Raw genomic sequence first — 54,053 nt, 5'->3', positions numbered from 1 at the left:
TATGTTCATGTTTTTAGTGTATATATATATTCTTTGTTACTTTATGTTATCATTGGTGCACAATAAAGTGTTTTTGTTGTTGTTGTTGTTGTTGTTATAAAAGGTATCATTTTCTTGGGTGGTATTTTTATAACTAAATAATAAACATGCATGGCGCAGTCACGAACTAGTAGGATGTGAACATATGACTATGAAAATAAAACAGGTAGCGACGTAAAACGCACCCTGCCTACCCAATTTATTCCACATCCGTTGTATTAAATTACGTATTATATAAAAAAAGGACTCACAAGTCGACGGGTCGTCCGATCGATCACTAGACACTTCTACCGTCAGTAGTCAGGTAGTCGTCCACAAAGTTTACAAACCAAGGGTCCGCTTGGAACAAAGGTTCATTGCAATTTTTTGTCACATTTCACAGTCTAACCACAGTTGACTCCAACAGGTGAATAGGAGATTAGTAGATGTGCACACAACAAAAGACGCACTGTACAGGCCATAAAACAGTTAATAGACACTGGCGAGAGTTATTACCGACACGAGATATTTCAATCATCGATGCACATTATCATCACGTCACTGTTCGAGTTTTTGCACTGTAATCCGCTCATAAAGTGATGTGCGTTGCACTCATTTTGTGGTTGTAGTGTTTGGAGATAAGACTGCGTGTGCGCAGGCGCGCAGCGTTTAGGCGTAGAGTGCGCGTACTACTGTGCCCACGTCGTCGGAGGCAGTAGCGCTCCCGTAGCGGCCCCGCGCGCCGCGCCCCGCGCCCCGCTCAAAGCCTTACAGTTTTTAGTTCGAAAGCAATAAAAAGGGAAGGATATCGTTGTTTTGTTTATTTAACGTGTTAGTAGCTTATAAGTCGTGTAAATTAACGCCACCCTCGAATTTGGTTCTACATAGATTTTACTCCCTCTCGCTAATAATTGATAAAATATTATGTAAAATATTATTGCCTTAAAACATCAAACCGAGTCTAGGAATTTGAAGTTTAAAAAACGAATGAGGGATCAAAATAAAACGAATTGTGTATTTTTCATAATTTATTACAACGAAATCTATTTTTACAATCACATAAATTTCAAAATTTTTCCACATTAACGTAACATTCAATAATTTTCCAGCGCTACGAGTGACCTTTTCCATTTTCGTTTTATTTCCGTTGCAAAACGACTTACAACACATAGAAAACCTAGGTATAATATTATTAAAGCGGTGATGATGATAAAATTGATCAAGTTGTATCATAAAATTATGCTAAACAATAATTAAAAGACAATATTAAAGAACTTAAGTATCCACTTTGAAATTTTCTTTCTTTTAAATATTCTCTTATGAACACATATTATTACATCTTGTATTTTAAATATCGATAAATCTATTAAATATGAATAAAATCATTATATAATTAATATTTTGTGTTAACGTGCATTTATATTCTTTATAATCTAAATATCTCTTCGAATTCGTACCTTATGTCTCACGCTCGGTAAATTTGAAACACTCACTATTGTAAAAGGCTACTCTAGAAAGCATTTACGAAGTCTGTTAACAAGTCTTTTTTATTTTATTATTTATATATATTTGAGCTTTAAACATTAACTATTTACAATTTCACTTCGATTATTTTTTTCCTATTATTTATCAATTTTAATGCACTATTTAATAGTCACCTAATATGGACCACAATCTAAGGGTATTTAACGATAATATCGGATACTTAATGCACCGCTCAATACATTTAAAATTATATTTATAATATATGAAAAACGAATTATTATGAGTATGTACACATAGCACATGTATCATAATGAAATCGAAATCGTTTAATCTAGAAACACATAAAATTTAGTACTTCAAAAAACTTAACGTCCATTTTATGTATTACATTTTTTTATATCTAATATTGGCACATCAATACAATTAACAACTTATATGTAAAAGCTTATCTATTTCACTCTACATTTGGCGTCTAAATTATCAATGATGGATTGCTCAGGTGGACTCAATATCTAGATCTAAATCATACAATGTCTTCTTCTATATTATATTATCAATGATTCATGTATTCCTTCGTTATAACAACTACTGATAAGTTTTAAATATCTGTAATATAGTTTATAAGTCTTTAAGTATAGTTTATTCAAAGATGATACTGTAAACCATCTTTGTTTTAAGTTCATGGCCGAGATTTCTAACAGTACCACGATTTTTAGGACTATTTGTAAAGGTTATTTAATATAAAATACTTTGGTATTGAATATGTTCTTCACGTAACGAAAATAATTCAATTCAATGCGTATGTATTTAATTTGAATGATAACAAATTCAATCTATCAAATAATATCTGCTTATTTTGTAGGTAGAAATAATTAAATTGTAACAGTTACATTGTTGTAACATAATATATCAGTTTACATTTATTTAATAGTGATAGAATGATTTATTTTCTTTTGTATTAAAATGTATATAATATAATTTGATATTTCTTAAACATTTCTATATCGTTTTATTGTTTATAAATCGGACAATTGAACTAAATAAATAAGTAGTAAGCAACATACAAACATCCAATTTTTGATATAATTTTAGCAATCATTACGATAGTACATGCTCTTTAAGTTGAACGTCGATGAACCAAACAAAAACCTTAAAAAAATAAATAAATAAAATGGTTTTGCTTTTAGCCTCAAGCCCCTTCTATTACTAGAAAACTCAACCTTATATAAGGCGAAGTGTTCAGTGAGCCCCATTGTGGTATATATATTATCTCAATACCTCGAAAGAAAACCAAACTTGACAATCTAGAGAACTATTTAAATCACCTCTTTTTCTCAAGACAGAAAATATTACCTCTTTATGTAGCCAAGAAAAGCCTAAGTATCCTAGCCTAATTTTTTATCATCGTCAGCAATGGAGGTAAGGGGTCTACTGATGGTAAGTCGCCCGGAGGTACCACTGCCCATTAACTTCACAGGCGTAAGGTAGTCTGCAAACCTTTCGCCTCTACAAATGGATTGTAGAAGCGAAATACTACTTTAATGAAAGGGATAAATAAAGGATTAACAAGAGGCATAAAGGGAAGGACTGGGAAGGGAAAGGATACTGTCTTCTGGCATAAATCAATAACTCTATATAACTTAAATTTTTTGTAGACTCGACCTTTGTTGTTTGAAAAATTTGATTCTACGTTTCAAAAATTAAGATTTTTTTTACTATGTGTGTACTTAACTTCTGGGGCATGAAATTAAAGCTCGAAATTAACGGGTGAGTATACGAGTTGTTGTTTTGGCAATGTAGGTTTATAAAGAAATTTTAATAGCCCTTTATCGGCATATTGCGTGCTATAATCAGAACAAATTTCAGTTCAGTTCTTTTAAAGGGAATGTGGCTTTTCTATCCATAGATATTGTTTTAAACCCACTCCACTCTTTGATCATTTGTTTAGCTTGCAAGGTTTATTTTCATACCTCTTTTTTGTGAGTACAATTTAGTGAAGAGTTATCTAATCAATGTTTTTATTTCTGTATGTATATACTATATATTCTAATATGATAAAATAGTGATCAGTTTAAAATTTGATTTAAAAATTACAAACTTAGATATTCAATCTAATACTGAAAAAATTAATATTAATAACAATTTAGAAAACGCTTAAATACAGAAATGTCAAAATAACCGAAATCATGCCATTCATCACTATAATCGATATATTACCTATTTCCCAGTCTCCAAGAATCTTACGACGGCTTTCGCTTATTTATGGGCTGAGTAAAAGTATTATGATTGTACCGCAATTATTGATAATAATCAATTTATCTTTTTTAGATACCTCTATCAAAGTTATTTTATAAATCATTTTATTATTTCTGATTTGACATTATTATTTGACATAATATTTTTATAATAATGATACACATATCAAATTTTAAATATTTGTTTTAATGTTTCGTCAAAATATCATTAAAGCTACGCTATATTATTATTCGATGCGTCGTTGCTATGTTTTTTAAAGTGACTAATATCCAAAAGATTGATTTTTATATATTTAATAAATCTTAATAAATAATTCTTAAAATCTTAACAATAACTACCTGTAAAACATAAATATCATATATAGATTTGAATATATTATATACTTTGTCCCCATATGGTTTACCAAGTAAAACTTTAGGACGGGTGTTATCAATATTATATATCAATATCATATTATATATTTAATTAATAACCAATACGAACCAACGGATATTATGAAGACTATCAAAATATATCAAGGTATTATATTTGGTAGTTTCTTTTCGTAGTTGTGTTATGAGTCAATAGGAAAACTAAAGTATAATAAAGTATGTGATATCATCCAATATTCATACAATAAAGAACTCATTTTAAAATAATGATAACAGAATGAAAGTAAATAAAATACGAAAAACAAAAACATTAAATTTATATTTGCGACGTTCATACAAATTCGAAGGAATCCGAAATGAAATATTTTCGTCAACCGGCCTTCATCCATCTGTCTATCGAGTACTCTAGGGCTGCCATCCACCTGTAATAAATATATTTTAAATAGAAAATGATTGTTGTTTTATTTTTTTTTATACATATATTAAAAGTTACGTAAGGTGAAAATTGGTTTGGTGAACTAAAATAATCAAGAGAAGATAAACAGGTATGTTATAATGTTACGTTATGATTTTTTAAACTTTTAGGTTCGATAAATAATTATAATAATATATCCTTTCATCCAAATCCAATAAGCTATTATAATAAAGGCCAGCTGCGCCCCGCGGTTTCACCCGTAAGTCCGTATCCCGCAGGAATATCGGGATACAAAGTTGCCTATGTGTTATCCCAGTTGTCTAGCTGTCTACATAGAAGTTTCTTTGCAACCGGTTCAGTAGTTTTACAGTGAAAGAGTAACAAACATCCATCCATACATATGTATGTATGTCCATCCATACTTCCAAAGTTTAGTTCGTGTTTATAGTACCATTAGGATTCATCGTAGAAGACTTTCGGTTAACCATTTTCCATCCCAATTACATGCAGATCACATCTGACATGAAAATCGATCTGTTTTTACACACTTGTGCATTCACTTTAAAGCTATCCTCACATACTGTCACATGTAACAATAAATTATTCATCCTCACCATGATCATCGCACAAAAAAAAAAAAATTAATTTTACGGTAACTAATTTCTAGAAGACCGCCATTCTAGTTGACAGTTGGTACAGTGGTCAACACGTGTATAACCGATGGATCCTGGGTTCGATTCCCGGCGGGGTCTCTTTAAAAACTATTGTCTCGGTCGGGTAGTACACTGAAGGCTGTTCACCTACTTGTCCATAAAGAAAACCGATAAGTGAAACAGAAGTATATCATCTGCCCCATATGATTATCACAAACCTAATTTACTACATATAACCACGTAAAAATATCCACATAGGTATCATCATCATCAGCCCATATACGTTCCTTTCCCACTGCTGGGACACAGACCTGCCATGAGGTTTGCATAAGTATGCGTAATAGTAAATGCTAGGGCGGGCAATTGAGCTGGTGGTCCACCTATATTACCGCCCATTTATATTTGAAACAGAAGGGCCTCAGTCAATTCGTTATCCCTTTTTAAGGGGTAATGAATAAGGAGAGAGTTTGCTATAGGAATGAAGGAATGAATAAGGGTAGGTGAAAAAAAGACTGCGTATGTGTAAATTGCCTTGTTATGACAACTTGCCTTCGATAAGAAAGCGATCAGTCTTAAGTGTCCCGCCAGGATGAGACATTATTTATTGGTATCTACTGGGAAGCGAACCTCGGATCTGTGCGGTTCTATGCTCACGCATTAACCACCGTACCAAGGAGACTGTGCCTACGTATAACCACGAAACGTGTAATCCTGCAAAGCAAGCGAAGTGCTATCGTATCATGTTATAGAAAAGCTATCGCAAAGCGCCAGGCTCACCGCTTTCTGGGGGTCGCGGACGTATTTTAACCAGCTCCGGTGGCCCCTTCACTCAAGTGGCTAGACGGAACACAGTAGGGTTTTGGTCGGTAAGAATCCGACATAACCCACGGCTCCATCCCCGGGGGCCGTGGGTATCTATGCAAGATTTCCCCACTATAAAAAAAAAGGCTCACCGCTTCCTGTCCATCTCGGACTCGGTGTGGAAGTAGAAGTGGCGCTGGTTGGGCTCGCTGGGCGCGGCCTCGAACGCGAACTTCTTGCCGCCCGCCGCGCAGCTCGCCACGCGGTACCCGTGCAGGCACGCCATGCCTGCGCCACACCGCCACACACTCTACTGTACTACTTGTGCGTACTACTGTTAAACGACAGTACAAGCAACAAACACTACGCACAGTTGCTTGTACTGTCTTTTCATATTTGGTGTGTACATTACAATACACAGAGTTTGTTGCTTGTACTGTCTTTTTCTATTTAGTGTGTACAATACAATACACAGAGTTTGTTGCTTGTACTGTCTTTTTCTATTTAGTGTGTACATTACAATACACATAGTTAGTTGCTTGTACTGTCTTTTCATATTTAGTGTGTACAATACAATCCACAGAGTTTGTTGCTTGTACTGTCTTTTCATATTTAGTGTGTACAATACAATACACAGAGTTTGTTGCTTGTACTGTCTTTTCATATTTAGTGTGTACATTACAATACACAGAGTTTGTTGCTTGTACTGTCTTCATATTTAGTGTGAATAGTGTGATAATTTCTTGCTGTCTGACGTTTTCAACGCGTTTTTATTAGGTTCATCTCTATGTTTGTATGTTAGTATGTACTGACTCTTTTAGACTCAAATTTATAACAAGTTTTTATAAAGTTCCCTGGGTTTTGACCTGTTATCCTTTAGACCAGATTTTGGCTGACCATAAACATATAGATTTAATTCATAATTCATACTATATGGACGCCGGCTTACTTCGATAGGATTTCGTTTCATCATTTATAGCAGTGGCAAAAAAATATTATGCAAGACAAATTAATTTTTCTACATCATCAAGCCTACTATATAATTATTCCCCTCTCCTCTTATTTGATGTTAAAAAACTAAATGCACATCAGTTTACTTAAGCTTTTTTCACAATGTGTTCGCAATTTGCAAATAAATCCAACTTTTTACACTATCAAATTTTAGATACAACTCTTCCCTTCTTCTCTGCCCTAGTGTAAAACACATAAGACGGCCAGGGCCACTCACCGAAGGCGCTCTTGCTGTTCCCGTCGCTGTAGAAGTAGAGGCAGGCGTCCTTGAGCACGCAGTAGCGCTTCGCCCACGACTTCCACTTGGAGCCGAGCTTCATGAGGTAGCCGAAGCAGTCGGGCCGCGGGATGGACGACGGCGGCAGCTTCATGTTGCGTATCGTCACTTCCAGCCAACCGTCGCGCTGTTTGTTATTCGTTTATTACAGTTTTGGAGTGTCTTTTACACTACCTAGTTATTAATTTATTACAATTTTCTTGTTATCGTAAGTTAAAAAAAAACGTATTACTAAATAATTATATAAATAATTATAAATATTACTAAATAGTATAAAGTTCGTGAAAAAAAAATGCTGCCATTATTTAAATTTTAAGTTTTAGCACTTATATAGTTGTTGCGATGTATTATTCATTCATTAACGATGAAGGTAATTCATTAACAATAATAAATTAAGGTTTAGTAAATGCCTTGAATATCACTGGAATTATAGACCGATAATGGTATCGGTTACCATAGAAACATTTTCCAAGATTAATAAATTTTGTAAAAAAAAAGCTTTTTTTTAAGTTGTACCACAGATAACATAAAACTATACTATTATGTTGTACGCATATAATTTTATTGGTATGTGTTTATAAGGTACGCTCATTATATTCAAAATACAGGGCGGTTACAAAAATACACGGCCTCTAAAATTGAGTGACTTTCGAATGCTAGACCGAACTTATCTATAACAATAAACCATTACAACCCAATTCCTTTCTATACAAGTCTTGTTTGTAATAAGAGCAATAACTTATTATAGTACAGCTATAGCGTAAACAGTCAGTAGTATAGTATCTGTGTCACAGTTTAATAATCTTTATACTGTGACTAATATTACGTTAGGAATACAATGTAACAAAAGGTATATTGAAGAAAGAGTATAATTTGTTAAAGCGACATCTGTGTTTGAGTACTAAAACTAATACGAAACCAAAATGGATGAATCGAATCCTTGAGTTGTTTTTGAATGTGATACAGATGAAAAACGCCATCTAATAGACAATTTTGAAATACAGTTATTATATATAGGAGAAGATGTATTATTTTTATTTGATCTTTTGTTTGTGTCCAAATATTCTTTAGTGCTTTTTGAGAAATTGCATTTGATTAGATTGAGGCACAACATACTCTTTTTTTTTTGTTTTTTCTAAATTTGTATCCGTTTTTAAAGGCGACATCTAGTGATTGCTGTCACAAGCTTAAGTTACCGAATACAGAGCATAGAGTGCATTGCCGCTGTCTCAAGTAGGACAACGAGACCTCTATTGCAATCCTATTTAGGTTTATTTAAGGGATCCGTTTAACCCTTCGGACAAGAGAATCTTATTACTAAGACTTCGCAAACCGTTTGTCTGTCTTTTTATTAATCTGTTATGTATATCGCATGAACCGTGAGATAGATAAAATTTTAGAGATCATGTATTTCTGTTGCCGCTACAACAACCTATAATTAAAAATCGATGTCAAGCAATGTTTGGCACGGTCATAGACTGTATGGATGACCATTAATTCTTTTACAGTTGACTTTTTGAGTTTCTTGACCGACTTTTGATAGAAATAAGATTGGTTTATTCTTTAAATTTAACCAGTATATTCAAATATAGATTTTGTTCGGATATTATTCTAAACGTTTTTATTAATCCAATCGGGTGTAAAATATCAAACGGTTACTTCTGTAACTTCTTGTGATATTATAAGGTCAATATTAACATATTGTTACAGTGCATCGTCGTGTGACCGTGAAATTCACAGTATAAGGTAACGCTGTGTTCCTCTGTCAAGTGTCCAACCCTTTGTCTGTCTTTCTTTATATCTCTGCATCGGTGCGTGCGTGGCATCTACCGTAAATGTGCACATGGTTGGATAATAACTCACGCGCTACGTGTGCGCGTGTCGTTACTGTATCGTGTATCTGTGCCTGCGTATTTGTGTGCGTGTGTACGTGTGTGCGTGTGTACGTGTGTGCGTGTGTGCGTGTGTGCGTTTGTACGTGTGTGCGTGTGTGCGTGTGAGCTTGTGTGAGTGTGTGCGTGCGTGCGGCTCGCCCACCTGGTTGGTGGCGTCGATGGCGTGCGCGAGCACAGCGCGCCACCTGGCGGAGGCCTCGGGCGAGTCGGCGGCGAGGCGCAGGCGCGCGCCGCCGCCGCGCTGCAGGCGGAAGCCGTGCGGCCGCCCCGCGTCCTCCTCGCTCAGCTGGTAGTTCACTAGCATCAGCGCGCCCACTGGGTGGATGCTCTGGGACGGACGGACAGTATCAGTTTGAATTAAAATTTTAATATTAATGTAGATCGTATCGTAATAATAAAAATGATATTTTTTATTAGGAAGAAATACAAACTTAAATTATATTTTAAGTAGGTAGGATAAGGCTATATTTTCTGTACATTCTAATGAATAGGGATATGACATACACCTGTTTCACTGATAGATTGCGTTCCACTAGCCACTTGTCGGTGCGCTTGTGAACGTATGCATGTGTATGAGAGTGTGTGTGTGTGTGTGTGTGCGCGTGCGCTCACCGAGTCGGTCTTGTAGTAGTAGAGGCAGTTGTCCCGCTTGAGCACGAACCAGCGGCGCGTCCAGCGCAGCGGCGCGTGCGGGCGGGCGGCGGCGCGCCACAGGTAGCCCGAGTAGAGCGCGGCCGGCCCGCCCTCGTGCGCCAGCGTCGCCACCGCCTCGCACGTGCGCGCCACCTGCGCGCAGTCGCACTCGCACCGTGACTACTTCCATACACGGTCGGAAATTCTTTGTTTATTAAGCTATTGTATAGCTTCTATCGCGGGCCCTGAGCGTGGAGAACGAATCCAAAAATTCCGTATCGAAAATAACCTAACACCCCCACTACGACCGGCACAGCGATGATACTTTTTAGTTTTGCCGTCTATCGCTCCTCGTCGCCACGCTCAATAAGTTGAATTAATATCAAAGAAAAACAAGGGAAAAAATACTGCATAAATAAAATAAATAAATAATTATAATTACATAAATTGAAAATAATTCATTCATCTATTTTATTTTTATTTAAAATATACGGCGAATACATAATGAGAAGAGCTTGTGAAAACTGGGATGATGGAGTTAATATTGGTGGCATTAAAATTACTAATCTGCGCTATGCTGATGATACCGCACTCATAGCAAATAGCAAAGTCGAAATGGCTACATTTCTAGACAGATTGGAAAATATTAGCAAAGAATTGGGTCTCACTATCAATAAAGCCAAGACAAAATTAATGGTCATCGACCGCACAAATAAGATGGATGGTATCGATAGCTTCGTCTACCTAAGCTCTATAATAATAGAGCTAATTATTAATAACTAACAATATAGCTAATTATTAATAATTAGTAATAACTAACAATAGCTTTTTTGAATCAGATATTCGAAGAAGAGTAGGAATGGCTAAAAATGAAATGTCTCGACTGCATAGGATGTGGGCTGATAGAAACATTTCTCTAGTTAACAAACTAGTAATATCGTTAATATTCTCTGACTATGGCTCTGAAACCTGGACATTGCGCAAGGCAGACTGTTCTCGGATAGACTTTGGAAAGAAAGATTTTGGAAATGTGGAGTTGGCGATGCATGCTTCGCATTCCTTGGACGGCACGTAGAACAAATAAGTCGATTTTAAAGCTGTGCATTAGCAGAATGCTTGCGACGAATCTTGGAATTCTTCGGTCACATTGCAAGACAGAGGGAAGATAATCTTGAGAAAGCCCTCATCACTGACAGGTTAGAAAAAAAAGGCCCCGAGGTCGCAGTCCAATGCGCTGGACGGACCAAGTCGAATCATCTGCAGTAACTAGCGTATCAGAAGCAATCCACATAGCAGAAGATCGAGCCAAATGGCGCGAAATAGCAAGGAAAACACGGCTCCAGAATGATCACGACCCTCACCAATGAAGATTTCGACAGAAAGAAGAAGAGGTTAATAAAAAATTCTATACAATGGCTTTACCGCTGTAGTCTTCGAGCGCCAAACGGTTTTTTTTATGTCATCCACAGCAATGGATCTGGTGGTTCGTCTAATAGTAAGCGCTACCACGCCCATTTAAAAAATCAACCTAGGTTTATTCGCAAAACCGTACGACATTGCGGATGTAACGATATTTTTAACCAAATTACAGAATACTTAATGCAGATTTTTTAAAATAGTTATTATTTAAATCAGAATATGTTGTTAGTTTGTGTATGTAGAACAATAATTAATAAAAACATAATGCACAACAATAATTCATTACGTGTTTTGTTTTGTGTTCATTTACGTGGCTTCGTTGAAGCCTACAAAGTGCGTAGCAATTATTGTTAATAATTATGATGACTTATATCTTTCCGAATATGTTACGATTTGTCTTCTCTTTACATAATTAGTAAGCGTATTATCCAACTATATTGTAGTATATTTCAAGGCAAATTACTCACATCTAATTCAAGAATTTCCGAGCCAGAATGAGCTATTTTCACCACTTCCGAGTGTGTTTTGTCTAGCACGTTGATTCCTGAAACAGAATTACATATATTGTACTATTTAACTGCAATCAAAATAGTTATTTTATAGTAGCATTTAGTTTTTTACCTTTATAGGAGTGGAGTGCAGTAGGAACTCATATGGGCTGATGACGATGATGATGTTTATGGTTATTATGATCATGATTATGACGATGATGATGATGATGATGATTTAGACTCTATACCGTATGTTCCAATAGTAAAGCAATAAATGTTAGCTTTAGGAGTGATTATAACATTATCCAATTGTAAAGATTTTGCCAAAGTTTTTCAAAAATATACATTACAATTTTATTTTATCTTAAATTTTGAAATACATATTCAGAAAATCAAAGCAATTATGTTATGATGTTATTGTTTTATTGTGCCCCGTCATTTGTTTCTAACCCATCATCAAAAAAACCGTATTACCATTAACGCATCCTCAAACGAAAAATAATTCATATGGCTTAAATTCAGGGATTCAGGCGATCTTAAACAATAAATAAACGGCATTTACCATTAACCGATATAATAATGTCCCCCACTTCGAGGCCGGAGGTCTCGGCCGGCGTGTCGGGCTCGATGGCGGACACCACGACCGGCTTGCTGCCGTGGATCCGGAACCCGAACTCCTCGTTACCACGACGCACTACCACCGTCTTGTCGCTTTCTGGAAGTGTTGTATTGAAATTTAATTGTTGAAAAATAAAGTAAAAAAATATATGTAAATAATAAGATTTCATATTTGAGAAATTTTAGTAATTTTTTTCATACAAAAGCGGGAAAACGAGCAGGCGTTTAACCGTATTTGTCGCAAAGTTGTAGCTACCATATAAACAAAAACATCGCAATATCCCTATCAAATTATTATTGTAGATACATTATATACAATAGATCACGTTTATAGAGCTTAATATTACTTGTTATACAATGTAATGTTTAAATGAAAGGCTATGTATTATTAAAACATTATATTAGACCATAATAGTTATTTTACTTCCTGGATTATATAAGCAGCAACACTCAATATGTAAAAACACGTGAAACGATCGATGACAGTAATTCACCCAAAGCCTGTCCTAAATTGATGAGAAATACTAAAGAACAATTAATATTAACTTTATTTAAAAGCATGTACCTGTATAATCTATAAGATATTTCAATAAATAATTTATTATTTATAATAATAAAGCCATGTCCAATATACATATCGTAGTATTTTCGAACAATGCGATCTAAATAACACATTCAATAGGTACACAAAAATCTGAAAAGTCGTAAACAAAATAAAATGTAGGTTATCTGTAAAACACTCATGGTAGAACCCACGTCAATAGTTGAAAGCATGGCCATGACATACATAGTTTTAAATCTCGACCTAATATCGAAAAAAAATGCAAACTGTATGATTAGAATACTTGGCGCGGAGCCAATGACCGCATAGCTCCATTCATGCAAGCGCCAGGCCTTATAAAATTGACGTTAATTGTTCAAAAACGAGCTGTAAAGTTTAATTCATATTTACGTAATTTGTAAAACACGCGTGAGAACAAGAATCGAGTTTTTATCAATATTTTTTAACTAGTAATATTAGTGATAGAACCGGTCATTTAATCGCTGCAGATCGATGAAGCATTATGTTAAAATTAATATTAGTAAGAAACAGTTAATATTGAAATAATTATTGGAATTTTTATAAGATCATGTTACCACTAGGTTCTGAAGCAACAAGCCTGTTTATTTCACATTGTCGGCACCACAGCACCAGCATCAATTTGAAAATCTCCTCCAATTTTTGTCTTAAGCTGCCATGTGGCTTAGATAAAACTCCTTTAACTAAAACGGGACAAACATTTCAATGAGTATCGTTACACGTATGTCTCCCACCGTCACAGGTACAACTAGAATACGACTTACGAGCGTAGCCCATTGTTTTGCTACACAATTCATGCATTTCAAACGAGATGTAAACGCACTACAACTATGTATCAAAATATTACAAAGTTATTGGTACGTATGCTGTTACGAAATGACGTCATTAACCCGCAAATGTCAAATCGATAGAAAATAAGCACTTCAGTCGGCGTATGTGAGAAAATACCGTCTCGCTTCAGTCGCGTGTCTTCAACAACTGAGAATTGACGTTCTGCTGGCCATGTGAAATTAAATTTAGTGCGCATTCGTTCGGTCAGTAACAGTAGCGACTTTTTATCGACTCTACGTTTCTATTTAAACCACTCAACCCTGATGATTCACAAATTTATATCTCTATCAAATTAGTTTTATTTGAAGGAATATGGTAGATGCTTTATTATAAAATGAAATAGACAAAATTTGAATGTTGTATTTAATAATGCGAGGGCAAGGTATATTTTACGATGAAATAAACGTTGAAAGTTACGTATTAGCCCACAACAATAGACCATTATGTCATATTCGCCAATAATGAGCGACGCTAAAAAATGTTTGAGGTCGTTCTTAAAATATCAGGTGTAAGAATTTAAATAAAGCGAGGCGACGGATATAACCCTCGCGTCACGGCTTAGCAGAGTGTCGTTAATTTTACATTGCTCGTGACGCAACACGTTTAATTGTTGTTATAGTTGTTCATACTGACGTATTCTGTTCCTATATACGCATTACACGTGTTCTGAATAAATTAATTTATGAATTTTCTTTGTGTTTTAATGGATGCAATTATATACTTTTTTTAAGTATGTTTAGGTGACATAACAAAACTTATATCTATCCTTGTTTTTTAAATTCTAAAATTATCGAGTCCGGTGGACATAAAAGATGTAAACTTAATTTTTTAAGGCTATAGATTTTTTTTTCAAGCGCTTTCGTAGAAAGATTGAATTATCTCCTAGTTCAAATGATTTATAGATTTTCGATTGACTTTAATAGTGTCCAATAATAAAAACTTAAAAAGCCTTGTAAATTCGTCAAAATTATTTATTGTCGCCTTTATACGTGGAGGAGAGAGTCGGTCTTCCAACAGCTACAATTATAATAACTTCGTAACAATGAAAGCTACGGATTTCGAATCCAATTTGGAACAAGCAGCACCAATGATATTGAAATGATGAAAAAAAAATGCACTTGGTTTTTGTGCTCTGTATTTTTTCTGAGTCCCAGAGTATGGGATGTGATTAAAATTAAAAAGATAAACTTTCCACATCCGGTGGCAATGTTGTTTGTTTGTTTTGTCATTGTTGCATAAAATAAGTTAATAAACTGTCAAATTATCAAACATCTGAAAATATATTGTAACAAGTTTAGACTTGTATTCGAAGTAGTAAGGAACTACGATAGCTAAATACTATATCCAAAGAGTTTTCACAAAATCGATGAAGTTATATACGGTGTAAAGTTCATAAGCGTCTCTGCCGATGAACTTTACTCCTAAGATTGAATTTAATGAAACTAATAAAAAATATTATTAATTGGTGCGTATCGCTTCTTTTCCTCTGTTTCAGACTCCATCGTATCTTCTTGGCTTAGTTCTGATATGTATCTAACAGAGAATCAAAAAAAGTTGCACGACTATAATATTTCCTCACCAAAAGTATTGTAGGTCTGCCATTTATTGAGCTCAACGCAGGCGTGTCTGTACAGTAGGCAATGCATTACTTCTTGGCTTAGTTCCGATATGTATCTAACAGAGCATCAAATAATCTCCATATATTTATAACTAGCTGCGCCCCGCGGTTTCACCCGCGTAAGTCCGTATCCCATAGCAATTTCGGGATAAAAAGTTGCCTATATGTTATTCCAGTTGTCCAGCTATCTACGTTATAATTTCATTGCAATCGGTTATAGTAACAAACACACACACACATCTTGGATTGAGAAATTTTGAAAGAATAGAAAAAATTTGATCACGAGGCAGGATTCGAACCTGCGTTTCTTGCCTAACCGTAGCAACGCCTAGCCTCTTGGCCACCCGTGATCCTTTCTATCCTATCTATTCTAAAAATTTTTCTATTCTTTCAAAATTTCTCATTTATAAAGCATTTCAATGCTATAAAACTAAAAATTAAACATCTTGGATTATTTACTTACCAAACGTATCATTGGTCTGCCGTTTATTGAGCTCAATGCAGGCGCGTCGGTGCACGAGGCGGTGCGTGAGCGCGACGTATCGCTTGTTGAACTCCGTCTCCGACTCCGTGGGGTCCTCCTGGCTTGGCTCCGGCGATGCTAATGTATCTGAGATGGGAATAATGGATAGAGATAATGTATACAATAAAATCGATGAAGGAAAACATCGTGAGGAAACCAGCATGTCCGAGAATCAAAAGTTCGACGACATGTCACATCTGCCAACCCGCACTTGGCCAGTGTGGTGGATTATGGCCTCAACCCTCATAGAAGGCCTGTGTTTCAGCAGTGAGAACATGTAAGGACTGATGATTATGATACAATAAAAAACTTATAAAAGTAGATATTAAAATTATTGTTTAAAGCATAATTTTGTTGTATTTTACAGATTTATTTTAAGTGAAAAATATGGTACCATGGACGTCGTCCAAAAATATGAAACTTCTAAAAACTTAGCCAAAAATTACAGAAATGGAAAGGAAAATCAAACAGTTCAGTAAATGGCAAAAAAAATCACTAACAAAATGAACACTAACCAGGTGGAATCCTGGTCCAATGGTCATCGGTTTCAGAGAGCAGTATCCAGTTGCCGCACCACCACGGCGTCGCGTACACGCCGCGCTCGCGCCCTTCCGCGCCCTCGGAGCTTCCAGAACATTCCTCGTGTTCTACAAATATTTCAAAAAAATTTTTTGAAGTCCCGTGTATGGGGTATGGGGCAGATGATATACATCTGTTTCACTGATCGATTTTCTTTATGGACCAGTAGGTGATCAGCCTTCTGTGTCCTGCCAGACCGAGACATTTTTTTTTATTGTCCCCACCGGGAATCGAACCCAGGACCCCTCGGTTCTACGCTCACGCGTTTACCACTGTACCAAGGAGGCGTCAGAAATAACACTTAGATATTGTTTAAACTGTAGTCATATTGAAAACCATATCTATCAACATTTTTATGCCAATTTGATGGCGGACGTGAATTTAATTTTAATAATACGTTGTAACACCAATCCTGTCAAATAAATTCATTTCATATCATTTCATTTAATTTTTTCTAGACGCCTAATCTTTCAATATCTGCCCTAATGAGAAGTCTAAAATATAAATAAAATAAAGTAAATTATAAATACGAGACAGTTCATAGAAAATTATTTATCATTTCAATAATTAATTGAATGTGGTCCTAGATAATCGCTTAATTTATTTTTATTTTATACTACCTGACCCGACAGATCTAAGGATCCGATAAATGTAAAAATTATTGTCCTGTCTTCACTACATAGTATAAAACAAAGTCGCTTTCTCTGTCCCTATGTAACTATGCATGATTAAATCTTTAAAACTACGCAACGTATTTTGATGGTTCTTTATTTAATAAATAGAGTGGTTCAAGAGGAAAGTTTATATGTATAACATCTATTAAACTGAAGCCGCGAGCAAAAGCTCATAGACTATAAAAAATTTAAGTTTAACACTTTTGTGTTTTTTATTTAACAATTCTTTCAAGCCTTTCTTTCACAAGTCTTTCTCCTGACAATAACCAACACAATAACAAAATATTAAGCGTTTATACTTGACACACTGACTAAGAAAAAACAGTTTATTTCTCCTCTTTTACACACCAAAAGCTGAAAGACTATAGGTAAGAATACCATATGACAAAAACGATATTTCGAATGTATCATAATATATAAATAAATCACCATCAGGATCGACGCTGGCGTGGGAGCCGCCGAGTTTGTCGAGACTGTTCCCAGCGGAGCGCGCGATCCGCGCGTCTTGGGGCTTTTCACTTGACGCGTATTCTTCTTTGCCCCTCTCTTCCGACTGTACAAAAACATAATATAATATGTTTAATGCCATTAGATATGTTTAATATTAAACTACAAGCTATGCAGCAGTTTTGCTCGTGTGCACTTTACTTTAAGCTTAACACTAATACACTACACAATAATTTTCCACTGCCTTTTTTAAACAAGTTTCGTTTTCAAAGGTAATCTATTGAACAAAAATCGCTTCAGTACTTAAAGTCCAAATGCGTGGACCAATACTATACTACTATAATAGATACTTTTGCATTTATAATACTAGCTGCGCCCGGCGGTTTCACCTGCGCTTTCACCGGCGTAAGTCTGTATCCCGTAGGAATATTGGGATATAAGTTGCCTATATGTTATTCCAGCTATATACGTACCAAATTTCATTGCAACCGGTTCAGTAGTTTTTGCGTGAAAGAGCAACAAACACACATACTTACAAACTTTCGCATTTATAATATTAGTAGGATTAGTAGGAAGTAGGATTAGTAGGTATCTGAAATTGTTCGCAATAATAAGTAGTATAAATATTACACATTCTGCGACATTCTACTTCATCTAATGTATCACATTTTTTGGTCTTAATAAGAATTGTTTTAGCTATATACCTTAGCTCGAACATCTTGCCGATGCCGGTAGTGCCTGGATTTATCTTCCGAGCGGTATCGTTTATCCAGCTTCTTGTAAAGGCGAGCGCCAGTCGCGTGTTTCTTCGTGGACATACAAGATGGTGAGTCAGCGAAACCGGCCGGTGCGGGCACTATGTCCGGTGTTGCGTCGGCGTAAGATTCCTGCCAATAATTATGGAGTAATTAGATTTCAAAATGTTTCGCAAATACTAGCTGGAAGATGCGGATTCACTCGCCTGGTACCCGCCGCTAAAATGAAGCTTATGTGTTAATCCAGACTGTAATCTATCTGCGTGCCAAATTTCAAACAGATCCCAGCAGAGGCTTTCGCGTGAAAGAGTAACAAACATACATCCATCCACACTTACCAAACTTCACGTTTATAAAATTTTTTATTTTTATGTGGAATAATATGATAACATTAATGTTAGTAAATTACACTCCACACTAATATCATAAATGTGAAATTAGTAAATGTTTGTTTGTTTAGATGTTTCTCCTATTATTATAGGATTTTGATGAAATTTTGCTATACAGACAGGGTGAGAACTGATTTGGGTGATAGGATATTTTTTAGGCTTTTATCTCGGTTAAATGCTCTCTCGGGATAAATCAGTAATCTTGATAACCGGGCGGAGCCGGGACGAGTGTCTAGTGACTTATAAATGAATGTTAGTAAATTGTCGATTAATGTGGCACCTTCTGTGTAAATCTGTCGCTTCTATGGATTTCTCTATGGATCTATAACATTCAATATTCTTTGTCATTACCAGTTAATAAGGAGTTTACAAAAGCACATAATAGCTAACATCAATATTCCTAGTCATTACAAGGCGGGTTAGTAGGGAGTACACAAAAGCACTCACGTCCGTATGCGAGGTCTTAGAGGCGCGGCTGTCGTGGTCGTGCGAGGCGGTGACGATGTGCACCTCCTTGCCGCAGTGCAGGCAGTGCGCGCGCGCCTCGCCGTCCGCGCCGCCGCTGTGCTCGGTTCGCTCCGAATAGAACACCGAGTCGGAGCCTGGCGAAACGGAACGGAGGGATTCTGCTGAAGCCGCCTTTGCGAACTTTCCGTCTGTAAACCTCGTTGCTGTTTAACATTTTTCGCTTGCGGATGTAACGTTTTAGTGAGAGGGTTTTATGAAGCGCTTGTGTATTGTGTGTAATAAGTAATTAATTGGAAAGGAAATAAATATCATGCAAGCGAGTAGATAATAAGTTGCAAAATTATCATGTGAATATATTTTAATTTTTATATATAATTATAATAATTTAATTTACGAATATAGTATTATAATGTTAATAACAATATATGACACTTTATTCAAAGAGACTTAATAAGCATTGGCATACAGGTTGTCCCGGCGATGGTGTAGTTATAGTTTTGCAAACGCTGTTTACAAAAAAATACTCACACAAACCGGCGTACAAATTGTTTTATTTGATTTTTTTATAAAATCGCTATCTTCCCTCACCCGATATAAATCGCTACGTTAAAGAGAACTTTGTGCCACAGAAAACATGATTTTTAACGTATGTGTGCGTGCGGGTTTTAAGAATTTATCTAATAGAAAAAAAATTTGAATCAGGGACTTTTTTAGTATTTTTAAGTAATAAGCGCAATCTGAACTATAAGTCTCCTTGAACATACATCGACACTCTCTATAGACGGTAACCCAAAATCAAATAATTATTGGAAATTACTTGATCCGTGGAATTTGTCCTCGATGTTATTTTTTTTATAAACTATATATTATATATATTTATTTTATAATTAATTTTATAAACTACCTTTTAATCTTAAGTTAAAAGAAACTTCTTTAAGTATCAATACTATAAATGTAACAGACTATAAAATTATTGAATGTTTGACTCTTTTCTCCCATATCTAAAGTAATGTTAACAAATGTATAGTAATGCTTGTTTCGAACCTTTATCTTGTTTACGGTGTCTGGGGGACGATGTTGGACTTTTAACGTAGCGCAAAGGAGTTAATCTTGAACCAGCGCTTGTCAGAGTTCGAGCAGTTTCAATGTCTTCAGCTTCTAACGAACTCATACAAGGTAACGTTGGTATAGATTGCTTTCTCCGAGGCAAACTACCGGGTAATGATATGCTTTCGTTGGAACCGCTTTTTCGCCTTGGTCTTGAGCTGAATTAAAAAAAAAAATACATAAAACAAAAGAGATTCAATATAATTTTTTATTTAAAGAAAATATTAGAAATACTCACGAGTAGCCACAGTGATTATTATTCGACGTTGGAGATTTAGCTATTGAAGAATTAGTTCCTTTCCTTCTTGGACTGTCGCGCAATCGTCTATGCTTTCTGGGGGATATATTGCCATTACTCGTACCTAAAAAGAGTAAAATTACTTATTAGCTTATATACTTTATGGTCTTAATATGAAAGGTTCTAACGCAAAGTGGATTTCATTACCGTTTTTCTTATACTGTTCACTAGAATCATCCGAGGTAGGTATATTAAGATGTAATTTCATATTTGACCCTAGTGCTTCTCTTCTTTCATAATGCGATCCTCTATGGCCGATATCTATAGTTTTACTTTGAGTGGGACTTTTTGCCTTCAATTTAGTTCTTTTTACGTATCTTTCTCTTTCGAGTGGCCGTTTATTGTCAGCCTCCTTCTCTTTCATCATTTTATCCCTTAACGATTTTTCAATATCTATCGTTTCTCTGGGTGAAGACTGTAAACTTTTGGTTTTATCCAAAAAGTGTGTCTTCTTTTTCCTTGCTTCTGGATTTTTTTCTTCTAATGGAGATTTTGATAGAGTCGATTTCAAGGAACTTCTTTCTACCCTGTGGCTTTGATTGTTTAATTCTTTGTCTCTTTTAACCCAATCATCTTGAGAAGTTGATATTGAATCGTCATATGATTTTGAAAATTCTAATGTAAAAGCTTTCTTTTTTCGTCGTTTCTCTTCTGACAACCAAAGTTTGGGACGACTTGTAGATCTATATTTTTGTGAATGTTTGTAGGCTGAAATTGAATCTATTATTAATGAATGATTAATTCAATAAATATTGCATATATTTACAATATTGTGTATAATGTCTTACTCAATCCTCCATCATCATCATCGTCTATTGGACTTTCATAATAGCCTGACGAAGAGTAATGAACACTTCTTTCATCGTCGGACAGCGAACCCTGTAAGTAAGCCCCCAAACAACCATTAGCATATATTATCATATTAAAAATCAAAGATCGACAAAAAGAAACTATTTTCTTACCATGTTTTTTGGTATCGATTGTTCTTTTTGTTCTTGCTTTGGAGATTTTTCTGCTTTGATCTTATTTTCTTGGGGTTCGGTTTTTTCAGGCAAATCTTTCATTTTTTCCGTTTGAGTCTTATCGATAACACTTTCAAGTATATTTGGGTTAGACCCTCCTATACTATAACTGCCACTTGAACTGCTTTTAAGGCTAGTTGTTTCTCGCGTTGAAATTATCTAAAAAATAAGTATTATTATGTGATTGATTCAAGACTTTACTTTTTCTACTCTTTTAAACATTTTTTTTATTAATGAAACATTTAATACAACAGCCTACAAAATTACAAAATAACTTCAAGTTGCTGTGTCATTGGAATTTCTGATAAAATATAACAGCTACAAATGTGAAAATTATGAACTTATCGTTAAATTTAAGATAGTTTCTTTAATTAATTCAAGACCCTTCACGGAATTACTTACTGTTCTAGGAGGAACATCTTCTTTGGATTTACAAATTTCAGTCTTATGTTTTCTTATATACTCTACCGAAGGATTGATTTCTGCTTTAACTTCAAATCTTTCTACGGAAGGCTTTATTTTTCTATCTGGCATTGGTAATGGTGGCGATGATAAGTTAGGTACTATGAAATCGTCACTTATTTCTAAAGGCGGTGAAAAACTTGGCACGATTAAATCTTCCGCTATATTATCCGTTTTAGTTGATGAATACAAACTTGATGCACTTTCAAATGACGATCCCTCTTGAGCTTTGTTATTATTTTCTGAACCTACAAAATTGTGTTAGATTACCACATTTGAATATCAGTGAAATTTGTTAATATTTTATAATATTTTTTATTACTTACTATGATTTTGGTTTTTACTATTACTCTTCTTAGAACTATCTGAATTAGCTGTTACATAATCTTCTGTTGTAGTAGTACTCTCTGACACATCTGTATTTAATTTACCTGAATCAGTCCTGGCTAAGCTAGTCTCACTGCTTCCTGCTTTAGCCAATGATGGTTCTGACGGTGATTGTACCATCTGATTTGGTATTGTGCCATTTGGTTCTTTTTGTTGAGATTTTTTCTGTGTTAATTCTTGTCTTCTCGATGGACTCAGTGCCCTTTCTCGCTTTTTATTTATGAAACTAGGAGTTCGCTTAAATGGAACGTCGCTCAAATCTAAGCTGGGATGTGTTATTGCAATTTGTGGTGTGTGGTTGATTTTTGCATGAGAAGGCGATGTTTTAGAGATAGTTGGTTGTTTTGTTATTGCTAACATAGGCAATGGAATATTTGGTACAACAGCCGGTGGTGAAAGCGATGGACGCATTTGATGAATTGAGCTCGAACTAGATGTGTCTAGCTTATTGCGTGGTGACGTTGGTGATTGACTCTGAAATATAATATTTGGATAAGTTTATCATATCAAATGTTTTATCAGATGTAATATTGTACTTGATATTATTTTGTATGATAAAACACATACTTGAGATGCATCAAACTCTTCGTCTAAAGCGTCTGTATCTAAGGAGGATCTCTGTTGATGTTGTAGTAATAACAGTTGTTTTCTTCTTGATGTTGGAGTTAATAGAGCCAATGCTCCAGGTGACGCTGCCAAGGAACTAAGGTCCGAAGAGCTGAAAATAATAAAAAAAAAATATAAATACAAATTCAGGTTTAAAAAAAAACATACTATTTTTTAAGCAATATTTTTTTTAGTATACACTAGCTAATAATGAAAATAAGGTATATCCTAATAGAGCAAATAATTTACAGACCTTACAACAGTGCCATTATCAGTGCCAGAGTCTAACTGTAATACAGTCGCTTGCGATTCGTTCCAAATTCCATCAGAATGGTCTCTGAAAATATTTGTGTTTTATTCATCTGATATCAGTATCGTCAGTTCAATAATAGGCTTAGTTATAATGAATTACCTGCTTTGATCAACAGTAAGTGATTCGTTGGATGCAGATGGTGAATTTTTTTCTAAAGGTGCAAGAATAGTTGTTACATTATTAGAAATGACTGTTCGCTTCACTTTTTGTTCCTCTTCAAGATCATGATTTGTAATTTCTGGTGAAGCTGGACTTGATTTAGCAGTACTGAAAATATTTTATTATATATTTTCTTAAAATAACAATATGTTTTTAGGTTAGTTTTGTAAGTTTCAAATTTTTAAGCATTTTAAAGTGAAGAAATTATTTATATTTTTGTTGCATTACTTTAAAAGCGTTAAGCAAGCTGTTTTTTTCATTATTTACCTATAAAATGCATTAGCTATAAAGAAGTACCAACCTGTCCAATGGAATTTCTTCCTTATCATGATTTTCTGTCTTATCTTCAAAGCTAACGCTTCGAATTCTAAATGATTCATGCTTGTAACTAATATATTTTTCATGAAAGTCTTCATACGGTGCATTGCTTTCTGAAGAACTAAGAAGAGGATTACATGGATGAATGCATAAAGCAAGCATAAGGATTTTGTACATTACAGAGTATGAAAAGATGATTCTATTTTACTTAGCCTAAATAAAAGTAACTTATTTTTATATGATATTGTATATAATATTATAACTTAATATTCAGACGCTTTATCTTAATTTAATTTGGCGATGCCAATTATGAAATTATCGTCTAAGTTAATGTAGTATATAAATACTACATTAACCTAAAACCGACTTTTTTATGCAATTTATGTAAGCCATAATTTATATACAATTTTGTTTTGATTGCGTTGTATAGACTTGTTCATTAATCATCCCGCCCCTAGGTGTACGTGCAAAATGCATAATATATGAAAAGTGTATAAAAGCATTGATTTCATATGTTTACCAAACAATTACCTGAATGACCCATCTGGCTCAAACGGGAATATGCCTTCATCCTTTATAGGCGTTTCGCTGTAATTCTGCGCAATATACTGTTTAAACATAGCCTCACGTTCTCTGTCCTCTCTCGTCATATTTTCTTGACTAGTTGACATGATTATTGGTGCATCTTTAACTCCTTCACTTCCTGAGCCGATTTCTGTTTTTCGGCTGTAAGAAAAACATTTTCAGTATTAGAATATAGAAGTAATTTTTAAATGTAAATAATTTGTTAAATACTTACGCATCTAGCAAAATTTCGCCTTCGGACAACGTTTTTTGCAATACTCTTTTATTTTTCCTTCTTAAGGTTGTAAATGGTATAGCTTCATCATCTGGTCTAGGTTCAAAATCGATAATAATTTCCTTTTCATTCTTTTCACTATCATCCGTTGTCGTAGCTGATGTTTCGGTAGATGGTTCAGATTGAAATGTAGATGTTTTAGATAAAGGATGCGAATTTACAGTCTTTTGCGATGCATCACTTGTGCTTTTCGAAAGGATTGATCTCAAAGATCTATCAATTTGTGCTTGCTTAGCAATTTCTTGTTGTAAGTATTCTAAGTTCCTTCTGTTTAATGCCATACTTTTTTCTATATTTTCAATGTCATCGTCAATAGTGTCGTCTCTGTCGCTTTCGTGAATAAATTGAAAGTTTTGTTGAAAGTATTCTTGGGTTTGTTTTTGAAGAGCACTAAGTTCGGATGATTTGTCAACTTGTGATGAAGCTATTGATTTTATGGAACAGGATGTGACGTCATCAGAATCTCCCCTTTGTAAGGGCGACAGTGGCGGTTTGGTAGAAGTGGGAGAACGAGGAGAGCGAGGTGGTTCCTCTGATTGTGTTCTATGCAATTTTTCGTGTTCACCCGCAATGATACTGAAATGAATAAAATAAAACGTATCGAAACAATATAGGTTAATTTGTTTATATAGATTTTGTTTACAATAATGTCCCTGTACAAACCTTTCAATTGCAGCAGTAACATCGCCATTAGAATCTATTCCTGCTAAACGATCACCGCCTACCTCCGAGAAAGACTTCGTTAACCTTCGGACACCAACAGTAATGCCATTTGTTTGTACACCAGCCGCTACCATTTTTACCTTGTTTAAAAGAAGAGATAAAATTATTTCCTATTAAACTAAAAATGAACAGTGCTGCAAATTATTAAAATACGTACCCTTTTGATCGTCCTGGGACTTAGCGATAAGTAATTTGTGGTTTTCTTTCCTAAACTTGCTTCTGTTTGCGTTGCTTGCGTCCTCATAACGCCTTTCTTAAGTGTATCTGAAAGAAATATGATTGTCTTTTTCTATCTATGTAAATATTTTGATGATACGGGTATCTAAAAAGATAAGTGTTCTAAAAGGTTAGATCGATCGAGATCGTTACACTGAATTAAAATAAAAAAAAAATTAGAATAATAAAAGTTATAGAATAATCTGAAATACCTCTACGAGTACAACGACTTTGTTTAATAGGTTCATCGATTTAGAATTAGAGTTACACTGAGCACAAAGACTTTTTTAATCATTCATAATTCTAGAGTATCTAAAACGTCTCCATGAGCACAATATCAACGTCTACAGTCCATAGAGTTATGTTCTAGAACATTCCAGAACGTCTCACCCAACACGACGACTTTAGCGGGCTCGTGCGGAGGGCGCGACGGCGGCGGCGCGTGTGTCGCCAGCGGCGCGTGCGGCGCGTGCGGGGCGCGCGGCGCGAGTGGCGCCGGCGGGTAGTGCACCGGCGCGGGCGCCGCCACGTACTGCGGGTACGGCGCGAACGGCTGGAACATCACTGGCAGTGTCGCGTATGCTTTGTTCTCCGGCTGCAATGCAATACTTATCTTTAGTGCGATTGCGGCGAAACATTTAATGTAATGTTAACTACATTTAATTGTCTTTTTCACCACTTGATAATATAGATTCTGACAGCCTACTCAAATTTTTCAATAAATTACATATCATAACAAAGTAACTAACAGAGAAGCTAACGCAACATATCAAGGAAACGTAAACCAATCACGGGTTAATTAAAATTTGTGATTTTTTTTGCTGACTATACTTAGGAAATTTATGAAATTCAACCATAAGAAGTATAATAAATAAACAATGGGAATATTTTCAATGCAAAAATTAGTCGTTCATATAAGTACCACTGTATAATGTATATTGAAGAGTAAATTAACTTAAAATGTAAATTAAAAGCACAAATTAGAGTAAAACGTAGATAACTTCAGCCTTATTTCAAAGCAATCATTTTATATATAACTTCAAACGTTGTTTGATATTCTAATTAGAAACTGAAATTAACTTGAAATGATGATAATAAAAAAACCTGAACAACCCGTCCATCAATCAGTCTTTCGCAGTCTCGCCTGAAGCGAGTCCCTCCAACTGCTGCGGGCATCACGGAGTCATCAAACGTAGTCAGAGTGTGCGAACGAGCGAAAGAGACGTGTTTTGTTCTGAAATTTGAATAAATATTAATTTATTTTTGTCTATATACATTATTAATTTGTATGCAATATTTTTTTCAGACAGTAACCAATATATTTTGAACTTATAAAAAAAAACAAATTTTGTTATTTAGTAATAACATTCAGTGGATTCATTACACTTGAATAAATAAAAGAGAATTTTGAAGGATGCGTTTGATTAGTACACTTCTTGAAGTATATTATTCATTATAGATTTATATATATTCCCTTCTATTCCCTTTCAAATTTTAAAAGAGAAAAATCTAAAAGTAACTCCAAGCATACCTACAAAATCTAAACGAATAAAATTGTAGAATAAAGATTAATAATTCTGCTATTTTTGCTGTCGAATTAAATCTTTATATATATTTGTGTATTGCATTTTCAAGTTTCGGTGTTTGATTTGTGAATAGATTTAAGTAACTTTATATATTATTATCGCTTTCGATTCACCAATGTGTACAATTAGCTGGCATTGAATGATTATAATGACAGTGCACTGGGTTCATACATTACCTGTGAGGTGGTATGGTGAGTGGTGGTGGCGGAGGTGGCGGTGGTATTGGAGTGTGGGCAGGGCAACTGTAACATTGCAGATATGTACTCATTTCGCCTAACGGGACTTAATCTCACTACCGCTGTATATACATTTTCATACTTTTTAATTGAGTGAAATAGAAATATATACATAAGAGGATATTGCACACGTTATGTCGTTGCTTAAAGAATTTGCTATAAAAATATGTGTGTTAACCATAAATTAAACAATTAAAAGTCTAAGAGTAAGTCTTCTTTTAGTATGATATTTGTATAGAATATAGAACACATATAACAAGTTTCATCTTACTAGAAAATCCTACCTACGTAAAAATGAAATGAAAAAAGATAACTGCTTGATAATGATATCATCTTTAAACTAGGTAGCTAAAATTTTTAACTTATATCTAATTGAAACCGAATTACGGACTTAATGTTTGTTAAGCCCACGCATAGAAACAGAGCAACTACATAATACGAGTATATTGCTTGTACCGAATAGGACAATAATATATTGATGTCATTGTATGTAGCGTTCACCGTAATTACAATACAATACCTGTGGTACCACATAATGCACTGCGGTCGGTTCGTTAACTTGATAAGAGATTATCACCTCAACATTGAGAACTAAAGTCCGTGGGTAGTGTCCGTGGCAGTCTATTGCGTTATGTCTAATTGGTTTACCAGAAGCTTTTGTTATGGGAACAAAATTATCATACAGTAAACTCATCATGCTTTAGCGCTTTATATAGCTGTTCAATTGTATTTCTATAATATAATCAATTATTTATTTTTATATGATTTATAAGGATTACAGAGAGAGGGAGAGTTTGAATTGAGATAATCTAGATGGGTTGACATGCGGTCAAAACGGATTTGCATAATCATGCAAAGTATAATGTATGCATAAGTATAATCATACTACGGGTTTTCTTATGAACAAATCAAATACATTTGATTTTAGAATATGTTAATTTTAATGTTTAAGAATATTAATGATTCATTTTATTGATAGGCTTTTTGAATACGTATCCATGTAGCTAAATCATGTTTAGTTATATCTAGCTCTATAGCTGCAGTGTAAAGGCGCACTTATTAATTGATTGTTGAAAAGACTAACGTGCAGAAAATATGTCGCGTACATACGCAAGCAATCATCTAACCACTAATTGTTGAAAGCGTTCCCATTCGACCTTTTCTTTGGCCTTTGTTCTATCGTTGGAATAAAAGTGGATGAAATGGATAAATGAAGTGCTTTAGGCCTCAGAGCGTGATGAGTATCTCTAATACAGTAGGGCTTGGGGGGAGTCTCGATATTACGTAAAATGTTTGAATAGATGAATAAAACAATTTATTTTTATCTCAACGTAAGCTTGTTTTGGAGCTGAAAATAAAAATAAATAGGAAAAACCTTCTTTATCCACAAGACGTGGCTAATAAGATTTTGTACGGCTTTCATAAAACTCGTGATCTATTCGATTGTGTGTATTCAAATATGAAAGTGAATTTCTCAAATAAAATTTAATTATTTCTTTAAATTATATTCATTATGTAGGATTTATTTTTGTTTATTCATTTAATATGAACGTTAATTTGAATTCTGATTAAAAAGCTTGCTTAGTTATTTTAAAATTTTTTGCTACTGTTTGAATAAATTCAACATAAAAGACAGTATGAAATATAAAATACATAACAGAAAATATTTTTAAAATATGACCATTAATAACTATTTGTGAATAAAACTTACGAATTATTGTCATAAGAAATTTAATTTTAAGATCTTTACATATGAAGCGGTTATTTACAACATATAGCTTTATATAATACCAATTATTCCATAACTGTTCGATAAATTAACTGTGCAATATCATCATTAGCAAAAAATCCAGACATTACTGGTCTTTTTTTTCCCCAGCTATTATTGTTCGCCTGCTAATGACTCTCAAATCAATACAAAACGCACAATTTAAAACCACAAATCGAATGATAAAAAATTAAGGACATGACACAAAAAACAATACTAAAGAAGTATTAAAAATACTCACGGGATTATAGAAGGTGGTCGCGGGAGCGAGCCGCCTCGGCTGACAGACGCGATTTGGTCGACACTGTAATTTTGCGGCCACCCCGCGTTATCTTCTATTACCGATCTGAAAGCCAATCCAATTTATAGTTTGGTTTGCTCAGATCCAACTATCATTCACGAAATACGACGCTCAATAGTATTGTTTTGATAGAACTTTACTCTATTTAAGTTTTATGGCATTCTCTTGCTAAGTCTGTGGAAAATCAATTTACCATTACAATCAGTTTGTGTTTCATAGATGGTAATATAATACAGTTATAACAATAATCCTGTTAGTAAAGTTTGCGATATTTTTACTTAAGTTTTGCTGCAGTTGCTTTGTGTATTTATTAAGAAAAATGCATAGATAACAAAAGTATTTCCTTTCTGTTGTTGTAACAGTAACTATAAGCAAAGAGTTTTATAAAGTTTTACTGTTTGCTATACATATATATTACGATCTTAATAAAAAGCATTAATATTTCACAAGCATTATGTATTTATAAAATAACAAGGCATATTATTTCACCAATTTCATATTTATAGTATCAGTACAAGTATCATAAAGTTTTAGTAAACAAGACGGATCTTAAAGTTTGAAGAAAACTTTGCCCGATCCTTGCCAGAATCAATTATTATCGACTTCAAACATCCGGGGCTAATGTAAATTTTGGCATTACGAATAATTTGTGGCATCTAATAAGGTCTACATTTTATAAGGGATTTAACGAGGATCTTTTCGATATTGGCCTCCGGTAATTGCCACTTAAGATCCTTTCGTTAATAGAATTACATTTAGATCAATTCATTTACTACGCAATTTGCGTCACTCTTAATTAAATAAAAAGGAAATTTCCGGCCAATTAGTTTTATATGCCTTTTAAGATTTCGCTTATACTATCAATATTTTATACAAAGATTAATCATTTAATTTAAGTACGTATACTTAACATGTAGTAAAACTAAATATACAAGGGGTAACAATGATAATCTCACAATTGTTTAGGCCAAGCAACTTTAAGCCTAACTTCAGGATCGTTGTAATCCGGGATGTAGACCCATGCGGAAGATCCGCTTGGAATTTACTGAGCTATACTTAATTCTATGGACTGGACTAGACTATAGCAAAACAACAAATAGTGGTTATTCTAACCGCGTCATATATACGCTTTTTGTTTTATTTACAAAAGAACATCTGCCACAGCTCACAGAAGTCCAGAAACTTTTTTTCATATCATAGCTGGGGGTTCGCTTGATGTTAACCGATCACAACCCATGAACGTTCGCAGAGGTAGCTTTTAATGGGTAAGGGAAAAGTAAAGGATCGACGCTTCCGGTTCTCCCACTCACCCTACGAAACACAGTGGCACGCACCTATTTTACACCGGTTTTCACTACGAGCTGGGCCAATTGGTGCCGCAGCGTGCTCGACACCCACAGTAATGGAAATTGCTCAATGCACATGCGAAATGGTCCGACTAAACACAACGACTAACTGTGGCCACTCCATGCGCGTAAAGTCCTCATCCTCGGGCATCCACGTGTACCGCTTGGGGTCGGGCTGGCTGCACACGGAGCGCGGCCGCCGGCGGAAGTACGAGCACTCCAGCTCGGCGTCGTGCGCGCGCAGCTCGGCCGGCGCGGGCGACGGCTGCCCGAACCTGCGCCCAGCGGGTCGAATGCCCGATATTACGCGCTTTTGGATATCCAGCCAGTGATTGGATTCTCAAATAAATAAGTATATACGTATGTTAACTATTGTGTTGTGTGGTTGTTGTGATGGTATGATCAATGATCATATCTCGTATATTTATTTATTTATTCTTTATTGGTCTCAATTAATTTACAAATTGAGACTTAACAATTTTCACAAATGGGGTCTTATTGCTAAATAGAGATTTTTCCAGAAAACCGGTTCCACTGATAGAAATTAAAATAAAGGATAGAATTACAGAAGAGCATAAATATAACATGTTATGTATATAGACATCAGAAAAGATATCTCGTATAGTGCATAATTAACAAGATAATATGATCATAGTTAAAATATTAATTAATACTATCAAAATATTATTTTTGTTTATCTCGTAGAATTCAAATTAACTTGAATAAGTGAACATTTTTACGATCACTTCATTAATGATAGATCTTAGATTATATACTTATGATATTTAACTTTAATGAATGTCAAACAGATAGATATCAAAAATGTATATACATGCATAATTTGTTTTCAAAATTGCAGAAAACGACATACCATCCAACATATAAAACAAGGCCATTTATTCGATCGAGAATATTCTATTTATATACAGGGAAATTGTAATACCTGGGATAGCGTTGTATGGGTGCATAATCGGTGTTGAGATTCTCATCTGAGGGCACTCGACGACGGACACAAACGGATAGAAATGACGCTCTGGAATACAGATAGGTTTTATATATTTCACTCTTTCCTCTCTAATATGCCTCTAAATAGAAATCTTAACACAGCAGAATATATGTCGATGTTTGTACAAATATTATGTAGAGAGACATCTACAATTAAAATTTTCTTGCCACCCGCAACATTTTCTTACAACGGGTAAAAGATTATAAATCTATTTGATTAACAATTCAATAAAAATACGAGACAGTAAATTTGTAACTAAATCCCTAACGATAAACGTTAAATAAGCAGAGTAACAGGGATCCACAAAATATATCGAAACTTGGTTTAGTAATAAAAATACGGGTATAAATGGACTAACCTTTCATCCGGTATTACTAATACTATTAGGAGGGTGCAACCATAATAAAACGCTCGATTCGTTACCTTAACGCTTCCCGTGAGGGGATCATTTATTTAGCTAATCTGTTTAGAGGCCGGCTACGATGAGGAAAAACATTTTGTAATCCAAAGTATTTATAGGTTAAACACCGCTTTTGTAATTTCGAAGATATTTCTTATATTCAATTATTGGTTCAAACGTACGCTACAAATCTTTGCATGTATTACAAATATGTACTAATACAAATGCAAAAGTAAGGTTGATTTTATTTGATTGTTTATCTGTTTTTGGAACGATTTCATGATATACTCAGAGGTACAATATAACAAATACGAATAAACTCAACACTTTGATATTATCCAACATTGATTTGTGGACGCTGGACTGGATTAGATTGGAGGAAGTGACCTCCAATCTTCTTAAGACCGTCCATACAATTATTCATATTCAAACATACCCAAATAAGCCATTAGATTGGCGATACGATCGTTTTTCACGGACTACATTATTTTCCTGAACGCCTCAATAGGAATATTTATCCACGCTGACAGGTGAAATACTGTCTGAGCGTGCCCGGGATTTGTTGTTGACTTGAGAGTAATAACTTTTAACTTGCCCCCGAAAACAAAGGCGTGAATAAGTAAGCTCATATGTTATGCATGGATGGATCTTTGATAGGGCACAAGGGAGTGACCGAGGGTACTGGAGTGAATTAGACTTCCAAGCACGTTCTTCAGCCATAGGGTTTTATCACAACCACGATTTATAAAGGTTTACATTATTTAATATCACGTCTATATAGCTTAGTAATGTATGACCACAGAGTCCCAGATAGTTGATATGACAATAAAAATGGCAAGATTAATACGTAAATAAATTAAGCAAATATATTAATAAGAATTTCATATTTTAACAATAAAAATCTGCTTCCTCTAATGGCATGTTAATATTTTCCCCACGTAGAGACATGAATTCATATCCTTAATCATTATAATGAAGCAATATCAAATTATAAAGTAGAACTAAATATCGATGTAAATGAATAATTATTCGTCATATCACATTTTTGTAAATGGGTCCTAATTAAAAGTTCTTATGAAAATTAGGCAATAATGTTACAAGATCCAAGGTAATGAAAAGGTGTAGCGCGAACTTAACAAGAATTGCAATAATTGTAGCCCTCAGTGAGTTTCTAGGCTGTAAAACGTTTAATGGGCCAAACATTTTAGTCAGTGTTGCTAATGTTGGAACATTTATTATTTGTTTAACAAATTAATCTTGATCTCCCAGATTAAACAATTTACGACGTACATAATTCCACGCAATTTTGGAACACAAATTAATGTGCTCAATTTAGTACAACTGTCTCGCTTGTAGGCTTAATCACTGTATCCCAAATATACTAACTTATATTGTTGTTCGTGTAGTTAGCGCAAATTACAACTTGAAGTTTAACTCGATCAGGATGTACACGTTGATAGATATCAACTTCCTATGGTCCATACGGACGTTTGGACGTTTTTAACATGCTTTTATTAGTTTCACCTGTACATTTGTATGAAATCGACTCATTTACAGTCGATTATGATTTGTGACCCACTTTAAAAGTAGTAGAGATTTAATTCGAAAATAGTACAATCATTAGGAATAGTGATGATATAGTAATTCATAAATATTATATCTTATTATTCTGGATGAATAACATTATAGTATTGTTATTGATTATAGATAAAGATGGTTTTATCATTGCAACTACGTTTATTATTTCTAATTCGCGTAAAAATGCTGTGGAGATAGTGGTTTTTCAAGCAATTTACCTGTTGGTTCTGGAACATGGACTCTCGATGTGGTATTGCGACAGACATCCGAGGAATCGATCTTTCTTGGACTTCTCCAATTCCAGCAAATCCAATTGTTTGTTGTTGATACAGTATTGTTCCCGGAACTCCTTGAATATATACGATATATACCCGTAAGCATTAAATTCATAACATTATTAGGAAAGTTTCGCAATAAGATCTAAATCCGTGTATAAATTTTACTAGGCTAAGAATATTAAATACTCAGTGATATTTATAGCAGATTACTTTAGTCTTTAGAATTAAACTAAATATGCTTAAGTGTAGGAAATGAGATCCGGACAAATGCTATTATTATTATAAATTAAATGTTTGTAACACTAAGCTGAAATTTACCTTCAAATATTGCAGTCTGAATATGCATTTCTAACTTACTTAGAGCTTATGCTTCTAACAAAACTTAAATCTAAAAGACGGTCTATTATAAAATGTGTTTATTATATTGTATTTTACACTGGAATAAATAAGCACAAACAATTCAGCTTGATTCTTTAAGCCGAAGTTTACACATTTACCGTAAGTTTACAAACAAGAAACAGAAATAGTTAATGCGCTGAAAACATTATAATATATAGCTTTATGAAGCCAAATTCTAGTAAATCAACGTAACATCGATCAAGTTCGATAATATCTAACAGAAGAAATTGCTTTCCTACAATAGTGATTGAAGACAGCGATGGAACCCAGCGCTATTTATTTCTGTTGCTTTTACGATTACAACTCAGTCGCCCAACACGGGCGGCTGAGTTGGTATGTACTTTTTTTTCAGGACACAACGTGAATTGTATTTCCCTTATCTGTTCTAAAATTGTTATTCATGTGTTAAGTTTCTATAAAGAATATTATATATTGTACTGCTTCTTTTAGGATTGATTTGTTAAAAGAAGAAACAACCAAAGCAAAGAATTTACTGTGGTTTTTGCTTTAGAAATGAAAGCAGTCACAAAAAAAAACATGGTTTGATCTAATTGTAGTAGTATTTCAAACAGAATTAATTAAGAATTATTGAAATTAGGGCAAATAATTCAATGAAAAAAACGCGTTCTAGTTTTGTCCAAAGGGCCTAATTTTTCCATGTATAATGCGCTAAAACAATATGTATATACAGACCTGCTTAGAGTACATGTTCGTTCGACTGGCTGGCCGGTCGTCGCTGACCCTCTGCCGCTTTCTGCCCGAGTTTTCATCCTCCGATTCGTAGCCTTTCGCCGAGTGTGCTATGTCTGCCTATCGAAACATATTCAAATGTCAATACGTGATTAAATTTTCTTGAACGAACACAGATTAACTAACTTCTGTATTATGCTATTATTTTTTATCGATCAAAAATACCTATACGTAAAAGTATTAAAACATTGCACATTATTCATTCCATTATAAAAGTTCCATAACTTGTTGAACGTTGATTTTCTAATATCATATTGGCATAAAAACAAAGGAAAAAATACAGCACGTGTTCAAAATCTGCTTAGATTTCAGCATACGAGGTGTATTAAAAATTTTTGAATTTCGTTTTTTTTTGTGGCGTAATGTTGGTACATATGTCTCTCACTTACGCTGACAAGTTCGGTCATTAAACATTTTAAATATTCAGTTAATTGTTGACAACTGCTACGCTTGCACGTGTTTTGATTCGTCTTCGATTTTCACCTTTTCAATAAAATTGAACCAAGAAACTATATCAAATTTTGTGTGAAAAACGAAATTAAGTGCGTGGCTGCATTCCGAATGTGAATGTGTAAACGGAGAAGCTACTTTGGCAAAAGCAACATTTATATACATATGCAACGTTGATAGCACTTACAAGTGAATAATGTGAGTACATAAAATATTTTTTTCGTTTAGTTCTAAAGTATTTTAAAATAACACCCTACCAACTACAAATTAATATTATTATTACTTGTTTTTAACGCTGCTTTGTTTCACAATTCGTTTAGAAATAATCTTATGGAGAAAGTTCTATATCATTCAAAGATATATTCTAATAATCTGAAGGCGAGTACACCAACGATTCAAGAAGCGAGATATTTACGTAAATTTACTATTGAATTCCACCAACGAAACCTAATTAGACAGTCAAATTAAAATAACACTTTATGAGTTTAAAAGGGAGAACGAAATGGAAATTTTATTAAAGACGTAGAAAGGTCTGTGTCGATGCTTTATTGGCACTTTCAAGGACTAAAAGCTTTGTTGTCTGCATCTACGTCTCGTAATTGAACGTAAGGTCACCAGTATCCAGAATAACGCTTTAGTGTTCGTTTTAGTACAATTGGGTAGAAAGATAATAATTATTTTTAGCAAAAAACCTCATCCACCTACAAATCCTACGAATTAGACCAAATCTTAATTGAACCATATGGAAGGCTCCAACTTTAAAACAAAAAAAAAAGTATCATAGAAATTGGTTCACCGCGTAAAAAATTGTGAAGTAACAAACATAAATATACAGACGATTTGATAACCACCTTCTGTTTCAGTCTTTTGAAAATATGTAAAAGAACTTTTTCGTTAACAATTTCTCGCCAAAATGTAAATATGCTTATTACGGGAGCTTAATCAACACTTCAATGAGATAAGCGAATTAGGAATGAAGTCGGCGATAATGAGCCAAGTTTTGCTCTTGAGGTTTGAACAACAAAGGATGTTTCGTGTTAACGTTCCGCTTGCATTCGCTTCAATATTTGCCACATTTTATACGCATTCGGATTTCATTTAACTTATAATTGCAAACTATGTTAATTTTAATATTGTTGATCTTCTATTCACCTGTGATTCGACTCGATTCATCCATTATAAAACAACTATGTAAAATTGGCGAAACTCTCGATGGAGATTTTACATTATTTTATTATCTGTAGAGGGTGATACGGAGAGCTTAATTTGTAAAAATATGACCACTTTTAACACCGAATATGGCGCATAAACAGATAATTTATTTACTCCCTCAGGCAAGAGTGGTATCTTACATTGCAGTTGAAGTTTCAAACTTCCGCCATTTGAGAGGAAGCCTCGCCGTTCTCTTGGGAAGTTTTTCTGTGGACATAATCATATCCTCTGTTGCTGCTAATTGCTCCAGTTTACGTAATGTCATTAAGATATGCGCGAGGTATTGTTGTTGTTTTGTAAAAGATGCATTTTATTAGAATGTGATGTTATTTCTTTTCAAACCGATCGTTCTAACCGTTTGGACTTCTCCAATAATGTAAACATTTAAAATGAGACCTTTCAAGGGCTCTGAGTGTATATTTTTTTTTGGTAAATTAGCTTTTATTTTAAGTTGTTACCCACTTTTAGTAAAACTCATAATTTGACAGTTTCTTTACATCTTCTAATGGCTTAATATTAATACAAAGTGAATCTTTTAACGTTGATATAAAGTGGTAATAAGTTGAGAATAAAACTTGTACGATATATTTTGAATACATTAAAATATATTTAAATGCAAATGCAGCGTAGCAGTACTTTCATATTTTTTCAAGAAATAAATCATAAATACGAATCGTTCATAAATCATAAAGTAGCTGGCATTCGTTGAATTTGAATAATAGGGAAGGATTTTCAATAGTTATGGATACGGTTCTGAATAGAAAAGGATTTCAAACATGTAAGATAAAGTAGGAATTTACTTAAATTATTCTATTCGAAGGGAGATTCATTGTATTTTGAGAAAAACTATGCAATTGTTGAAATGTTGCCTTCACATTCTAACGAAACTCATTTGCGACAAATAAACATTGTGATATGAAAATAGCTAATTGTACAGCATCTTATCATAATAAGCAACACTCTTAAATATGCACGCTATATGGACTGACGATGTTATAATAAAACTTTTATAAAATAACTAACAAACAAATAACGAAAAGAAATAACCACATACACATCACCAATACGGATTAGTCGTTCAAATAGGAACTCGATTGTTTTTTTTAATTATTTTTTATTTATAGTCTATAATTGTTTAATTCATGTGTGATGATAATAATAATTAATCTTTTATATTCTTACCTGTGTAGACACTGATACTCCCGGCCCACCCGCACCACCTAAAACAAATATAAATACAATTTTAATGTAAACATTTAGTCACACACGAAAATAAATTAAAATATAAAAAAAAAATACTTATGAATTGCCTATGAGTGTTCAATTACCAATATTAGTATAGTAATTAATATTGAAATCGTAAAATGTACAAAGCACAACAATATCACAACCATAATATTTGACATTTGAGGTATGGATTTCCCGCCAAATTCCACAAAAAAAATCTCCCGTTTAAGGAGCCTTTTTAAATTTACATAGAACAAAAATATCCGATGTACCATATTCATCTTTACTAATATAAAATTTAATAAATGCATTTTTCTATCTTCCAATTTATTTAATTAAATACTAAATGTATTATTTAAATAAAATATTAAAATGACAACATCAAACATCAAATTATTATTTTTAAATTAAGTGAATAATTCGATCCGTACCAGCGTTCGATCAATTTCGATTCGATTTTCAAATTTACGACATTTTCTTTATTGGCTGTTTAAAACTGCGCTTTGGCTAAAGTATCAAAATCTGTAAAAGACATTTAACGTAAAGGTCGGGGAATAAATAAATGTTTAAAATTTCTACCTTTATAGAAAATGTGCGGTTTAGTGTCTAACTTGCATAACACGTTCTCCGGTTTAGTGCATCGATTGTGTTCTCAAGTCTTTGTTCGGTAATGATCTAGTCTAGAACTTTCCACGGCGATAATGTTCTTAGAAAATATTGAAAACTTTTCGAGTTGAAGGCGATTTCGTTAAAACATATTCTCGTGGTTTACCAAGAACTTTATTCCTAAATTATAATTCGGCGTAATTATTATTTATTATAATGTAATAAGTAAAATTTAACAAACTAAACTGCGTAGAAATTGTCATGTAGATGGTAATTAATACTTTATCATATTTATTTTCTATAATTTATGTTCATTTATTTTGATAATCATTTATGAACTATGAAATTAAAGTTAAATATTTTAAATAGTTAAGATTTGAGTTTTAATAATTAAATTTACTTACGTGATATTTTGTTTGACAATAATGAATACTCGATATTAAATATATGTTTTTTTAATTTCTAATAACTACACATCTAAAGAAGGCATTACAATTACGAAGTCACTAACACAATTCTTTTAAAACTAAAAAATATACCAATGTTATATTTTCAATGAAAATGGATATACATAATGTTTTATTTAAATGAGGTTCTTTTTGCTAACCCTTTCCAAGAACAAATTGTGGGCTGGTGATCTCTGCCATTTCGTTTCAAACTTAATAAACTGTATGTAACTTACTTGACTGAATTATAACTACTAGAGTCCTTATAGGCCGAACGCGACAAACAATTCTAGTACCAAATTTAAAGATAAAAGTACCTTTAAACAATTAATGTGTTTCGCCAGAAGTTACAGTTAAACCACGGTTAATGTTTTGTGTCAAAGTTTCGTAATTGCAGCTAAGTAAATCTCCCCAGCACTTCGTTGCAATTACGTTGCAGTCGACTGTGTAATTGGTTTCGTGTGGTAAACGTTTATACTTCCACGCAAACTCCGGCTTAGGTCTTATCCTATTTATTCTTTCTAAAGACTAATGCTACACTATAAAATATTGTGACTGTTATTCAAAGTTAGCGCGGTCAACGTGTACGATTTACGGAGCGTATAATATTGTTGAATGTATTTCTTTGAGCGAATAAATATTTTTATACACAATGCCATGAAGTCCTAGATTAATTAAGGATTGTACTCTATTGTTATGGGACAGAATAATGTACTTAGGTTTTTTTTAATGTCATCGTCAACTAAGGATCTGGTAGGTCGCCTGATGGTAAACGCTACCACCGCCATGAACATTTGGAAAGGCCGATTGTAGACCTTACGCCTCTACAAATAGATTGCCGACTTTAAATTCGAAAAGGAACAAATAGGAAGGGTAAGATATAGGCCTCCGGCTCCCCCACTCAACGAACGAAAAACAATAGTATGCTACTATTTGACGTCGGTCTTTTGTGGTGGTTTGGTACTTCCCCGGTACAAACTGGCCCAATTCGTGCGTAAGCGTGCTCGACTCCCTCATACAATTAGGTGTACTTTTATTGAAAATTATGGAATAATGTCTTATTCGAAGCTTTGAATAATACATGATTACCTACAATTGATTTTTAAACTATAATTTCAATATTTAACAGTTCTCAGATTGATATAAACGTTTCAGTACTGATAATTCAATGCTTAATTTTATATGGTAATAGAAAAATACAACCTAAATAAGTAACAGTACCAAAAAATACGTAAAGAAAAATCTACGCAATTTCCTGCACATTTGTTACAAGCTCTTTTATTCTAAATCTGCGAGTGATATTTCTTATTTTCACCGTTTCATCATTTCGACAAAACAAAGAAAATGTGATAAATTTACGCTTCGAATTTGCCTAATGTACGGAAAAGGTAGCATCATTATTTGAATAAGAAGTCGAGGCAATCATTTTGTATGTTTGTTACGTAAACATTATGTGTCAGTCATGTCAATAAACGCAGTATGTTACAAATATGCTGTGTAGTATAAAATAATTTGGGCTTCATTAACAGAGCTATCATTTTTTTCTTAAAGGATTTTAAAATGTGGCTATAATATAGATGCTATCAAATATAATATCATATTATTCATCGGTATGCCTACAATATTATACTATACTAGCTGCGACCCGCGGTTGCACCCGCGTAAGTCTCTATCCCGTAGAATATCGTGATATAAAGTTGCCCATATGTTATTCCAGTTGTTTAGCTATCTACGTACCAAATTTAATTGCAATCGGTTCAGTAGTTTTTGCATGAAAGAGTAACAAACATACATACACATACACATACACATACATCCATCCTGAAAAACTTTCTCATTTATAATATTAAGTAGGACAGGATTCTACCTAGATGTTAAAAACTTAATCTTATATATAAAATTCTCGTGTCACAATGTTAGTCTCTATACTCCTCCGAAACGGCTTGACCGATTCCTCTGAAATTTGGTAAGTGTATTGGGTAGGTCTGTGAATCGGCTAACATCTATTTTTCATACCACTAAACGATAAGAGTAAGGCAGAACAGCGTTTGCGGGGTGCAGCTAGTAAAATATAATAGAGTAAAAAATTTAATTTCTTCAAGCTCTACTGAATATTTCCGTTTACGTTACATAAAATATAAAATCTCAGAATTATAAAAGGAATTTTTAAAATATAAAAATTAATTTCTATTTCTATTTTATCCGTGAACGTAATCTTGATTATCCTTCATTGGATTCGCATTAACGTTCAGCAAAACATAAAATGCTTAAAAATGTTCCTCCTTCATTGGAATAATGTTGCAAAATAAGCCTAAATCGACAATCCCCTGCGTTTATATTAGCTCTTCACGCGCCCAATCCAATTTCCCAGTCCAAATAACGATTTCTATTATTTCGCGTTACGACTAGAGTCTATTTAGTATACCCCAATATCGTATCGTTATCATATCGTTAATATTTATGTACCATGTATTTCATAGATTAAATAACAATGCAAAACCGTATATTGAAATAAGTATAAAGGCAGTTAAATGTCTTTATGTTCAACTAGCTGTTCGCCCCGGCTTCGCCCGTGGTACATATATAGTCTATGTTACTTGTGGATAATGTAACTTTCGAATGGTGAAAGAATTTTTAAAATCGGTCCAGTAGTTTTTGAGCCTATTCATTACAACCAAACAAACAAAGTTTTCCTCTTTATAATATTAGTGTAGATAAGTACAAGCAATAAACTCTTGAATTATTAATCATTTACGAGTATTTTCAAATGGCAACATTCATGCTCCTGCTGTATGTTTTCAAGAGTCAATTATTTTTGATTGATTTATCGGGTTAGTTATACCTTCGTTTTTTACAATATTAAATTTCATCATTGAACCGTTTTTAAGAGGCAATTTGCTAACGTTTTCTTTTAAACATATCCATGAATATGAGCATTTATTATTATATTTGATCGTATAGCTACTCGAAGATCATGGTTTTTATATATTTGCTAGAGGTCCGCCGCAGCTTCGCCCGTGGTACATATGTATATAGCAAACAAACTCTTCAGCTTTATAATATTAGTCTAGATTTATAAACATTCATTGTACAAAAAAGAAACTAATATAAATGTAAATCAAATACAAAGTAATTAATTTATTCATCATTGCGATCATAATCAGGATAAGAAGATAGACACATTAAAGTAATAGTGTGTATTGTAGTAGTGTATTGTCACCGATCCTTGTTAAGTGTTGGGTACACTTGCGTAGATACACGAGTCACAATCGAGTCTAAAGCAGTCGGTAACATACAAACATACAGACATTAATGTCTCTAGAGCGTGTTAATAATGTATGCTCTTAAATAACTAAACACTTTTTTTTATTACATCAAAACGGTAACTTTGAATTTATCATGGCGTAGAATATATCATTATTTGATAATTAAATAATTAAATAAAATACAACATTTCCTTTATGTTTAGCTACAACATTTCACAAAAGCATATGTATGTTAAAATGCAAAACACGAATATCCCCGTCATAAAAATGCCTTCTAAAAAATTTAAAAAGTCTAGAAGAATCTTACAATTTTCCCACATTTTAAAGCACGTGTTTAAAATACACGAGAAACGTTTCTATAGGGTCTACGCTTCATTAGTGCGCTCCATTTTCTTATATTATTTTCATTTTTCCCTTGTCTCATTTGGACGGTTTTATTTGAAAGTCGAGAAAGGAGTTGAGGGTACTTTTTTGTATCACTACTCATTTACGAGCTTCTAATGATATGTAAACCGAATTTACTGCACATTTGCAAAGTAACGAAGTATACGAAGCCATATTACATTTTTATTGTGATTTAAGTGAAATATACTCTGTTTGCAACATATTATGTAACATCGTATTTTTATAAAAATGCCTTTTTCATGTTTCACTTAATACGAATATCGAGTATTGATGAATAGCGTAGTTATAGAAGTGCTTACGACGTATTGAAACGAACATAATTATGGTATGGATTTTAGCTTTATACAAGAACCCTTCTAATATGAATGTTTATTCTGCCTGAACTGATTTCGATGAAATTCGGTACGTTTATTGCCTTGGAAACCCTATAGGAACGGGATCTATGCGGGTAACGTCCCGAGACTATCTTTATTTTTCTTTACAAGCGAGCGGAGCTACCTACGGCTGTAAAGCTAGTATAATATATAAGCTAGCATAAAATAAATCGAACAACAGTTTAAACTCACATTTAGTTTTTCAAGTATCATCAACAAAACAACAGAACGCAATAAACATTACCACTTCCTACATGCGAGTAGTAACTAACCGTCTTAACATTAGATTCTAAACGTAGGCGGAATAACAGATGAACGTGGAAACCGTAATAGCGCTACGAACGTAAACGTTAATCGAGAATCAATTTAGTTTGATATATTACACCAAGACGTCTTCCCAATGCAAATGCAACTGCAAATTATCAGAATCCGCCTTCGCCCAGGATATTAACAGAATCGTTTATTAGTGGATACCTCTAATGGATTGAGCTAGTTCTGAGAAGACATTTTCGATTAAATGATCTATTTCAATTATTTCATTTAAATTTTATTTGCCGAGTACATAATTAATGTACATTTACAGCTTATGTTTTATCCAGACACTCACGAACTTTTACTGCTGCACGTGAAATTGCTTTTTTATTATGAGGACTTTAAACTCGGTATAGCGAATGCATTTGTGTTTAAATTAAATAGACGCAATCTCTGGTTTTAGTATTGGACTAATCCTTAATCGTGTTTTCTTTATAGATCTAAGTATATTATATAATTGCTATTTCTGCAGTTTAATGTTTTATTTTTTTCAATATAACTCGAATTCTACCAACGTCAAATTTATGTTACTTTATAAGTGATTATAAATATGAGTTAATGATTAAGGAAAGATTCATTTAATAATAGATTTTTATAAATATATTCAAAAATACTCTGTTAAATTATCTTTGACGAAACCAATTTAGGCAACAAACCGTCAGAGAGTTGAATTTCTCAGTAAACGTCTTTCTCTTTTCTGACACTTGAGGGACATGTAGACGCTAAATTTTGCATGATAGCGTTTAAGCTCCGTTTATGAGTTTACCGTTAACTTTATATCGGGGAAACGAGAGACGACTTATGTGTTATATTATAGTAACTTAAAATCGTAGCAAGCGGGAAAGACTTACTATATATATATTATTAATGAATATGTATTTTCGATATATATTTTTGGTATATTTCTTTATGAATCACTTACAAAGGTAATTTATTATTATTTGTCCACTGAACCCCTTATTACAATTGGAATTTCGAATTAAATATTTATCCAAAATTTGTGAGCAATTAAACTTAATCATATTCACAAAGAAACTACATGTATAAAGTGCAATTTAAGCAATTTTAATGTTCATGGGCGGTAGAAGCGCTTACCATCAAGAAATTGTAAATCGATTTACAATTAACGTTGCAGTTGTTTTGTGTATTTTCATTTTCATTCGTACAAACAGGAATTTCACACTTCTACGAAATTTGTCCAATATTTCGTTGGTGTATCATAAGAAAATAATCTTTATATTTTCTAAATCTATGACACTTGTATTGCTAAGGGTCATATTGCTTAGAGGCCATATATATTTAATAGTCGATCTCTATAGAAGAATCTGTAACAAGACTATATATTGCTATGTACGTAAAACGATCGTATTAAACGTAATAGCTTTTCACAGTAAACATTTTTCGTACGTAGTTCGCAGCTTTATATCCATTTGTAGAGCGCTTATATCGTTCACCTTCTATGGATGATTGATGGCTTAATGGATAGATGATAACGTGGAGGTAATTTAAAAATCTATCATCTAAGTGATATATATAGATATTTTGTATATAACGTCAATCAGTATTATTTATGATCGCAGTACGTTTAGTATAGAAGTAGAGACCCATACGAAGTTGATATAAACTAAAGCTCAAATATTTATGACATTAATTATACTTTGCCTTGAAGTACTTTTGGATCGTCATAACATGTTTTTAGCATGTACCACCAGTTTGAAAAGCTGTACAAAATAATAATGCGACAAGATATTTGAGTTAAAATTCATAAATATCAAATCAAAAAGGGCTGAATATCAAATCAAATTTGAACTGATTTATTAATTTCATTCAAGAAAAATTATTGAGATTTCTTGCTTATACTTCTCTCTTCAGTAATAGTATTGTATATATACAGCAAAAAAACAACAGTATACATTACAAAAAAGTAAAATTATCCTTAGCTATAAATTTATGAAAATTTTGTCATACAATTTTTCCTACACTTTCCTGGTTCATTATAAAATGTTTAATCATAACAATTTTTAACAGCCTAAGACGTTTAGAGTTATAGAGTTTTTATGGGAAGACAATAAAAATGTAATAAAATGAGAAACGACGGGGTCATGGCTCTATTGTCACACATAAAGTGTGATGAGGTGTTCTACAAATGTCAATTGGATGGCTTTTAAGAAAATGAAAACTTTGAAGTGACTGTCATTTATTTAAACGACATTTTGCAGCAATGACGAAGAAAAGTTATTAGTTATGGAGTTGATATTAGTCTTATGGAGTTGATACTTTTAAATTTTTAAAGAAATGCTAATGTGTGACGAAGGATAACATCTATAGATTTAAACATAAAATCGATATTTAATCTTTTCGGTATTCGATTGTTCTTTGCACGTTGAGATGTGATATTGGGTATGGAAAGTCACACAGCTGTACAGAAAGCTTTATTAGTCGATAAGAATCCCACATGCTCCACTTTTTCCCCCAAAAGGCCACAGGCCACAAGCCCCAGGTTCAATATCTAATGAAAACTGTAATTTATTGTAGCTTGTAATTTATTTGCATATATATTCTCGTAATAAAAATAAAAAAAAGCAATGGTGGCTCAGTGGTGAGAACCTCGGACTTCAAAATCGATAAGTCGGGGTTCGAGACCGGGCGAGCGTGCAGGAAATAAATTGATTTTTCAATTTATCTGCGCATGTGGATAACATCACCACTGCTTAAACGGTGAAGGAAAACATCGTGAGGAAACCGGCATGTCCAAGAATTAAAAGTTCGACGACATGTGACATCTGCCAACCCGCACTTGGCCAGCGTGGTGGATTATGGCCTGATCCCTCATGGGAGGCCTGTGTCCCAGCAGTGGGAACATATATGGGCTGATGATGAATGATGATGATGATGAATATATTCTCGTAACATGTAGCGCACTGTGACATTATGTTATAGAAATTACTAACATATTTGAAATGCATAGTAATTAATTACGTAAACTGAATTAAAAACCGGTTTTACGGTTTACCACTATATCGTTGTTTCGGATAGAAAAAGGTACCGATTCGATATCGTAAGATATCGTAATTGCTTTCCGTAATTGTTTATTCTCCATTGGATGTTTTAAAGAATAACTTAGACTTTTTTATGTTATAGTATTTTTAATGTCATATTTTTTTATTTTAGACCCAAAACTAACAGTTTAAAATAATAACGAGTGTAACCCATTGTCTACAATCTACATAACCTTCTACATGAACTAGTGTTCCTTAAATGTATCTCCAATCACGCTTTCCGCAAGCTGCCTTCAGCACTGGTATTGCATAACTTGCCAACTGGAAAACTGCCAAAGATTGTTACCTACGTTAGCGAACTAACCTTAACATCTAAGTTGTTTTTTGTTCTTGTATAGGATAAGTTACTCTTCATAACAAACACTTCAGCAGCAGCTATTTAGTGAATAACAAATTTGCTTTAATAGAGGAATATAATAGCCTTGCATGTTTTAATCTTGTTTGCTTTTTAATAACATGCTTATTTTAGGTTATTTTTTACGATAAAAAAATATTTTTGTATATGGCATATAAACCATACAATTTTAAAACCATCGCTATGGATTTTTTGATGAAAATCAACTACAATATCAAAAATATATTGTGAAAATCTATTATCAAAAACATAATACGATAGACTAGTTAATACAATCATATTGTACTGGTAATTATAAAGCCATAAAAAATCTAAATGAAATAATTTGCAGGGATAACAGAAACTTCTAGACATTAGCGTAATTTTCTCATTAGCAACACAAATTACAGTCACGAGATATCCACTCGCTTTTCGTGAGATGAAGCTTTTTATACATTTTACATTTAAAAGGAAATAAACAGTATTTTTCAAATTTGAAAGTGGGGTATTTCTCTCAGAACAAATCCAGTCTTTGGATTATAAAAAACCGCCAGCGTTTTGGATACATATGTATGAAATGGAAAGGACTGATTAATAATAGTTTAGCTACACTAATATATGGCCTAAGTCAGTCACTGGAGCCAGGGCGAACAGCTAGTAAATTATGTTATGTGAATGTCATTTATAAGTAACCTTTTCTTATTATCAAATAATCCTCTAAAATCCAATTCAAATTTTACATCCACTCACAATAAGCATAAATAACAATCATTCTTATTAACTCAGTATAGTCTCGCGGTGATGCGTTTAATATAAAAAAAACCTATTAAAACGTTGATATCTAGTATTGAAAACTCGATATCCTCGCTATGACAGGAATAATCAGGAACTATTTGTATAGAGCGATCGTTGAAATGAGTTTTCCCGGATATTGCAAGTCGGCTGTGAAGGCTTCGCGATTTAATCTCGCTGAGAGAATGTAACTTTTGACTTCTCTGTATCCAGTTTTAATGCACTAGCACTTGGAAGCAACTGTGAGTGAAGGTAAGGCAAGAAAACAAGTTAAGAAAACTTCACAAGATAAAATAAACATATTATTGCAAAGGAAGTGTAAGATAGAACTATTAGGCACACACGCATACAAAATTTGGACTCTTTTGACTCAGATTATAGCTTATAGCTTTGTCACTTTTTTAGCAAACCTTTATTGTAATGCACATTTTACACATTCTGAATAGAGAAAGCATAACGAGAAAATACCATTAAAAAGAGTCCCTTTTTCTCCAACATTATGAACAATATAATGGCATCAAAATTAATGTAAATACGAAGCGAGCTAAAATTTCATAATAACTAGGTCACCCTTGCTCATGATACCGATAAATAGACTGGAAGAACGACGTTAATATTAAATTCCTGAATCTGAGCCCTCGTATACCCGTTATATGAAATTAAAAAGGTGGTTGCTGTAGATATTATTCTATATTATGAGCATAAAATTCATATATTTAAAATATCTCTTTTCACCAAACGTTGTAAAGAAAATCCAAACATATTTAATTTGAATATCTTTTGAAGTTCTTTATGTAGTATGACCTCGAACTAATTAGATGTTTGGAAAGGAAATAGTTTGAGTTTATCATCAGACCGTTTATATTACGTTTTATCTCAACAATAGTATGAATGCTATCTTTTAGCTACCCAACAAAAAGCGGGAAGGCTCAATTCAATTCATTTTGAGGGATCGGCCGGGTAAATATTTGTTGCGTAAACGAATATACCGTACAAAGGCTTTTGTATTGAACGTCAGCGCTCAACAGATTAACCATTTAGTTGTGTATTATACACGTAATGTATCGCACATTATACCTTAAAGTTTTTATACAACTGTTAATGCCTTTTAACGTCATACGCATTTATGTAATAAGAAAGAATAGTGCTTTGTTATCTAGATTTTATCTTATATTTCTTAATTTATTATTAAAGATTTCTACAATTCAACTAAAGTCTACCTACTACCCTACCCTAGAATAATTTAATCAATCAAGACTTTTAATTAAAACCGCGTAAAAATTAAAATTAAATGACTGCTTTAGTACTATTTCGGTACTTAAGAGTAATTAATTAGGTAATTAGAGTAATTATGAACTAATAAACAAGTTTCTAATAAATTAAATAATTTCAAAACTGAGCTTTTACAAAGTGTTTCAGTACTATGTGAAAGCTATTAATTTCTGATTAAGAAAATTATTTAGTTTTATATCAACTTAATTAACACATATTGCAAAAAATATTAAGTGTAAAATCTACCTACATTATTAAATTATTTCTAGTAATTTATTAAAAGATCAATGCTACACATAAAGTATACGCACTACTACAGAGTTTCTTGCCGGTTGTTCTCTGTAGAAACTGCTTTCCGAACCGGTGGAAATTGTGTAATGACGATGCAAAAGTGCTTAAATAAGAATTAATTGAATAAACAAATGTGAGTTTGAGTTCATATTAAAGGTACACTAAAACCATAAACCACGTCTCCTTTAATAGCAGTTGCCAATTGCTATAACTAAGATAACAGTCCTTGTTAGCTGTTTAAATGACTCCATTGGCACCTGGTTTATTAACTTCGCGACTAGTTTGTGAATCGACAAACTGCACAAAATTTGACCGAACTAAATCATGCCAGTTGTTTGCTGTTTTTGTACTGACGTGCTACTTTTTTGAAGGTCGAATTGTTTTATTTAAAGCACTTGTAACTTTGATACGGTACAGTTTTGTGTGTTTTTATGCTAGTAATATTTTTCGTTTTTGTCATCTTATACCTTCTTACATTCTTCATTATGTTATACTGTATTGTGATCGACATCCAGTCAGTAATTTCAAAAAATAATTAGTTATAATTTACAAAAACCAACAAAAAAATGTTCGTGAATGATTGTAATGATTCGTTACAATATGTTAAAACTACTTTTTTTTTTTTATGTCAAAGCGGGCAGCTGAGCTGGTGGTTCGCCTGATGGTAAGCGATCACCACCGCCCATAAACATTCGCAAAGGTAGTACCTCCGTGAATGCGCTGCCCGCTTTTATGGGGTAAGGGAAAGGAAAGGATTAACGACTGGAAAGAAGGAATGGACTAGGACGGGTGAGGAAAAGGAAACGGGCCTCCGGCTCCCCCACTCACCGTACGAAACACAGTGGCTTGCCACTATTTCACGCCGGTTTTCTGTGGGGGTGTGGTACTTCCCCGGTGCGAGCTGGCCCAATTCGTGCCGAAGCGTGCTCGACTCCCACAATACATACATACATAATAGCATACATACATAACATGCACCAATTAGGAATGCATTATGTAATTCTGTATTCGAACATTAAACTAAAAAACTGTCACCTGCAAACAAAAACCCAACAACCGTCCAATTAAATCTAACAACACAAACTCCAAACTATAACAAAAGCGGGTTAGCACACACCTTTGCGCAAAATACATTGCAACGCGAAAACTCCATCAGAGAATTGAATTAATTAGAGCGTTATTCGTCAAAACAATTAGTGTTCCATTCTCTCCACTTCCCAATAGCACGCTCCGCGATTTAATTGTATCCTCCGACCGCTATAATTTGTTCGGGAAACAGTCTGAGATTATATTGATACGGAAACAATTTCGAAGGATTGATCATTTCACAATTGGTATACCCTTCGCGGTTTTACGTAAAAGGAACTTTCTGGAATTTAATTAAACACAACATGAAATTCGAGTCGGTACAGAATTTATTTATATCGTCTTTAACCTGGATTTTGAAATCGTATAGTTTATAATCATGCTAAATTTTATATTATGACAAGTTATAATAATTATTGTGTGATGAATTTTATGCGTATTGAACATTCAAATAATATGTTTGGTTATGATTATAGATATTCAATTAATCATGCATGTCAATCATGAACGCATGTTAATTAACTGAAACGAATGAAATACCTATATTAGTTAAGTTTCATTGAACTAGCTTTTAGCTCGCGGTACCGTTTGCGTGGATAACGAAATGTTGTATTTCGTGGATTTTCGAGTATCACACTGTTATTAGGACTAGACTAGTATGCTACTTATGTTATTATTAGTTTAGTTTGTATGTGCGTCAATCACGTAAGAATCACTGAGCAGATTTTTACAAAATTTTATATGGTCGTAGAGCAACATAATGTATATTTTACTTAAAATTGTACCTTGTCGAAATGCTGTGAGTATAAGTAACTTAAGGGTAAGAAAACGTGAGGATGTAGATATTAGATAGGTCTTTAAATATGCAATAGAGGTTGTAAATAGGTTTTATGTTAAAATGTATACCTTGACAGATATGTACAAATATAAAGACACCTAAAATGTCATACTGCTATATTCTTCGAAGAACCGCGAATTACAAAATATTGTCGTCTACACAAGCCAAGCTGCGGGCGGAAAGCCAATAAAAAAGATAATGAGACGTTCTGCTATTCTAGATAATAAAAGAAAAAATGTTCTATTCTACACTATATAAAATTCGTCTAGAATAAATTTGTATCTGTTTAATGGTATCTTGCATCTTTATGTAAATTTTGCGATTCTAGTTTGTATTGATTTGATATATTTATTCTTGCCACGTGCGTTTACGTTTCATTTTCAAAGAAATATTAAAAACTGTATTTTAATTACATAATGTATTGAATTATTTTTAAGTTACAGATAATGAGCCTGTGTAGAAACGTTCTTCGTTACAATTAATATTATTTGTAACCCGCGGCGTCACTCGCGTGGTACTCGAGTAAAAAGTAGCCTATATTCAGATTATAATCTATCTTTGTAGCAAATTAGATAGATACAATAAGCTCTTTTCGTGTGAAACAGTAACATCCAAATATCCATCCATCCATACTTATATTATGTTTTTATAAAATTAGAAGGATGAACTATCATAAATCTATAATACTGATATAAACCAGATGCGTGGTATTACAAGAATAGTTTGGGGTCACAAAAAATGGCTCTATATTAGTACGTCATGTTTGTTATTTTATTTGCTTAATCATTTAACATATATCTAATAATATGAAATAAAAATGGTCGGCCTTTAATTATGCCATTTATTTACATAATTTGGTATGCCAATATTTACTCATAAATATATTATTCTATACCTTATACATGTAGTGACAAAATTGATGAGTTGGCATAAAATGTTTTACAAGTGTCAAATAAATGCACCAGTTCCATATTTTATGACGTAGCTTCCAAGATTATAAAGTCACAAATGGCCAAAGTTTGGAGAGGAAGTTAAAATAATGAGGTAACATCAGATATCATTTTGTGAAAACTTGAGCGATATACAGCAAACCTTGAAAGTTTCGGTTAGCGAAGCTTTAATATGTGTTTTAGATTTAGATTTATATCAGCATTTGTTTCGCAGATTGGTGTTTTATAAAATGTGTGAAAATGTGAAAAAAAACTGTCCTTGTAATTGAAAATACGCATCATAATACATAAATAATTATAGCCTTAACGGTACAAAGATTCTTTGACGTACACGAGAAATTAAATAACTTTTCTGCGAGTATTTTTAGATACCTTGGAATTTTTTCTTAATTAGAATTTCAAATGATTGGTATATCTATTAATAAAATTGTAATCATATTATGTTCCACTCTCTATGGCCATGATTCTCTCTCTATATTATAGCTCGGAATAAGCTGCTTTTGCAAACATGTCAGACTAGTGAAGTCTCCACTCCCACAACATTTCCTGACATTTCCTATTAAGACTCCGCTTGTGGCTTATAATAAAGTATGTATGAATAAAAGAGTTATAGCGGGGAGTCTTCATGCTAACTTTTATTAATGCAGTTAGATATTTTTTTACTACTTTATAGTTTAAATGCATCGTATACTCGTATATTTTTTTCAGGAATAAAAATCGCTTTTTTTTTGTGAAAATAGAATTTGGAATAAAAAAGATAATGTTTACCTAACAAATTAATTATTTATTTAGCATTTTACTATGTGAATTATTCTACATGGAAATGATGTATTTACTTCATCATTAACGTCGTTTACTACATCGTCGAGTTTTTTACTTTATATTTACATGCTTGTGTTATATAGTCAGAAATAAAATTATAGATTAAAAGTTTCTACTTAAACATTAATTATTTTCTACATATTATTGATCTCAAAACAGGAACCTTTCGTTCAAATTTCTCGATTATAAAAGAAATCGAGACCAATTCTATTCCCCATACATCACGACTATTATCAGTGATCAAACTTTTCATTAATGAAAATTCTTTGTGACACAAATGGATGGGCAATGGTTGAAAGATTGTTTTAGATTTTTAATCCATTCTCTTTGAGCTTCAAACGAGTTGAGCCTCTGTTTTTTCTGCTCTGTACAATAGCGATAGAACATAGATAAGAATTTTTTTGAAAAGACTGAAAGAATTATTACAACGTCATGAATCATAAAATATTTTTCAAAACATGATAAATTGTTATTAAATTATTAGATATTAATATTTTGCCTATCTTATTGTCTATCTTTCGGGGAAAATCCAAACATAAAATGTAACCCAACCACGGGCTGATTTTTCAATCCTTGATTATTTATTCATCGAATATCATATAAAACGACAATTGTGTAATACTTCATTTAGCGGAAATTTTAAAAACAGATTTAAAAATTACCTCTTATGCAAATAAACATAGGAACTATATAAAAGCTAAGTTCTCCAACACTCACCACAGTCAAAGTGAGTATGTTTAAATTAATTATATGATCAAAATACTTAGTATTTGATCAAAGTTAAAACGTGAGTTAGTTTATTTGCGAATACCGGTGATGCAGTTACCGCCACTAATACAAATATTTTGCCTGCAAGCCAAAGTAACTCAAGTTATTTCAGCGAGCTTCCGATTTAATATCGAGAGGAATTTGGTATATACCTAGTCTTGCCATAAATATTGTAATAAAGAAAAAAGAAAATTGTTAACTGCAAATAACATTTATTA

General features: G+C 33.4%; 2 protein-coding genes across 6 annotated transcripts in view; both read right to left on the bottom strand.

The window, feature by feature from the left end:
• LOC119839919 (protein bowel) overlaps positions 1-726 on the bottom strand; it is a 24,172-nt gene extending 23,446 nt beyond the window's left edge. For both annotated transcript variants that reach the window (XM_038366365.1, XM_038366364.1), the window contains exon 1: positions 291-726. The gene's annotated coding sequence lies outside the window, so the exon portion shown is untranslated. The remainder of the gene's footprint in view (positions 1-290) is intronic.
• A 3,706-nt stretch (positions 727-4,432) lies between these two features.
• LOC119840271 lies at positions 4,433-38,198 on the bottom strand. 4 transcript variants are annotated; one of them, XM_038366798.1, is made up of 36 exons: positions 38,170-38,198; positions 35,269-35,385; positions 34,117-34,247; positions 31,858-31,947; positions 31,025-31,189; positions 29,509-29,613; positions 27,440-27,505; positions 26,791-26,911; positions 26,068-26,272; positions 25,619-25,725; positions 25,402-25,541; positions 24,679-25,314; positions 24,411-24,605; positions 23,863-24,000; positions 23,502-23,669; positions 23,343-23,426; positions 23,051-23,201; positions 22,423-22,957; positions 22,037-22,344; positions 21,575-21,793; positions 21,401-21,491; positions 20,760-21,320; positions 20,553-20,676; positions 20,252-20,472; positions 19,187-19,395; positions 18,300-18,482; positions 17,578-17,701; positions 16,411-16,542; positions 15,836-15,982; positions 12,288-12,440; positions 11,702-11,778; positions 9,795-9,968; positions 9,325-9,510; positions 7,228-7,414; positions 6,152-6,287; positions 4,433-4,552 (listed from the first exon to the last, which is right to left on the bottom strand). In XM_038366798.1, exons 2-36 carry the CDS (start codon positions 35,281-35,283, stop codon positions 4,501-4,503), a joined length of 6,336 nt encoding a protein of 2,111 aa, XP_038222726.1. In that variant the 5' UTR covers positions 35,284-35,385; positions 38,170-38,198; the 3' UTR covers positions 4,433-4,500. The 4 variants fall into 4 exon arrangements, with proteins under 4 accessions (XP_038222726.1, XP_038222729.1, XP_038222727.1 ...); XM_038366801.1 differs by lacking the exon at positions 23,863-24,000 and having other exon boundaries at positions 26,782-26,911; XM_038366799.1 differs by lacking the exon at positions 27,440-27,505 and having other exon boundaries at positions 26,782-26,911.
• Between the last annotated feature and the right edge of the window lie 15,855 nt (positions 38,199-54,053).

The sequence above is a fragment of the Zerene cesonia genome, chromosome 5 (assembly GCF_012273895.1).
Source record: "Zerene cesonia ecotype Mississippi chromosome 5, Zerene_cesonia_1.1, whole genome shotgun sequence".
Taxonomy (NCBI): domain Eukaryota; kingdom Metazoa; phylum Arthropoda; class Insecta; order Lepidoptera; family Pieridae; genus Zerene; species Zerene cesonia.
The sequence above is the reverse complement of the archived record's forward strand: the minus strand, read 5'-3'. Positions and strand labels throughout refer to the sequence as shown.

Coding starts and splice junctions, on each gene's coding strand:
- LOC119840271 (XM_038366798.1), bottom strand. Junction 29,614..31,024: donor ACGCGCATGGAGTGGCCACA/GTTAGTCGTTGT, acceptor ATTGGCTTTCAG/ATCGGTAATAGAAGATAACG. Junction 21,794..22,036: donor AAGATGTTCCTCCTAGAACA/GTAAGTAATTCC, acceptor CTTATTTTTTAG/ATAATTTCAACGCGAGAAAC.